This window comes from Jaculus jaculus, chromosome X (genome assembly GCF_020740685.1).
Source record: "Jaculus jaculus isolate mJacJac1 chromosome X, mJacJac1.mat.Y.cur, whole genome shotgun sequence".
Classification (NCBI taxonomy): domain Eukaryota; kingdom Metazoa; phylum Chordata; class Mammalia; order Rodentia; family Dipodidae; genus Jaculus; species Jaculus jaculus.
This window is the reverse complement of record NC_059125.1, coordinates 110,659,727-110,731,815: the sequence shown is the minus strand read 5'-3', so window position 1 is coordinate 110,731,815 and position 72,089 is coordinate 110,659,727. Positions and strand designations below refer to the sequence as shown.

Sequence of the window (72,089 nt, the reverse complement as noted above, 5' to 3'; positions counted from 1 at the left end):
AGAGTTCCCCGATTGCTTTCCAAAGTGGTTGTACCATCTTACATTCCCACCAACAGTAGATGAGTTTTCCTACTTCTCCACATCCTCACCAGCATTTTTTTCATATGATTTTTTATATGCAAATGACAAAGATACAGAGAAATATGTAACATGGTCCCATTTTCAATAGCAACAAAAAAAATAAAATAAAATACCTTGGAATAATATTAACCAAGGAAGTGAAAGATCTATACAACAAAAACATAAAAAGACTCAAAAAAGAAATTGATGAGGATGTGAGAAAATGGAAAGACCTCCCATGCTCCTGGATAGGCAGAATTAACATTGTGAAGATGGCAATCCTGCCAACGGCAATATACAGATTAAATGCAATTCCAATTAAAATTCCAATAGTGTTCTTCACAGAGATAGAAAAAAGATCTCAAATTTCATATGGAAAGGCAGAAGGCCTCAGATATCCAAGCATATCCTCAGCAAAAGAAATACCTCTGGGGCATTACCATATATGATCTCAAGCTATATTACAAAGCCATAATAATAAAAACAGCATGGTCCTGGCATAAAAACAGGAGTATAGACCAGTGGAATAGAATTGAGGACCCGGACTTTGGGTCAAGCAACTATAGCTACTTGATATTTGACAAAGGCCCTAACAATATAGGCTGGAAAAAAGACAGCATCTTCAACAAATGGTGCTGGACAAACTGGATAACCATATGCAGGAAACTTGATCCACACATCTCACCATGCACAACACTCAAGTACAAATGGATCAAAGACATCAATATAAGACCAGAAACTTGGGTAGTACTGGAAGAAAATATAGGAGGAACTTTCCATTATATAGGAATGGAAAAAGACTTCCTTAACAAAACCTCAGTAGCTCACGATCTTAAACAGTCACTCAACCAATGGGATCACATGAAGCTGAAGAGTTTCTTTATACACAAGCATACAATAAGCAAAGCTAATAGATTACCCACAGAATGGGAGAAAATGTTTGCTGAATATCCAATTGACAGAGGCCTAATCTCTAGAATCTACAAAGAACCCAAAAACCTAAACAATAAAAAGTCAAGCAACCCACTCACAAAATGGGGTAAAGAGCAGGACAGCCAATTCACAGAGAAAGAAATACAAATGGCAAACACACACTTAAGAAAATGTTCATCATCCCTAATCATCAGGGAAATGCAAACTAAAACTATGAGATTCCACCTTACCCCAGTAATAATAGCAAACATTAAAAAATGTTTTTATTTATTTATTTTAAAGAGAAACAGAGAGAAAGAAGCAGAGAAAAATAGTGAGTACGGGTGTGCCAGGGCCTCCTTGCTAATACAAATTATTTCTGTATACATTTTTGACTTTGTTCATGTGGCTTTATGTGGGTATTGGGGAATCAAACCCACATCACCAGACTTTGCAAGCAATCTCATTTAACCACAGAGCCATCTCTCCAGCCCCAACAATGGAGGTTCTTAATGCTGAAAATATTTACTAGGGCTGGAGGGATGGCTTAGTAATTAAGGCATTTGCCTGCAAAACCAAAGGACCCAGATTCTATTCCTCACATTAGCCAGACGCACAAGGTGTTGCACATGTCTGGAGTTCATTTGCAGTGGCTGGAAGCCCTGGTGCACCCATTCTCTCTCTCTCTCCCCCCTCACTTTCTCTGTCAAATAAATTAATTAATAATAAAATATTTGAAATTAATAAATAATATATTTTGAAACATTTGATGGATTCTGATATTTATTTGAATTATCAGTTAATCACATATTACTGAAAAATATAAAAACAGCATAAATACTATTGGTCTTGGTATTTGCATGTTTTTCCATAGGCTGCTATAGCTGGGAGGTCTTTGTGTATTTTGTTCAATACTGTAATACTAGCATCTACCTTTGAATTTCCATATGGTAAAGTAGGAATTTAGAAAGTATTTAGTGAATCAATGTGAAATAATGAATTGTTTTACCAGACTTGTTTTGGATGTGCTTGGGAGTTTACTTTTTGCAATTTATCTCACACTTAGTTCTAATAATATCTTTTATGGCAACAAACCTACTTACACACACACAAACCTGCCTCAAAGAAAGCATTTTAGCCAGGTGTGGTGGTGCATGCATTTAATGCCAGCACTCGGGAGACCGAGGTATGAGGATCATGCAAGTTCTAGGCCACCCTGAGACTACATAGTGAATTTCAGTTCAGCTTGAGCTAGAGTAAAATCCTACCTCAAAAACAAACAAACAAAGAACACATTTTAGATTTTCTAACACTCAACTGTAGTTGTTACCAGAGAATTTATTCCATTTAAATTTTCCACTGAAAGTGTACTATTAAAGTTTGATGGTATTTTTCATCATTTTCAATCACAGAGAAATAGATTAAATTATGTCTTCTGTAAATTTTCAAGTGAATGTTGCAATTTCAGTTATATTCATAATTAATTGTTAAAACTTGATTTTGAAGTAGAAGATATAGTTTATTCTCTTAGTAAAAATGATAAAAGTGGGCTGGAACGCTGGCTAAGCAGTTAAGGTATTTGCCTGTGAAACCTAAGGACCCAGGTTCAATTCTCCAGGTCCCATGTAAGCCAGATGCACATGATGGTGCATGCATCTGAAGTTCATTTGCAGTGGCTAGAGTCCCTGGTGTGCCCATTCTCACTCACTTTCTATCTCTCCCTCTCTCTGTCTGTAATAAATAAATAAATATTTTTTTAATAAAAGACTTTAAAATAAAGAGCTGTGTGTGACCCAGGTGTGGTGGTGCACACTTTAAAAAAATGATAAAAGCAATTTTATCCTAAAAGCTTTGATACTTTCCAGAACACATTTCCTATTACAAGATAACTAATGATAAACTTTAAATGTCATTCAGAATGAAACAGTGTGACTTAAGATAAAATACTGGTCATAATAAGCATCCTACACAAGTTATATAATCCTTTTATTTTGCTCTTATGGTAAACTGTATAGCAAAATCAAGAGCAAGATGGAGGTAGAGCAATAAAAATAATTCCTTAGGTTTCACTTCATCATAACGCACATGTTTTTTTTTTCCCATTTTCTCTTAAATGAAAGTAAAAACATATTGTCTAATATTTTTAACTCACATATGAGTAATTTTAAATAACATGTCCTCAGCAAAAGGCTATGGTAATTTGTATGCAGTGATTTAGGAATATAGTGTCTCAAAGATCAATGATCTTTGGCATATTTCACAAATATAACATTATGTATTTTTCCCTGAATGATACAGTGTGATTCCAAATATTAAGGAAGCTGTTATGAAACTAAATAGAACAAACACAAAAATAAGCAAGTAAAATAAACCTAAAATTCCCAGTGGTAATGAAAGACATGACTAGAGAATATGTAATCAAATAGAAAAAACTAGATATGCAGACCCCATTGCTGAATGTTCCACATGTTTGGGCTGCAAGTCACTGAGAAATCAAGCTGGAGTTGAGCTTGAAACTCCCTGCTTGTTGACTAGCTGTCAGGATGCTGGAAAGAGCTATACAGCCTATTAGGGAAGAAAAGTCATCAACAGTCTTATCCAGCAATGGACCCTGCAGGTTTAACAGATGGCTAACCAGTCCAAATGTACCACCTGGTGTAATGTGGCATGTCTGTTTTCTGTGAAACCAACTGCCCTCTGATTGGACTTGAGGCCACTCCACAGGAGGGAATTCATGCCTGGTACTGAGAACCTAATCCAAAACCTATGCCTGGGGAGGTCATGAGCCCTCGTGGGAGAGCAAATACTATTGTCTGGCTAAATGGATATATTATGCCTATAAAACTGCCCTGTAAATATTATACATACACTTGGTTTTTCAAGGTATGGAGGGTTTCACACTAGCCCGGGCTGACCTACAATCTACTCTCAGGCTGGCCTCAGACTCACAGAAATCCTTATATCTCAGTCTCCCAAGTGCTGGAATTAAAGGTGTGTGCCACCACGTCTGGCTTATGTCCATATATTAATGCTTCTCTTGCTTTTGGTTAGAGAAGCTTTTCTTTTGAGAAGGTCGTGACCACTGCGTGACTCTAAATTCACCAAAGTGCTAAGAAGTACCAGTGGAGTATTCAGCACTAAATGAGACATCTCTACCACATCCTTCAAGGTTTGGGGACTGTTATGAACGATGTGGCAGAAAGAATTTAAGAGCCAAAGGAAGAAGAGGAGTGCTTACAATACTGCCTTCCAGACACACAGTAGCCTTGGTATTCATAACCTCAAAGTGTCTGATGCTATTTACACAAGACACAGGATGAGAAAAAAAAAGAAAACATCAAAATAGAAGAGAGACTAGATGTATAAGAGAAAGGATTCAGTGGAGGGGGAATTTGGGAAGGGAAAATAAGGAGGAGAGTGGAACGGGATTATGATCTGGGTATATTGTTTATATTTATGTAAATTGTCAATAAAAATTGTTAGAAGGGGGCTGGAGAGATGGTTCAGCACTTCAAGGTGCTTGCTTGAAAGATTGGTGGCCTGAATTTGATTCCTCAGTATCCACATGGTGCCAGATGCACAAAGTGGTACATGTATCTGGAGTTCATTTGCATGGGCAAAAGGCCCTGGCATACCCATTCTCTCCCTCCCTCCCTCCCTCCCTCCCTCCCTCCCTCCCTCTCTCTCTCTCTCTCTCTCTCTCTCTCTCCTTATAAATTAATAAATGAAATATTTTACAAAACAATGAAAAGCTTTTTAAAAATATTTTTTATTTATTTACTTATTTGAGAAAGAGAAAAAGGCAGAGAGAGAGAGAATGGGCATTCCAGGCCTTCAGCCACTGCAAACAAATGCATGGCTTATGTGGGTCCTACAGAATTGAACCTGGGTCCTTAGGCTTTGCAGGTAAGCACATTAACCACTAAGCCATCTCTCCAGACACAGATTTTATTTTGGTTTTTCGAAGTAGTGTCTCACTCTAGCCCAGGCTGAACTGAAATTCACTGTGTAGTCTCAGGGTGGCCTCGAACTCTTGGTGATTCTTCTACCTCTGCTTCCCAAGTGCTAGGATTAAAGGTATGTGGCACCGTGCCTGGCTAGTCACAGTTTTGTTTTTTTTTTTAAAGAAAGAGAAACTTCAACATGTTTATTTTAACTTAGGTTGGATTTGTTGTAAATACATCCTATTTTAGTTTCATGGGATACACTTGTTATGTTCTGTTTCTGTCAGTTAGCAGAAAGTTATATCAGCTAATAGGAAAAGTATCAAGATATAAATGGGTATTTCAGTACACCCTATCGTATGGCATTGAGTCATTATTATTTAGTCTGGACTCATTCTAGGAAGATAAAAACAGGAAAGTAAGAACCATTTTTAGTCAAGGGTGAAAAGATAAATAGGTGGTATTCTGGAGAAAATAAGATTGCAGTTTTCCTCCTTTTCCCTCATCTTCAAATGCCCCCCGCCAAAGCCTCATTAATGACTGAGTTTACTGTAACAAGATTACTTGGAATCCTGAGACAAACTTCAAATATTCTCCTATAGAAGGCATTGTGGAGTTTGAAAGATTTTTGTCCTTCTGGGTAACATGATCATTAACTGTTTCTGAGCACACTTGTCACTCACTTTTTACCTTCATTTGCCAATGTCTGCCCAAATACAGCATTCTAACTGGGAAAATAAGGTGGTACCATATGCAACCTTGGGGAAATATTTTAATTTAATTTAATTTAATTTTATTTTATTAGATTTTAGAGGTAGGGTCACACTTCAGCTCAGGCTGACCTGGAATTCACTCTGTAGTCTCAGGGTCACCTTGAACTCATGGCAATCCTCCTACCTCTGCATCCCGAGTGCTGGGATTATAAGCATGTGCCACCATGCCTGGCAGGGAAATATTTTTAAAGAAAAGGAGATGTGAACTTCTTCAACCTTCACCAGTGTGGTAACTCAAAGGAAGCTGGATTCTGACATTAGCAAAGTTATAATCCTGGATCCCTGTTGAATATGCAAATCCCTTCATACTGGATTTCCTATCTCCAAGCATTTTTGTTTATTGGATTTGTTTTTGTAATATTTTTATTTATTGATTTGCAAGCCGACAGAGAGTTAGAAAGAAGACAGACACACAGAATGGGCTGACCAAGGCCTCCAGCCACTGCAAATGAACTACATATGTATGTGCCACTTTGTGCAACTGGTTTTAAGTGAGCACTCAGGTCATTTGTCTTTATAGGCATGCACCTTAACTGTTGAGCCATATCTCCATCCCTGATTTTGTTTTTTAAAAAATATTTCATTTATTTACTTGCTTGCAAGTAGAGAGTGATAAAGAGAGACAAACAGAATGGGCTGACCAGTGCCTCCAGCCACTGCAAACAAATTGCAGATGCATGTGCCACTTTGTGCAGTGGGATTTATGTGTTTACTAGGTAGTAGAGCCCAGGTCATCAGGCTTTGCAGACAAGCTACTTAACCACTGAGCCACATCTTCAGCCCAAAACAATCTTTGTTGTTCAGTTTTTGAGGTAGGATCTCTCTCTAATCTGATCTGACCTGGAATTAACTATGTAGTCCCAGGGTGGTCTCCAATTCACAGTGATCCTCCTACCTATGCCTCTGAAGTGGTAGGACTAAAGACAAGCTTCACCATAACTGTCTTATTCATAGTGATCCTCCTTCCTCAGCCTTCCTAGTGCAGGGATTAAAGGCACGCACCACCACACCCAGCTCTGATTGGTTTTTATTTGTAAGCCTCTGCTACAAGTAAGTCTAAACCTAAATGAAGTGGAAGGAACATGAGGAAAATGTGGAATACACTTAAATTTCCAAATATTAGGATCATTGGAATACCAGAAGGAGAAGAAATACAGACCAAAGGCATAGAGAATTATTTAACAAAATAATCAAAGAAAACTTCCCCAGTCTCTTAAAAGAAAGGCCCATCAAGATAAAAGAATCCAACAGAACTCCAAACAGACTAGACAAAAGAAGAAACTCGCTAAGACATACTGTCATTAAGACTATAAACATTGACACCAAAGAAAAATACTAAAAGCAGCTAGGGAAAAAAACACACCACTTTCAAAGGTAACCCCATCAGAATTACTCCAGACTTCTCAATGGAAACCCTGAAATCCAGAAGGGCCTGGAAGGAAACACTGCAAAGTCTAAGAACCTATGGCTTCCAAACCAAACTACTCTACCCAGCAAAAGTATCCCTCATAATAGATGGTGAAAGAAAAATTTTCCATGACAAAACTCAGCTTTACAATTACATGAACACAAAACAAAACCTACAGAGAGTATTTCAGAAAACTCTCCACAGAGAAGAAACAAATAACCAAACTCAAATGCCTACAAGAAGCAGATCACCCATGGGATATATTTTATAATCATGGAAAATGTTAATAAAAATTTAAAAAAAAAGAAGCAGATCACAATAACCAAACTCAGAGTAGGCACAAAATCTTCAAAGTCCATGAAACCACCAACCCACATATACCATCACAATATGGCAGGGATCAAATCAAATCTCACAATCATTACACTAAATATCAATGGCCTTAATTGACCCATCAAGAGACACAAGCTAACAGGATGGATCAAAAAATTAGACCCCTCAATCTGATGTCTTCAAGAAACCCACCTCACCACTAAAGACAGACACTTCCTCAAGGTGAAATGGTAGAAAACAATATTCCAAGCATATGGGAATAAGAAACAAGCAGGTGTAGCTATATTAATATTGGATAAAATAGACTTCAAACCATAAACAATAAAAAAGACAAATCCTTCTTATTAAGGAAATGATCCATCAAGAGGATATTACAATCATAAATCTGTATGCACCAAACACAGGGGCACCACAGTTCATAAATCAAAACCTACTTGACAATAAGACAGAAATAAGCACCAATGCCATCACAGTTGGGAACTTCAATACACCATTATGAGTAATAGACAGATAATCCAAACAGAAACTCAACAGGGAAGTAAGAGAGCTCAACAAAACCATAGATCACTTAGAACTAACAGACATCTACAGAACTTTCCATCTCAAATCCATAGACTACACATTCTTCTCAGAAGCCCATGGTACATTCTCTAAAATTGGCCATATAATGGGTCAATGCTTGCCTCCACATATTCAGGAAGATTGACATAATCCCTTGCATGATATCAGATCACAATGCTATATTGCTAGGAATCAACAACAAAAGACCCACCAAGAATGCTAATGGCACCTGGAAACTGAACACACTTTTAAGCTATAAATGGATAGTGGACGAAATAAAAATGAAATTGCAAAATTTCTAGAATCGAATGACAATGAGAACACATCATACCAAATTATGGGACACGATGAAGGCGGTCCTCAGGGGAAAATTCATAGTACTCAATGCCTTCATAAAAGAGACACAGAGATCCCAAATCAATAACCTAACCATCCACCTAAAGGCACTGAAAAAGCAAGAAAAATCCAACCCAAAGAGCTCCAGAAGGAAAGAAATAGTTAAAATCAGAGCAGAAATTAATGAATTGGAAACTAAGAAAACAATTAAGACAATTGACAAAACAAAAAGCTGGTTCTTTGAAAAACTAAACAAGACTGACAATCCCCTGGCCAACTTGATCAAGCAAAAAAAAAGATGCTTCAAATTAATAAAATTCAAAATGAAAAAGGAGAGATTACAACAAACATAAGTGAAACTGGTAGAATCAACAGGGCTTATTTCAAAAAATCTGCTCCACAAAACTGGATAATATGGAGGAGATGGATAAATTCCTGGACGCATACCATCTACCAAAGCTAAACTCATACCACATTAATCTCCTCAATGAACCTATCACACTCATTGAGATTGAAAAAGTAATTTAAAAAAACCTCCCCAAAAAGAAGAGTCCAGGACCAGTTGGCTTCTCAGCTGAATTCTATCAAATCTTCATGGAAGAACTCAAACCAATCTTCCTCAAACTGTGTGACACAATTGGAGAACAGAGAAAGCTACCCAACTCCTTCTATGAAGCTAGCATCACCCTAATTCCAAAACCAGGCAGAGATGCCACATGAAAAGAAAACTACCGGCCTATTTCCCTGATGAATTTAGATGCAAAGATCCTGAACAAAATCCTCACAAACAGAATTCAACAACAAATCAAAAGCATTATCCACCTTGACCAAGTGGGATTCATCCCAGGAACACAAGGGTGGTTCAACATATGGAAATCTGTCAGTGTAATACACCACATAAACAAGGTTAAACACAAAAACCGCATGATCATTTCAATAGATGCAGAAAAGGCCTTTGACAAGATATAACATCACTTCATGATCAAAACATTGGAGAGAATTGGCATGGTTGGTTCATATCTTAACATAATAAAGGCAATATACAAATCTCCTAAGGCCCAAAAAATACTTAATGGAGAGAAACTGGAGGAATTCCAATTAACATCAGGAACAAGACAGGGTTGTCAACTCTCACCTCTGCTCTTCAATATAGTACTGGAATTCCTAGCTCAAGCAATTAGACAGGAGAAGAAAATAAAAGGGATACACTTTGTAACAGAAGAAGTTAAGTTAGCTCTATTCACTGATGACATGATTGTATATGTAAGAGACCCGAGAGATTCCATCCCAAACCTTTTGAAGGTGATTAACTCCTATAGCAAAGTAGCAGGATACAAAATCAATGTACAAAAATCAGTAGCCTTTCTATATGCAAATGACAAAGATACAGAGAAAGAAATAAGGGGCACAGTCCCATTATCAATAGAAACAAACAAACAAAAAAAAAAAAAAACCCTTGGAATAATGTTAACCAAGCAAGTGAAAGATCTGTACAATGAAAACATAAAAAGACTCAAAAAAGAAATTGAGGAGGACTTGAGAAAATGGAAAGACGTCCCATACTCCTGCATAGGCTGAATTAACATTGTGAAGATGGCAATCCTACCAAAGGCAATATACAGATTAAATGCAATACCAATTAAAATTCTAATGATGTTCTTCACAGAGATAGAAAAAAAGATCTCAAATTTCATATGGAAAGGCAGAAGGCCTTGCATATCCAAACATATCCTCAGCAAAAGAAATACCTCTGGAGGCATCACCATACCCGATCTAAAACTATATTACAAAGCCATAGTAATAAAAAACAGCATGGTACTGGCATTAAAAACAGGAGTATAGACCAATGAAATAGACTTGAGGACCCAGCCTTTGGGTTAAGCAACTATAGCTACTTGATATTTGACAAAGGCCCTAATAATATAGGCTGGAAAAAAGATAGCATCTTCAACAAATGGTGCTGGACAAACTGGATAACCATATGCAGGAAATTGAAACTTTATCTGCTCATTTAGCCATGCATTACACTCAAGTCCACATGGATCAAAGACCTTAATATAAGAGCAAAGACTCAACTACTACTGGAAGAAAATATAGGAAGTCCTTTCCATGATATAGGAATGGAAACAGACTTCCTGAACAAAACCACAGTAGCTCACGATCTTAAACAGTCACTCAACCAATGGGATCACATGAAGCTGAAGAGTTTCTTTACAGACAAGCATACAATAAGCAAAGCCAATAGATTACCCACACAATGGGAAAAAAATATTTGCTGGTTATCCAACTGACAGAGGCCTAATCTCTAGAATCTACAAAGAACTCAAAAATCTAAACAGTAAGAAGTCAAACACCTCACTCACAAATTGGGGCAAGGAGCTCAATAAGCAGTTCACACAGGAAGGAATACAAATGGCAAACACACACTTAAGAAAGTGTTCATCATCCCTAATCATCAAGGAAATTAAACTTAAAACAGCAATGAGATTCCACCTTACACCAGTAAGAATAGCAAACATCAAAAAATCAAATGAAAATAAATGTTGGCGAGGATGTGGAGAAGTAGGAACACTCATCCACTGTTAGTTGGAATGGAAGATGGTACAACCACTTTGGAAAGCAATCTGGAAACTCCTGAAAAAGCTGGCTATATATAGAGATACCGGCAGACCCAGTTATTCCCTTACTGGGCATCTATCCTAAAATCTTCAAACCACAGGCCAGAGATATTTGCTCAACCATGTTTGTAGTGGCTCAATTCATAATAGCTAAGAGCTGGAATCAACCCAGATGTCCATCACTAGAAGAATGGATAACTAAGATGTGGTATATCCACACAATGGAATTCTATACAGCAGTAAGAAAAAAATGACACAGTGAAATTTGAGGAAAAATGATTGAACCTGGAACAGATCATTCTCAGTGAACTTACCCAATCACAGAAAAACAATTGCCACATAGTCTCACTCATCTACAGCACCTAACCTGAATCTACCCAAGATGCCTTACATACCCAGCAAGCTTATCCTGCACTAGACAATAGGATGGGTGGGGAGGGAGGATAGGGGGTGGGAAACACAAATCTAGACCCAAAAGACAATGGTACCATAAAATGCTACATCCTCAAAGGCAGACCTAATGGCTGAACCTTCACCAGGCCCTTACAGGGAACACCTGAATCACAAGACACCAGAGAGGGTATGATGAAGACTGACCTTAATCTTCTACAGCCTCTCTCTCTCTCTCTCTCTCTCTCTCTCTCTCTCTCTCTCTCTCTCTCTCTCTCTCTCTCTCTCTCTCTCTCCTCTCTATCTCTTTTATATTAGTTATCTTCTTCCTTTTCATAGTTGGCACTGACCTGTAACTCCCAGTACCAGCATGGGGCTATCAATGAGCTTTAGATCAGAGAGACCTACAAGGTTTCCTAAAAGACAGACAGATTTCTGTCAGAGTACTTGATGACCCACCAAAGTTAGTGGTAAGACCCTACTGCTGAAGACACATTATGTGGTTAACACATAAAATGGGATGGCATGGCTGGAAGCTGGAAGAGAGTCAGTCCCCAGACAGTGCATCTAGTGCCAGAAGGTGCTACATGGGCAACTGGAGGAAAATGTCCAATGTCTTTCCAAGCAACTCATGGTCTCACCTACTTAGCAGTAAATAACCTGTCCTGATGCTCACATAAGTACAATAGTGGCACACAGCCATGGAGGGAAACCAAGTGGTCTTGATTCGGCTAACTGATCCCCTCAGTGGTACAGGACCCACAGCTGGATCTGGGAAATAAGTCAGAACCATATTCAAACATAAGCCTGCTCCCACTATCAAGCAACCACCAATCGTGGGCTACAAGAGGGCCTACACCTGTTACATTCTCTATTAAAAAGTAAGCATTACCTCATTTGTCTAGTGCTAACTTCCTCTCCAATGGAGAATGTGCTTCTCTTTTTCAGATAGATTTAGATCTTAAGGAGAGAGCCACCTCATCATACATCAAAAGGGCCCCAGTGGAAACTAAGAACAACTGGTGAAACCTGCAAAGGTGCTGCTTTCTTGGTGAACTGGGTAGAAGCACAAGAGTGAAGGAGATCAACACAGAGAAAAATCAATTCCTACGAAATCAGATATCCAGAGACCCAGAGGCCCCCAACACCTCATCACTGAAGCAGACCATAAATGAACCCAACATGGCTCAGGGAAATTTTGCCAAAGAGGGGGCAGAAAGAATGTCAGAGCCACATGTTGGGTCATGATATGCAGATATTTATCCTACCCATAACTGTGGGCTAACTCCAGAATACATGACCCATATACTTCAACAAGGAGGGGCCAAGGGGAGGGGGTAGGTAATGGATGAGCCTAATAAAGGTACCAAATTGACTGTATTCACTGAGTATAAAATTAATTAATAAAAATAATTAAACTAGAATAGACCATATATTAGGACACAACGAAAATTTTAACAAATACAAGAAAATTGAAATAATTCCTTGTACTCTATCTGACCACAATGGAATTAAATTACAAGACAGCATCAAGAAAAATTGTGCTGGACAGATGGTTTAGTGGTTAAGGCATTTGCCTGGGAAGCCAAAGAATTTGATTCTCCAGGACCCACGTAAGCCAGGTGCACAAGGGGCATTATCACCATCTCCTTATATTCTCCTCTCCAGTAGTTATCTTACTCTCCCTTACTCTCTCTCATAAATAAACGAATAACTAAATAAACTATTTAGTTTAAAAAAAGCAAAAATAAATCCTAGCATGTTTAAAAACTTCCTCAAATGCAAAATAAAATTCAAATGATGGGATGGTCTAACCTTCCTACAACTGTCTCCATAAACGATTATAAAATTGCAATTTGGAGAAACATTAGGGTATCTATCATACCTTTCTAACAGTATACAGTCCCCCTATTCATTTGTTAGAGAATGACATTTTGGATGCACAAGCTGTGTATATTTCCTTTTCTCAAAAGGGAGATATGAACGTAGGAGATACTGACTACCAACAACCACTAAGCTATTGTCTGACACTTATGAAGGAGAGAGGATAACAGCTTCTCATAATGTATTGTACAAAAATGTTCTCATATTTCCAGCAGAAGAAAAGAGAAAGGTGTCATTTTGAAATATGTTGGCAGTTTCCATTTCTCTTAACAAGGCTTGGCCTGAAGAGAAACTATTAATACAGAATAAAAATTAATTGCTATGAGTCATTTTATCAGCATGCCAACAAAGAAAAGCATATTAGAGTTGAAGCTGTAACTCAATGTTAAAGTGTTTGCCTACAATCCACAATGTTCTGGGCTTAATCCCCATTGTGACAAAAAAAAATCATATGATCATAAACAATTGTAGTGATTTGAATGTGAATATATGTCCTCCATAAACTCGGGTGCTAAAATTAAACTTTTAGTCAGGCATAGTGGCATACACCTTTAATCCCAGCACTGGGGAGGCAGAGGTAGAAGCATTGCTGGGAGTTCAAGGCCAGGAGAAGTCAATATAGTGAATTCCAGATCAGTCTTGGCTAGAGAGAGACCCTACATCAAAAAAAATATATATAACAAAATAAAATAAAATAAACTTGTAACTTGGATCTCCAGCAGGGCAAAGATGTCACTGAAGGCAGATCCTGGGGTCCAGCCCAAAGGTGTGTTTGGGAGCAGATCTGATTCTAGCCCAAAGGTGTAAAGACCAGTCTGTGCTCTGACTGGTTTTGTGTGTGCTGGTGTTGGTTCTTGCTAGTGGTACTGGCTGCTTGGTCCTGTCTCTCTGCTTGGATTTATGAATGGGATCCAGCTTCTTCTGCCATTTGATAGAACTTCTCCTGGGTCTGCAATCTTGAAAATAAGTTCCTTCCACCCATAAAACAGTGTTTGGTTGGATGTTCATCCCAGTAACATGGAGCTGATTGTTACCACAATAAAGTAGAAAAAAAACATTTAATAAATCCAATACCAGGGCTGCAGCGATGTCTTAGTGGTTAAGGCCTTGCCTGCAAAGCCTAAGGACTCAGGTTCCTTTCCCCAGAACCCACATACGCCATATAAACATGGTGGCACATGCATCTGGAGTTCATTTGCAGTGGCTAAAGGTCCCAGAACACTCATTTTTCTCCCTCCCCCACCCAGTCTCATAAATAAATAAAAATATTTTTTAAAAATCCAATAATAATTCATGTTTGAAAAAAAGAAAATTAAATAAGCTAAGAATAGTAAGAATTGAAGGAGTGATACCTAAAACCACTACAGATAGCTTTATTCTTTCCCAATAAATTCAGGACCATTACTTCTCATGACTGTATTAGAAGTTCTATATAGTGTCCTATATAAGAAAAGAATGTATACACATTGGTAAAGGAGGAATAAAACTATCCTTTTAGAATCTACAACAAAAATCCACTTTCTATAAATAAGAAATTATATAATAAAGCTAAACAATATAAGATTAGCACGTAAAATATACATATATGTAGTATATCTACACCTCTATCCTTATACCACTAATTATTACATAGGGTTTGAAATTATAAATACAATATTATTTAAATCAGAAGCAAAAATGAAATATTTGTGTGCAAAACTTTTAAAATATAAAAAGGCTATATAAATTATGAAACTAGGGATAGGGAGATGGCTCATTGTCAAAGGCACTTGCTTTCAAAGCCTGTCTGCCAGGGTTCAATTCCCCAGTACCTATATACAGCCATATGGCCAAAGTGGCACATCTGCTTGGAGTTCATTTGCAGTGGTGGGAGGTCCCAATATGCCCACTCATTCTCTTTCTGTCTCTCTCAAATAAACAAAAAAAAAAGTATTTAAAATTTAAAATAAAATAAAAAGTAAAAACCCTTATTAAATGAAAAATCAAAAAGAACTACATAAATATGGAACTCTTGTATGTTCTTTGACAGGAAAACTCAATGATAGCAAACAAAATCCAACACTATGTTATAAGGAGTTCGATTACCTTTTTCTTGGGTGATGAAAACAAACATCTATTCAACTCAGATAGGGCACCAACCAAAGAAATAATTCCACCAAATCTAGCTTGGTGAATCAGTAATTTATGGGGATTGCTTGCATGAGTAAGGATGAGGTGTTAGTTATGGAAATATTGAAGATTCAAAGGCAGATGCATCATGGAAAGATCACTCCAGCATAGGTGACTACCCATTCTTGGAAGCTGTATCCCTAGAGCACACCACACAACTTGCAGGCAGATGGGTTGGTAAAAGTATTCTTCCAAGCCACTCTCACTCCTTTTATAACTTTAGGGTGGGGCTTTTTGAATCTTGTAAGTTTCAGGAACTTCCTTATCCTTGTAGTTTCCTGAGCCTTGTTTACTTCCTAAGCCTTAACAGCTCCCCAAGTCTTATCAAGAACTTACACCCTGAGCCTTAAGGAGCTTCTGAAATTCCTGAGCTCAGTTTTCAATTTGGAACTTCCTAATATTCTACCTCCTGGGTGAAATTTGGAGGAAGTTACTATAAAACACTTCACCCCTCAGCTTGTACTATCTTTCTGCAATGTTTCGTGAGCCTTGAAGGGGATGACATAGATATTAGGCCATTATGTCTGAGCAATAATCACTTAGTCTTAGGAATTTAACCAGCTGATTCTCTGCATCATAGTTCCCATTACAAGAAGTTTTCTTCTATGTCCTGTGAGGCTGACAGCATTAGTGATAGGAATAGTACTCTACAGGCATAAACACAAGTGTTTACAAGGCAATTTGACAGGCCATAACATCCATTTAAATAAGAAATAGCCATGGCCTCCTCACTGGAACATATGGCCTCCTAGCCACAGGTTTTTACTCTGACTTACAGTACCAGATATGGGTTCACTCCTATGAAGAAACTATAAATCCTATCTGAAAGCACTTAGTTGTACCCATAAAAGTTGTGCCACTATTGAACATCTTGTACCTGTCATATTGGTACTGTAGTACACATGACTAAGTAGGACTATTGGTGACAATTCTTCCCAAACAGCCTTCTTGTCACCTTCTGGCACTATGGAAGCCAGCCATGAGTGAGGGAGATTCCAGTTAAGCCCCAGCTTGATTTGTTCATGTTCTGTGCTAAAGCATGTGTTATCTTCAGCAATAGTAACTTACCATCTAGTCATGGCATGCAACCAACCATAGTGACAATAGCCTTTATGGTTTGTGGGGCTTTAGGGGCCTCCCTGGACAACAACTTGTAGGGAGGCAGCTCAACTCTAGCTCTAGGATTTTCATTTACCAACCTTATGGTTTCTGGAAGTGACATTTTCCATCCATGTAAGGTGGCTTCTGGATTTAAACTCTTTAGTTGCTGTTTTAATATCCCACACTTTCTCTCAATTATTCTTGCTCCAGTAGTGTTATAAGGCAGATGGAAGTACCATTGCACCTGGTTATCCACAACTCAGTTCTGCACATCTGTATTTGTGAAGTGGGTGTCACTGTCACTGTTGATTCTCCATGGACACCTATACATAACAGAGGTGCATTACACCCTTGATGGTAGTTTCACCTATTGCTCACTTGCCAGAAAATATTTGTAAGAGGCCTTTGGAAGTGCCCACATAGGTGAGGGCACTTGCCAATTCCTTTTTCCCACTTGCCCGTCATAAAGTCAGGCTTCTGAATACAGCCCAACTGTCAGGACAGATAGTCACAGGCCAAGTTTCATAAGTTACTACTATCCATACTACTCTTAACCCTACTCACTGGTTACTCTTCCCTTCCCTCTTTCTCCCAACACATGGTGTCAATGTTCATCTGTGTTGTTATATTTACCCACTCCTGTCTGGTGTCTATTTGTGCCATTTATGTACCAGGCATCTACAAGAATATGTGGTATCCCTTCCAACACTTTATCTGGCATGGATGTTTGTTTAATTACTGGAGGAGGCTCAATGAAGACACTAGTCACAGGACAGCCTGCATAGCATTGGTAATTGGGCTTGCAGAAACTGAACCATGTTACTGTAAATATGTGTGTTACCTTTGTAGCACTTGACTCTGTGTCACCCTGAAAAGAAGCTTGGCTAAAAGCCCTCAATCCAAACTTTAATTGGATAAGCTGTTTTCTTGTTACTGAAGTAAAACCTGTGATAAGATCCACCTGTTGAATGCTTTGTCTATAGCTAGTAGTTGATTTTCTTGCACTGTATATAGTTTGTTTCCATGACTGCCACCAGACCATACTAAAACTGTTTGCTGAGGTTGTTTGTGCCATATCACCCAGCTACAGCCTTCTCAACTTCTGGTGACCTCTAACAAAGTAATACTGGAGTAATAGGTCACACAGTTGTTTAGCCTGTCCTACAAGAATCTTAGCCTGCTCAAAAGCCTCTAAGCTTTTTTATCCCAATCTCACAGTGAAACACTTTTATCAAATTATACAGAAAATGGCCAAATTGAGCAAGGTGGGGTTTAAAAACTCTACAATACCCAAAGAGCTCCAAGAACACCTGCAGCAATTTTTAAGTAAAAATATTTTTATTGACAACTTCTATACTTATAGACAATAAACCATGACATTTCCCTCCCCTCCCCCACTTTCCCTTTCACAGATCCACTCTCCATCATTTCCCCTCCCTTTCTCCATTAGACCCTCTTATTTTGATGTCACCATCTTTTTCTCCTATTATGAGGGTCTTGGGAAGATATTGCTAGGCTCTGTGAGGTCATGGATATCGAGGCCAATTTCTATCTGGTCAGCTGCATTATAAGGAGTGGTGCCCTTCCTTTGGCTCTTGCATTCTTTCTGCCACCTCTTCCACAATAGGCCCTGAGCCTTGGAGGGTGTGATAGAGATGTTTCAGTGCTGGACACTCCTGTCACTTCTGAGCACTGTATTGCCTTTTGGGTCATCCCAGTGGTCACCACCATCTGAAAAGAGGAACTTCTCTAACCAAAAGTGAGAGTAGCATTATTATGTGAATATGAACATTAAGTGTAGTGCTTTCAGAGCAGTTTGGATAGAATAATATATGCATTTATCAAGACAAGAGAAGGCTTTTTACTACTAAGGCACATGCCCTCCCCTGCCATAGGCTTTTGATTAGGTTTTTAGTACCAGGCTTGTATTCCCTCCCATAGAATGGGCCTTCAGTCCAATTAGAGAGCATTTAGTTTCCCCCAGAGCAGACATCCCATTATTGCATTCGTTTGGTCATTTGGCCTGTCTGGCCAAACTTGAGGCTTCCAGTGTCCACTGTTTTCACCGCTGATGACTTGTGTATACCATAGGGCTACAAGCAGTGTAGCTTTTTCAAGCTTTCAGTTGGCTGGTCTACAGGGAGAAGGTTTTCAGCTCAGCACCAGCTTGATTTTTCAGTGATCTTGCTGCCCATACATGTGAAGTCTTCAGAAACAGGATCTTACCATCTGTTACTTCTGGGAAACCATGGGCCTTGTCAGTAGCCTGTAATGTTTTGGAGGCATCAGGGACCTACCTAGTAGGTATACCATCCCTGGCACTGAAAATTTTCTAGTAGCAATATATGGCTTCTGAATATGCCATTACCCAAAGAGGTAGGCTTTCATATGCCTTATTCAGAATATCTTAAATTTTGATTGACCCTCCCCCAGACCTTTCATTTATTATACAATGTCATCCCCTGACCTCGCCTTTCCCCTCCCTGTAATCTCTTCTTCTGCTTACACATATATATTATCATCCCCTAATGTCCTTCCTTTTCATCCCTCCCTTATAATGTTTTTCTAGCTTATTGGCCTCCTGAAGGGATTTTACATTTTCAGACATAGGCTAGTATAGGTTTTTCTCAATATTTTTGTCAGGTATCATATGCATCTTACTGGACCATAACACTTGTAAGAATTTCCCACCTGTGCCTGGCCTTTGAATCTTGTGGGGATTGGTCTCCCATCCTCTCTCCTGCAAGTGCAACTGTATGTGGAAAACCTTCATTGTATATCATTCTCAATAGGAAAGAGAACTTCAGAGAGCTTCTGAGTTGTAGAAATGTCAGAATGTCCTATTTTTCCATTTATTTACCATGGTACAGAAAGTCCCAAATAGAGTAGTTGGATAAGAAATAAAATGCCTATATCCAGGCGTGGTGGTGCACACCTTTAATCCCAGCACTCAGGAGGCAGAGGTAGGAGGATTGCAGTGAGTGAGGCCACCCTGAGACCACAGAGTGAATTGCAGTTCAGCCTGGGCTAGAGCAAGACTCTACCTCAAAAAAAGAAAATAATAATAATAATAATAATAATAATAATAATAAAAGGCCTAACCATAGTGCTGAGAAGAAGTGGCAGAAGAGTATTCAGAACTGAAACATCTCTATCCCATATTCCAAGGCTCAGGGTCCTTTGCAGAAGAGGTGGCAGAAAGAAAGAGCAAAAGGAAGGGTACTGCTCCTTACAATTCAACTGCCCAGACCAAAATTGGCCTTGATATCCATGACCTTAGGTGCCATCTATTCTTTAAAAATTATTTATTTATTAAGCAGAGAGAAGACAGACCAACAGAGAATAGGCATGCTAAGGAAACCAGCTGCTGCAACTCCAGACACACTTACCACTTGGTGCAACTGTCTTTACATGGGTACTGGGGAATTGGCTTGGTTGGTAAGTGTCTTAACCACTGGGAAACCTCTCCAACCTCCAACATTTTTTGTGGGGGTAGTAAATTTTATTATTTATTTCTTTGATAGAGAAAGAGAGAATGGGTGTGCCAGGGCCCCCAGCCACTTCAAATGAACTCCAGATGCATGTGCCCCCTTGTGCATCTGGCTTACGTGGGTCCTGGAGAATCAAACCTGGGTCCTTTGTCATTGCAGGCAAATGTTTTAATTGCAAAGCCATCCTCCAGCCCACTCCTCCTGTTTTTTGAAACATGTTCTCAGTTACCTGGAAATTACCAGGGGCCTATACTGACTAGTAAGTGAGATCCAAGGATCTGCCTGTCTGCCTCTCTAGTACTGGGTGTTGCAGTCAGTGTCTCATTGCTGCCAGAAATCACCTGATCAAGTTCAGCTTTGGGGGAACAATGTTCAACTTACAAACTTGAGGATAAGCTTCATGATGGCAGAGAAAAACAATGGCATGTGCAGAGGATGGACATCAACCCCTGGCCAACATATGGTTGACCATAGCAACAGGAGAGTGTGCCAAACAGTGGCATGGGGAAACTGGCTATAACACCCATAAACCTGTCCCCAACAATTCACGACCTCCAGGAAGCTTTAATTTCCAATTGCCCTCAGCTTGGGAGACCAGTATTCAGAATTCCTAAGTTTATGGGAGACACCCAAATCAAGCCACCACATTTCACCTCAGCCCCCATAAACTGATATCCATACATGATATAAAATATAATGCATTCAGGGCTTCCGGTCAAGATGGCGACCGCCTAGCTGCACTACAAACAACGAGGGAAAAAAAGGCAAGTATTCAAGGGAAATTAGGAACTTTCTGAAGAGGGAGGGCACAGATTGGGATAAAAGAGGGAAGCACACACCCCCGCGACCCACGCCCCGCCACCCCGCCCGCCGCGAATAACTGCATCGGGCGCGGCCCCGCGCCCAGCGGCCCGGCGCCCCGTGCACACCAAGCCCCACGCTCCCCGGCGGCCCAGCGCACCCCACAACCCCCGTGCCCCACACCTGCCGCACCCCCCGCACCCCCCCAGCACGCCCCTCCCCCCCAGCGCGCCCCACGCTCCCTATCCACACACGGCAGACGCGGCCCAAGCCAACCAAGGCTTCCCGCGCCCCGGGCACCCAGGCCTGCCCCGCGCCCCTGCGTGCCCAAGACCCCTGCGCCCCACCCCCGCGTGCCTCGAGACCACCCCACGCCCGCCCCACCCTCCCGCGCGCCCCACCCCCCACGCCTTCCGTGCTCTCTATCCACACTCAGCAGGCACGCCCCAAGCGCCCCGCGCCCCGGGCGCCCAGGCGTGCCCCACACCCCCGCACCCCCCGCGCGCCCTGAGACCCCCACGCCCCACCCCCACGTGCCTCGAGCCCCCCCCGTGCGCCCCGCCCTCGCCTCCCCCCCCAGCGCGCCCAACGCTCCCTACCCACACGCGACAGGGGCGCTCAAAGCCCCGCAGCGTCCAGCGCCTGGGCGCCCAGGTGTCCCCCGATCCCCCCCCCCGCGTGCCCCGAGACTCCCCGCGCCCCACCCCCGCTTCCTCGAGCCCCCCCCGTGCACCCCACCCCCGCCGCGCGCCCAGACTGCCCCGCAGCGTCCCACAGCATCCAGCACTCCATCTTACCTCAGCATGCTCCACGGCCCCTGCGCTACCCGCAACCCCCTGGACCCCCTCAGCCCCCTCCCCCGCGCGATCCGCCCCCTCCCCCCCTGCGAGTCCAGAGCACCCCACGGTATCCCACAGCGCCCCACGCTCCTAGCTGCCCCCCCTCCCCTCACGCCCTGCTGTTTTCACATCACTTGCCGCCGGTCAGTTTCTGCTGTGTCCTGATTCCGTACCCACATCATCTGCCTCTGCACTACAATTGCACGTGCAGTGGGCCCAGTCCCACAGCAAGAGCCACATAAGTCCACACTGAGTCACTAGCGCCAGCGCAGGTGCCATCCCCTACCTGTACATCGCCACCCATCCCCCACTCCCCTGAGGCAGAAGAGCACAGACTGTTTACAGACCCCAGTGTACCCAGCCAGAATCTAGGCACCTTCAAGGCTTGCTACCTCAGTCCCTTTTCAAGCTCAAAGGCAGGCAGCTTAGGTGCATTACTGGGTGAGAATTCAGGCAACTTTGGTGCCCCTGTCAGGCTATAGGTAGGCGGCTTTGGCAAGAGTGAGCAAAAACCCAGGCTGCTTACAACTGCCCCAGGCTGCCTTGGATTTGCATTAAGCTAGATCCCAGGCTGCTCCACCCACCTACCTGCCCATACACTGACATGGGTAGACCACAGCGCAAAAGAAATAACACGAAAAATAAAATGGAAGAAAATCCAGACAGATCACCCAGTCCAACAAGGATCACAACAAACCAAAACATAGAAGAGTGTTTAGGATCAGAACATCAAGTGGAAGCAATGAACAATGCAACCCTCACCAAACTACTGCTAGATCTGACAGGAAAGCTACAAAGGATAGATAATCGTATGGATGCTACCATCACTAAGCTAGAGCAATATGATAAGACACTGGAAGGAATTCAAAGAGAGCTAAGAGAGTTGAGGGAGAATGAAAAAAAAGAGGACCTTAAAAATCAGCTGGCCACACTAAATGAAAACATAAAGAAATGCAAGGATGATTTCCAAGAATCAGCAAGAAAATCAGAAAATGAGACAAAAAGGGAGCTGGACAAAGCGATGGAAGTGATACATAGGAAAGTAGTAGAAAATGCAAACTTAATTGAACAAGTCCAAAACTCACTAGAGGCTCTCAAGAATAGAGTCAGCGAAGTGGAAGATAGAAATTCTGATCTGGAAGACAGGATGGAAGAAACAGTTCGAGAGTCCAAAAATTTCAGTAAGTTCAAAAGTTCCTGTGAACAGAACATGAGAGAATTGTGGGATACACTTAAACGTCCTAATATCAGAATCATTGGAATACCAGAAGGAGAAGAATTTCAGACCAAAGGCATGGAGAACTTATTTAACACAATAATTGAAGAAAACTTCCCCCGTCTCTTAAAAGAAAGGCCCATCAAGATTCAAGAAGCAAACAGAACTCCTAACCGACTAGACCAAAGGAGAAACTCCCCAAGGCATATTATCATTAAGACTCTAAACATTGACACCAAGGAAAAAATCCTAAAAGCAGCTAGGGAAAAACAGCACACCACTTTCAAAGGAAACCCCATCAGAATTACTTCAGACTTCTCAATGGAAACCCTGAAAGCTAGAAGGGCCTGGAATGATACTCTCCAAACGCTAAGAAACTATGGCTTTCAACCTAAACTACTCTACCCAGCAAAAGTCTCCCTTATAATAGATGGTGAAAGGAAAACTTTCCATGATAAAACTCAGCTTTACAATTATATGAACACAAAACCAAACCTACAGAAAGTACTCCAGGAAATTCTCCACAGAGAGGAAACAAATAACCAAACACAAATGCCTATAAGAAGAAGATCACAGCAATCAAACCCAGAGTAGATACAAAAAAAAAAAAAAAAAATTCCATGGAAATGCCAACACACCTCTACCACCACAAAATGACAGGGATCAAATCAAATCTCACAGTCATCACCCTAAACATTAATGGCCTTAATTCACCCATCAAGAGACACAGGCTAACAGGGTGGATCAAAAAATTAGACCCCTCAATCTGCTGCCTTCAAGAAACCCACCTTACCACTAAAGACAGAAACCTCCTCAGGGTGAAAGGGTGGAAAACAATATTCCAAGCATATGGGAATAAGAAACAAGCAGGTGTAGCTATATTAATATCAGATAAGGTTGACTTCAAACCAAAAACAATCAAAAAAGACAAAGAAGGCTACTTCCTACTTGTAAAGGGAACAATCCATCAAGAGGATATTACAATCATAAATCTGTATGCACCAAACACAGGGGCACCGCAGTTCATAAAACAAAACCTACTTGACAATAAAACAGAAATAACCACCAACACCATCATAGCTGGGGACTTTAACACACCATTATCAGTAATAGACAGATCATCCAAACAGAAGCTCAACAGGGAAGTAAGAGAGCTCAACAAAACCATAGAGCACTTAGACCTAACAGACATCTACAGAACATTCCACCCCAAATCCACAGACTACACATTCTTCTCAGCAGCCCATGGAACATTCTCTAAAATAGACCATATACTGGGTCACAAAGATAGCCTCCACATATTTAGGAAAATCGACATAATTCCCTGCATGATATCAGATCATAATGCTATATTCCTAGAAATCAACAACAAAAAAACCAACAAGAGCCCCAACGGCAACTGGAAACTGAATAGCACACTCTTAAACAATAAATGGATAGTGGATGAAATAAAAAATGAAATTGCAAAATTCCTGGAATTGAATGACAATGAGAACACATCATACCAAAACTTGTGGGACACAATGAAGGCAGTCCTCAGGGGAAAATTCATAGCACTCAATGCCTTCATAAAAAAGACAGAAAAATCCCAAATCAATAGCTTAACCATCCACCTAAAGGCATTGGAAAAACAAGAAAAATCCAACCCAAAGAGCTCCAGAAGGAAGGAAATAATTAAAATCAGAGCAGAAATTAATGAATTGGAAACCAAGGAAACAATTAAGGCAATTGACAAAACAAAGAGCTGGTTCTTTGAAAAAATAAACAAGATTGACAAACCTCTGGCCAATTTGATCAAGCAAAAAAAGGAGAGACTCCAAATTAACAAAATTCAAAATGAAAAAGGAGAGATTACAACAGACATCAGTGAAATCGGCAGAATCATCAGGACTTATTTCAAAAACCTCTACTCCACAAAACTGGAAAATGTGGAGGAGATGGATAAATTCCTGGATGCATATCATCTACCAAAGCTAAACTCAGAGCAGATCAACCACCTCAATGAACCCATCACGCTCATGGAGATTGAAAAAGTAATAAAAAACCTCCCAAAAAAGAAGAGTCCAGGACCAGATGGATTCCCAGCCGAATTTTATCAAACCTTCATGGAAGAACTCAAACCAATCTTCCTAAAACTGTGCCACACAATTGAAGAACAGAGAAAACTACCCAACTCCTTCTATGAAGCTAGTATCACCCTAATCCCAAAACCAGGCAGAGATGCCACAAGAAAAGAAAACTATCGGCCTATTTCCCTAATGAACATAGACGCAAAGATCCTCAACAAAATTCTCGCAAACCGAATCCAACAATACATCAAAAGCATTATCCACCTTGACCAAGTGGGATTTATCCCAGGAACACAAGGGTGGTTCAACATACGAAAATCTGTCAATGTAATACACCACATAAACAAGCTTAAACATAAAAATCACATGATCATTTCGATAGATGCAGAGAAGGCCTTTGACAAGATACAACATCACTTCATGATCAAAACATTGGAGAGAATCGGCATGGCCGGTTCACATCTTAATATAATAAAGGCAATATACAAAGCTCCAAAGGCCCAAATAATTCTTAATGGAGAGAGACTGGAGGAATTCCCATTGAGATCAGGAACAAGACAGGGATGTCCTCTCTCACCTCTGCTTTTCAATATAGTTCTGGAAGTCCTAGCTCAAGCAATAAGACAGGAGAAGGAAATAAAAGGGATACAATTTGGAAAGGAAGAAGTTAAGTTAGCTCTATTCGCTGATGACATGATTGTATATGTAAGAGACCCGAGAGACTCCATCCCAAAACTCCTGAAGGTGATTAACTCCTATAGCAAAGTAGCAGGATACAAAATCAACGCACAAAAATCGGAAGCATTTCTGTATGCAAATGACAAAGACACAGAAAAAGAAATAAAGGACATAGTCCCATTTTCAATAGCAAAAAATAAAATAAAATACCTTGGAATAACGTTAACCAAGGAAGTAAAAGATCTTTACAACGAAAATATAAAAACTCTCAAAAAAGAAATTGAGGAGGACTTGAAACGATGGAAAGACCTCCCATGCTCCTGGATAGGCAGAATCAACATTGTGAAGATGACAATCCTAACAAAGGCAATATATAGATTTAACGCAATTCCAATTAAAATCCCTACAATGTTCTTCACAGACATAGAAAAAATGATCTCAAATTTCATATGGAAAGGCAGAAGGCCTCGCATATCCAAACATATCCTCAGCAAAAGAAATACCTCTGGTGGCATCACCATACCCGATATAAAGTTATACTACAAAGCCATAGTAATAAAAACAGCATGGTACTGGCATAAAAACAGGAGTATAGACCAATGGAATAGACTTGAGGACCCGGATTTTGGGCCAAGCAACTATAGCTACTTGATATTCGACAAAGGCCCAAACAATATAGACTGGAAAAAAGATAGCATCTTCAACAAATGGTGCTGGACAAACTGGATAACCACATGCAGGAAACTAAAACTTGATCCACACATTTCACCATGCACAACACTCAAATCCAAATGGATCAAAGACCTCAACATAAGACCAGAAACTCGAAAACTACTGGAAGAAAATTTAGGAAGTACTTTCCATGATATAGGAATGGGAAAAGACTTCCTGAATAAAACCCCAGTGGCTCAAGTTCTTAAACAGTCACTCAACCATTGGGATCATATGAAGCTGAAGAGTTTCTTTACAGATAAGCATATAATAAACAAAGCCAATAGAATACCCACAGAGTGGGAGAAAATATTTGCAGGTTATCCAACTGATAGAGGCCTTATCTCTAGAATTTACAAAGAACTCAAAAGTCTAAACAATAAGAAGACAAATACCCCACTCACAAAATGGGGCACAGAGTTAAACAGGCAATTCACAGAGGAAGAGATACAAATGGCAAACACACACCTAAGAAAATGTTCATCATCCCTAATCATCAGAGAAATGCAAATTAAAACAACTATGAGATTCCACCTTACCCCAATAAGGATAGCCAACATCAAAAGGTCAAATGAAAATAAATGCTGGCGAGGATGTGGAGAAGCAGGGACACTCATTCACTGTTGGTGGGAATGCAGGATGGTACAACCACTTTGGAAAGCAATATGGAGACTCCTGAAAAAGCTGACTATAGAAATACCAACAGACCCAGTTATACCATTACTGGGCATGTACCCTAAAACCTTCAAACCAAAAGCCAGAGAGATTTGCTCAACCATGTTTGTAGCAGCTCAATTCGTAATAGCTAAAAGCTGGAATCAACCCAGATGTCCATCATTAGAAGAATGGATAACAAAGATGTGGTATATCTACACAATGGAATTCTATACAGCAGTAAGAAAAAATGACATAAAGAAATTTGAGGAAAAATGGTTGAACCTGGAACAGATCATTCTCAGCGAACTTACCCAATCACAGAAAAAAAATCGACACATAGTCTCACTCATCTGCAACACCTAACCTGAATTTGCCCAAGATGCCTTACATACCCAGCAAGTACCTCATGGACTAGACAATAAGATGGATGGGAGGGCGGGGAGTGAATCAAAGGGTGGAAAACAGTAATCCGGACCCAAACAGCAATGGTACCATAAAATTCTACTTCCTAAAAGACAGACCAAATGACTGAACCTTCACTAGTCCCTTACAGGAAACACCTGAACCACAAGACACTGGAGAGGGTAGGATCAAGACTGACCTAAATCTCCTACATCTTCCCTCCCTCCCTCTCCCCCTCTCCCCTCTATCTCTCTTCTCTCTAACTCTTGTATATTAGTTATCTTTTTCCTCAATTTCTTAGTGGACACTGACCTGTAACCCCCACTTCCAGCTTGGGCCTACAATCCACAATGAGCTTTTGATCAAAGAAACCTACAAGGTTTCCCAAAACAATGACAGACTTCTTTCAGAGTAATTGATGACCCACCAAAGGCCAGTGGTAAGACCCTATTGCTGAAGACTCCATACGCAGCTGACACGTAAAATGGAATGACATGGCTGGAAGCCAGGAGAGAGTCAGTCCCCAGACAGTCAGCGTGTCTAGTGCCAGAAGGCACTACATAGGCCACTGGGGGAAGTGACCAAGATCTGTCCAAGCAACACATTGTTTAACCTAAGTAGCAACAATTAACCGGATGTGATACCCATACAAGTGCAATAGTGGTACACAGCCATGGTGAGGAATCAATTGCTCTTGATTTGGCTAACTGATCCACTCAGTGGTACTAGACCCTTAGCTGGAGCTGGGAAACAAGTCAGAACCATACCCAAACACAAGCCTACTCTACAATATCAAGCTACCATCAATCACGGGGTATAAGAGGGCCTACACCTATCAAACTGTCTATCAAAAAAGTAAGTGTTATCTCAATTTTCTGGGTGCTAACTTACTCTCCGTTGGAGAATCTGCTTCTCTTTTCCAGATAGATGCAGATCCTAAGAAGAGAGCTGCCCCAACATACCTCAGAAGGGGCCCAACTGAAACTAAGGACAACTGGCGAAATAAGCAAGGGTGATGTTTTCCTGTGAACTGGATACCAGCACAAAGGGGAAGGAGATCAACGCAGAGAAAAATCAACTCCTACCAAATCAGAGAGCCAGAGCCTCAGAGGCCCCCAACACCTCAGCACTGAAGCAGACCAAAAATGAACCCAACATGGCTCAGGGAAATCTTGCGGAAGAGGGGGCGGAAAGAATGTCAGAGTTACATGTTGGGTCATGATTTTCAGAGACATTTATCATACTAATAACTGGGGGCTAACTCCACAATGCACGACCCATTTTCAATAATAAGGAGGGTCTAATGGGAGGGGGTAGATCACAGATGAGCCTAAATAATGGTACCAAACTGCCTGTATTTACTGAAAAGAAAACTAATAAATTAAATTTAAAAAAAAATATATAATGCATTCAGTACAACTTTAAGAGTCCCCACAGCTTTTATCAATTCTAATGATGTTCAAATATCCCCACAATCTAAGGTCTTTTAACTTATACATAATACCAAAAAATTCCCATAAAACCCATAATGGCACAGAATAAACAAACTGCAAAAGATGGTATTGGACATACTAAAGAAATATTCCACCTATACAAGATTTATACAAGGCAAACATTAAACGCTGTAGTTCCAAGTTCAACAGCTCTAGTCAGTGACAATCTCCATGTCTGATAATTCTAACCAGCAACAAGACTCTGGGATTCCAATCATGCCTCTGCCCCACCCCAGCTAGGCTATTCAGTCTTGTAAAACTTCATATGGGGCCGGGAGCTTATGTTATCAGCCATCTCATGGTCCAGGCATCATCACTGGGTCTCCACTGCAACCTACGGTCTATCCTCTCAACTCCATTGGGACTCCATGCAGGCATCCAGCAAACCTGCTTCACACTGCCCATGGCCATTTCCAAATTCATTGCAAATTCAATGACCCTTTCTTTCCTGCATTTCTTATACTCCACAATACCAGGTAGGGTGTCAATTTGTTAACCATGAGGGGAATAAAGAAGACTTTGAAGAACAGGACACTCCTTGAACACTCAGGCCCCTTCAAAAGAATTCCTGTTGTCCCAGTGAGGTCAACTGGACCAGTCTCAATGGTTGTAATCTCTCAAACAATTCCAGGTGATCAGAAAGCAGTTTAAACCCAAAGTTTTCATTTTATTGTTCTGTGCCATAACTCTCTGCTCACACAAGTCCATTTCTACACAATGCAACCCTTAAAACTTCTCAGGATATGGCCATAACAGCAAGTCTCTCACACAAACTACTTCTAGCCCAGTCCAGGCAAAGCTCTTTCTCACTGTCATAAGTCAAACCTCACAGTCCATAGTTCTTACTGCATTCAGGTCTTTCAACTCTGACCAAAATAGTGCATCAAGCTGTACTGCAAGGTGTCTCTTAGTCCAAGGCTTCAAATTCATCCACATTTCTCTTGAAAATCAGCTCCAAAAGGCCAAAGCCACACATTCAGGTATCTACCATCAAATGACAGCACTCTTCAGTATCAACATTACTGTTGCAGTCAGGTTCGCATTGCTGGCAGAAATCACCCAAACAAGAGCAGATTTTGGGAAACAAAAGGGTTTATTTTGGCTTATAAACTTGAGGGGAAGCTCAATGATGGCAGGGGAAAATTATGGCATGAGCAGAGGGTAGATATCACTCCCTGGCCAATATAAAGTGGACAATACGATCAGGAGAGTATGCCAAACACTGGCATGGAGAAACTGGCTATAACACCCATAAGCCTGTCCCCAACAATATACGGCCTCCAAGAGGCTTTAATTTCCAACTGGCCTCAACTGTGGAGACTAGCATTCAGAATACCTAAGATTATGGGGTACAGTTGAATCAAACCAACATACTGGGATAAAAAGTATATGCCACCAATATGACTTTTGGCTTTAAAAATATTTATTAGTTATAGACATACTCAGAATGTAAATAGTACATGTTGGTACCATCCTTACCCTCATCCCTGCCCCCCCAAGGGAGCCTCCTATCCCCATAGTGATTGTGGGTTGTACATTTTGGGGGCAGCCATCAGTTATGGGAAAGAGACAATGTCTCTGCATAATGTCCCAACTTGTGGCTCTATCAATTTTTCCACCCCATCTTCTGTGAATTTCCCTGAGCCCTGTTGGGTTCATTTTAGGTCTACTTCTGTGATGGGCTCTTGGGAGCCTCTGGATATCTGGTTTGGTAGGAGTTGATTGTCCTCAGTGTCTATCTGCTTAACCCTTGGTTCACCAAGGAAGCAGCACTCTTGCTCATTTCCCCAATTACTCTATGGTTCTGTGGGTGGATCTCAGTTCTTCGTGCTTTCGTGGTAAAGCATCTTGCAGACTGATTTCACTTCCAAGCCTAGTAATTTTCATTTCTATACATTAAAATGAAGACTGAGGGCTGGAGAGATGGCGTAGTGGTTAAGAGCTTGCCTGTGAAGCCTAAGGACCCCGGTTCGAGGCTCGGTCCCCCAGGTCCCACGTTAGCCAGATGCACAAGGGGGCGCACACGTCTGGAGTTCGTTTGCAGAGGCTGGAAGCCCTGGCGCACCCATTCTCTCTCTCTCCCTCTACCTGTCTTTCTCTCTGTGTCTGTCGCTCTCAAATAAATAAATAAATAAATAAATAAATAAATAAATAAATAAATAAAATTTAAAAAAAAATGAAGACTGAGAATAGAAATTCTGACAACAAGCATTTTTACAATATTTTGGATAAAAAGAAAATACTTAGAATTAAATTTGGTTAAGGAAATAACTTTCATACTGAATATTATAGTATGTTACTGATAACAGATTCAAATAAATGGAAAACATTTTGGAATAGCAAGACTTAATACTAAGATGTTAATACCAGGTTAGGGAGATCTCAGAGGTTAAAAGCCCTTGCTTGCAAAGCTTGCCAGCCCTCATTCAACTCCTCGATATCCATGTAAAGCCAGATGCAGAAAGTGGTGCCTGCATCTAAAGTGTGTTTGCAGCAATAAGAAGCCCTAGTACACCAATACTTAACTTCTGCCTCTCTGTTTCTCTCTCACTCAAACAAATGAATGAAATAGTTCAAATGGCTGGAAAGATTGCTCAGTGGTTAAGGTGATTGCTTCCAAAGCCTAACAGCCTAAATTCAATTTCCCAATACCCACACAATTCCAGATACAAACTCTGGCTCACACATCTGGAGTTTGCAGTGCCAAAAGGGCCTGACATACCCATATTCATTGTCTGTCTTTCTCTCTTGTCTGTCTCCCTCCTTGCAAATAAATAAGTGAAAATGATTACAAAATATCTTTAAAGATGGCAAGGTGTGGGAGAAATGGCTCAACAATTAAGATACTTGCTTACAGGGGCTGGAGGGGTGTCATAGCGGTTAAGGCATTTGCCTGCAAAGCCCAAGGACCCAGGTTCAATTCCCCAGGACCCACTTTAGCCAGATGCATAGAGGGCACACACCTCTGGAGTTCATTTGCAGTGGCTGCATGCCCTGGTGTGCCCATTCTCTCTTTCTCTGTCAAATAAATAAATAAATAAATACAAATAATATATTTTTTTAAAGATGCTTGCTTATAAAGTCTAAAGGTCAGGTTGGATTCCTTAGTACCCATATAAAATCCAGATGCACAGAGAGGCACATGCATCTGGAGTTGGTTGCAGTGGCAGGAGGCCCTGGTGTGTTCTCTCATACCCTCCTCCTTGCAAATAAATAAATAAATTTATGTTTATTTGGCCATGGTGGTAGACACCTTTAATCTCAGCACCCAAGACAGAGGAAGGAGGATTGCTGTAAGTTTGAGGCCATTCTGAGACTACATAATAAATTCCAGGTCAGCCTGAGCTAGAGTGAAACCCTACCTCAAAAAAACAAAACAAAACAAAAGTTTATAAAGATGTCTATACTAACAAGCATGTGGACACATGCCTATAATCCCAGAACTTGGGAGACTGAGACAGGAGGATCAGGAGTTCAAGGCCAACATCATTTACATAGGGAGTTTCAGGCAACCATGAGACACTCAAAACAAACAAAATAAATCTCAATACTACCCAAAATGGTCTACAGAGTAAATGTAATCTCTAGCACAGTTTCATATATTCAAGTCCTGCTTCTGCTAATATTAGAGTGGAGGTGAAGGGGTTTCAATGAGGATGAACAAACAAGAAAGTCTATCTCAGAGCTCAAACTATATGTTCAAGTCCTGCTATTGATACTACTTTCATATGAGTGAGGATTGTATGAGGAAATGTCTCTGAAATTACTTTTTGAAATGAAACAAGTGACACACATGTACATACTTACTCCAGTGGGACTCATTCTGGAGTGAGTCCTGACATCACAGTGGGAATGCTGGAGAGGTTCTTGTTCTGGCAATGACCTCTGTCTATTGAGCGTTATTTTGTTTTGGAACTTGACCTGAATAATGAAATGGTTGAAGTAAAGACACGTCTTTAAAGAAAAAATGAGGCAGGCGCACTGTTTTGCATCACACATTTGCTCACTGCATTTAGAGAGCATACTTTCAGCTTCTTGGCACCCTGAAGTCCCTCATTGTCTGCAACCGTTTCTTTAAACACTCTAAAAGACGACCTGAGGACAGGCAGTCACCAACTGTCACCTGGCTTCCTGCAGGCCCGGATGTTGACGACGACGTCATCAGATTGTGGTGGAGGGCGGGATTATGAGGTCTCACGTTCATGGCCTATTATGAGGTGTGAGGCCCCGTGTGGCATACAAAGCCTGGCGCAGCCGTTGGAGCCAGTACCACCACGCTGTGTCCCAGCACTCCCGGCTTCTCCAGCTCCAGCTCCGCAGTCCTCTAGATTCCCGCTGCTACCTCTCCTTCCAACAGCCACATAACAAGAGAATTGCCATGAATATCCTCTTCCTCCTCGTGTGGGGTCTTGTGTGTGCCTTCCTCATCTTCTGGCTAAAACCTGCCCAGGTATCGGTAGATGTGCGCAAGAGAACCGGCCTGAGGTGAAGGGAGCCAGCTCTGTTCTGTGGTGTGTGTGTGTGTGTGTGTGTGTGTGTGTGTGTGTGTGTGTGTGTGTGTGACCACAGGGAGATAGGTGGTAGTAGACAGGAAGTGAGGACATATGACCTCCTCCTGCACTTTCACACAGTGACTTCTGCTCTTACCCCACTGCCATCATCAATGCTCCACTGCAAGGGTCACTAGGTGATATCAGAAGATTTTCATCCACCTGGAGAGGACAGGCCAGCCGAGAGTGACCCTTCTCCCCCACCATTCATGCTCCCATTTTAAGAAAATCAGCCCCTCCCTCAACTTCCCTTCTCTCACTTCTCGAGCCCATCCCCCTCCTGCAAGCAGCTTTCTCTTGTCTTCTGACAGCATTGTGAGAACTTTTGGGGCAGCTACAATTATTTCAAGTCTAAATGGGAGTCTCCTGGCGTTTAATTTAAAGTCACAAGTGAAGTGTTTTCTATATAAGGGGCAAAGTAGTAGGTGTGGGGTACTGAAGGACATCTCCACAAATATGAGATATGGCTGTTTGGCATTGTGAATCTAATTCCATGTTTTTCCCTACACTCTTCTTGGGAAAAACACACTTGCAAATCAGTATTGCTATACAACACGTTTCTAATTTCTAGCTCCTCTGAAATCAGCTCATTTTCCTATCCAGACTGTCATCTTCCAGTAGTATTTGTGGGTTCTCAGACACCAACAAACATGTATGTATTTTTCTCTTTTTTCCCAGGTAGAGGCACCCCAGTCGACTTCTGTCACACCAGTGCCAACTCCTATCTCGACAGCTAGGAGCAATCTTGAGGGCATCCCTGTCAACAACTTCAATCTGGATGTCTTCAAGAAGGCCTCACAGTCAGTAACCATGCAAAAGCAAATTCTGATCAATCTGAAAATCATGGAGTATGAACTGGCAAAGTTGGAGCATTTCCTCAAGGCCAAGGATTTTCATGATACCTTAAAGGTCCATCCAAAAACCCAGACTCAGTGACAGTGACCACAATCATTAAAGACACTGAGTGGACAAAGCTGATTGCTTCTGTGAATTCTTCTTTAAAAGGGCAAGGAGTCCACTGTAGAAACAGACCCCAGACACCTACGAACTTTGCTATGCTTTATTTAAAAGAATCAATTACATGTAGTTGCTGTTGTATATTTACAGGTGATTATAAGTGCAATACAGAAAAAAAAAAGTTTTTTGTATTTTTTTTTTACAATAAACTACCATAAAAAGTTAACAGTTGAGGTATGGCAATCCTAACTTCAAGTTAGAAAGATTCTTTTCTAATAGTTTCCAGTATAATAACACAATTTTCTCCAAGTTTTCATTTAAATGAAGAGGATTGGATGGAATTGTTTTCTACTTTGCATATTATTATTTCTATAGTTGTTGAATCTGTACAGTATATTAAGAGTTATCCATATGTATTTCTTAAGTTAATGTGTTAATTAAGATCTGTTTTGCACACCTGAAGATAATAACAGAAGTCCTTTACCACTATTTGGGTTCCACTTTTAAAAAGGATTGCTTCTGTTTCATAGCCCACTCTCCCAATTACATGCTTTTACATTTAAAAGGTGCCATAATTTTTCATGATGGGCAAGAACCACCCATAAAACTGATATGCATTTTTATGTTTGCTGGAAAACTCCACTCTTCAAAAGGCACCAATGTATCCTGGAATGTAATGTATATCAAAATCAAGAAAAAGTATTTCTAAGCTTTAGTGATCCATGTTTCAAATACTATTCTATAAAATCCAGCACAACTAGGAATTAAACTTTTTAATGTACTAAAGTACATAGAGGCAAATAATATTGGAAATTTGTAAAATGGAAATATAAGTATTTCCTATGTAATCCTCTCATAAGGAAACCTTCAGTATAGAAAAATATTATGATAATATGTACGAAATGTCATTGTAAAACAGAAAGCTATGTGTGTATTATACAGATAGCTAATCCTGAAAGAACATTGATTCACATTTTTTATATTCCATTCTTAAGTGAGAAAATATTCATCACCCTATTGTGAATAGGATATGTGCATTTTCCCACTCAACAAATAAATAAAAAAATTCCTATTCTAAAAAAAATCACATTATATATTAACCAGTTATTTTAAAAAGCGACATCAAATTCTGTTTTTCCACTATCAGTAACAGTAGGTATTTCATGATCAGTCTCTTTTTCAGGCTCAGCCATGTCTTTATATCTCTCCCCACGATGTTTCTGCAGGTATGGACCCCAATTAGAAGCTGGTCTACAGCAGTTTTTAATGCGCTGAAATGGAAAAAAAGTCAATATTTTTAAGTGTGAAAGTGCACTTTATATTTGCTTTATTACAAATGATTGTACTTCAATTCTAAGTTTATTTGATAACAATGATTATAATCAAATAAGCCATGGATAACTTACTGTTGATAGAATTCACTACAGAACCAAAATAACCAACTCTATAAATTATTTTTAAAAGGCACATGAGTCCAATAGAGTAATATATTTCTATAGGCAACTTCATTTAATTCTCAAATAATTCCATTAACAGGGAAAAGGTGGTGTGAAGAATTAATCCAGTGTGTTCAAGGACCAAGGAAAGGGAGTTCTCAGAGTTAAACCATTGATTTGGATCTGTTTTTGAATGGGCTTGCACAGTTACTTAAATCTAAGACACTTGAACCTACCTTGCCATTCTTCTAGTGAGAAGAATAATCAACTCAGGTGTCCTAACTCTCTATAAAAAGAGGATAATTCAGGCGCAAGGTAGGGTACAAGGTAATTTACCAGGCCTATTCTGTCTAAATCCTCTATTAAATTTGTATTATAGCTAGATGAAGCTTATGACAGAGATTACAGGCAGAAAAAGCAAATGAGTCATTTGCTTGTAATATCTACAAAAGGTAAGTAAATCCAAGCATAGAGATCATAATTGTTGCATGTTAAAAGACTAAAACAGGACCTGAGGATATAGCAACAAGCAAGGCCAGACTCCTCCCACAAGGAAATTCCAGTAGAATATAGGGGAAAACACAAATCTATATCTAGAATTGATTGCAATCAACTACAGATGATTATGGATATAGAAGGAGCCATAGAAAATAATTAATTAGATATCATGCAATCTCATCTCTGCCACATAAGTAAATTAATCTGATTTTTCTCCCAAGTGCTTATTGCATTGAAAGTTGAATGTGCTTACTTGGCAGATGTTTCCTTCAGCCTGAACTATCTTTATGATAGCCACAATTGGAATCCAAATAATGCAGAAAATAATCATGCACCAGCCCAGAGCAACTCCCCAAACAGGGTATGGGATGTCAGCATACTCAGGTCTCTGAAATTTCACCAGGGACCACACTAAAATTGCCTGTAAAGGTAACAATTGCAAAGACAAAAGATCAGACTTTAAGGTACAAATGATTCACAGATTGTTTCCATTCTTAACAAGTTATTTATCAAGCAAGGTATGGTGGCTCCAGCTACAAATCCCAGAGGTAGTAGGACTAACAAGGCTAGCCTGAGCTATGTACTGAGATATCAAAATCAGCATGGGATACAGAACGACACCTTGTCTCAAAAAAGAAGCAGTTTAACAAAAATTTGAAAATAAGCTATAATTAAGGGAGTAAGATACGAGCCAGATTGTAATATTATTAAATGAACCAATGTTATTTTATTTTTTTCCTTTATTTACTTATTTATAAGAAGAAAGAGCAAGAGAGATGAGAGGAGAGAATGAATTGATACACCAGAGCCTCCTGTCACTGAAAACAAACTCCAAATGTATGCACGACTTTGCGCATCTAGCTTTATGTGGATACTAGGAAATCAAACTCCCAGCCATCAGGTTTTACAAGCCAATACCTTTAACAGTTCAGCCATCTCTCCAAACCCCAGTGTTCTACTTTTACTTTGAGTATACTCTGTGAAAACTTTTATCTCCACATACTTATAAAATATATGAATATTTATTCAGAATGTATTTCACAAAATACTTGACCATATAAAATACAGGAGTAAAATAAATTTGAATTTTGTTATTTATTGAGCTTGTAACTTTTTTAACTTTAAAATTTTTTAATTACTTGAGAGGGAGAAAGAGAAAAGATGGCTTGCCAGGGCATCTTAGCACTGCAAAGCAACTCCAGATGCATGTGTCACTTTGTATATTGCTTTATGTGAGTAGTGGGGAGTTGAATCCAAGCCAGCAGGCTTTGCAAACAAGTGCTTTCAACCACTGATCTATCTCCCCAGCCCTATTTTTTTTAATTTAAAGAATTGGGGGTGGGGTCTGGAAGGGTTGCTCAGCAGTTAATTCACTTGCTTACAAAGCCTAATGACCTAGATTCAATTCCCCAATACCCACATAAAGCCAAATGCACAAAGTGGCCAATGTGCCTGCAGTTTGGCAGCGGCTAGAGGCCCTGGCACATCCACTCTATCTCTCTTCTCTCTATTTCACTGTGCTTGCAAATAAATAAATAATAGTTTTTTTAAAAAAAAAAAGAATTATTTGGGTTTTTTAGCAGATAGGTAAAAATTGACATTTTCATGATGTGCCATGCCAGTTTCATATACAAATAAACTTCATATGCTATTTAATTTGAGATAAACACCTACACAAACATTTACATTTCCTTATTTCATAATTGTCTAAAATATTTTCCTCTTAATTTTTTAAAAATGTATAGTGCATTATTGTACATTGTTGTCCTACTGTGCAATAGCACACCAGCACATCTCTCACTGTAATTCAGGATCTGCTACCCTTCACTGAGTCTACTCTCAACTTCTATGAGGTCATTTGTTTTTAGGTCACACAGTATTCCTTTGTCTATGCCTGCCTTATTTCACATAGAATAATGTTCTCCACACCATCTACAATATAATAGACATTTCATTCTTTTAAAAAATTTTTATTTAAAGCCGGGTGTGGTGGTGCAGGCCTTTAATCCCAGCACTCAGGAGGCAGAGGTAGGAGGATCGCTGAGAGTTCGAGGCCACCCTGAGACTACATAATGAATTCCAGGTCAGCCTGAGCAACAGTGAGACCCTACCTGGAAAAACCAAAACAATTATTTATTTCCAAGCAGAGAGAGACTGAGTGCACCAGGACCTCCAGCCACTTAAAACTCCAGATGCATGTACCTCTTTGTGCATCTGCCTTTACATGGTTATTAGGGAATCCATTCTGAGTATTTAGGCTTTACAGGCAAGTGTCTTTAACTGCTGAGCCATCTCACTAGCCCCAAGATTTCATTATTTTATGGCTGAATACTATATATATATATATATATATATATATATATATATATATATATATATACACACACACACACACACACACACATACATATGCAAGGCAGATGGCTTAGCGGTTAAGCACTTGCCTGTGAAGCCTAAGGACCCGGCTTCAAGGCTCAATTCCCCAGGACCCACGTAGGCCAGATGCACAAGGGGGCGCACGCATCTGGAGATCTGGAGTTTGTTTGCAGTGGCTGGAGGCCCTGGCACACCCATTCTCTCCCTCTCCCTTTCTCTCTCTCTCTCTCTCTCTCTCTCTCTCTCTGCCTCTTTCTCTCTCTGTCTGTGTGTGGCTCTCAAACAAATAATTTTTTTTTTAATACTGGTGATTATACGCACATCCAATATATTGTAAATATATATATATTTTTTTCATAATGGAATACTATTATCAGTAGTATAAACACATACATATATGTGTATATATACATGTATCACATTTTTTGAAGCAGCGTCTCTGTGCATATCAGGCTGGACTAGACTCAAACTTACAGTGATCCTCCTGCCTCAGCCTCCCCAAGTGCTGCATTACATGCATGAACCACCATGGCTGGTATAAGTATCTCACCTTTTCATCTATTCATCAGCTGATGGACACAGGTTGTTTGCATTTCATTGCTGATATAGTTATGCAGTGAACAGGGAAGTGCAGATGTCTCTTTTTTTAACACATTTATTGAGTAGATAATTATTTATTATTATTTTATATTTATTTATTTCCAAGGAGAGAGAGAGAGAATGATGGGTGCACCAGGGCTTCCAGTTGTTGCAAAGAAACTTCAGATACATGTGCCACTTTGTCATCTGACTTTACATGGGTACTAGTGAATTGAACCTGGTTCATTACACTTTACAGGCCAGTGCCTTAAGTGATGAGGCATCTTTTCAGCCCACCAGATGTCTCTGTAACATATTGAGTTCACAGTTTTTGGACATCTACCTGATAGTAGGGATTACTGGCAAGGATGTGTAAAATGGGAAAAACATTGCACAACACTAGTGGGAATGTAAAGTCATGCAGCAATTACACTATTTACTTATTGTGTGTAATATGAATTGTTCTCAAAGTTTCTTCTTAACATTTGAGTATTACTGATATCAAATGCATGGTTCATTATTACTTACAGTCAACAGGATAGGTGTAATAACAAACCAGCAAGCTCTCCACCAGAGCCAAAATATCCACCTCTTTGCTCCAATCATCATTTCTATGTCTTCAATGAATCTGTTTCCTCCTAAACCAAACGACATCAAAAAGTACAATGAGGGCTGGAGAGATGGCTTAGCAGTTAAGGTGCATGCCTGTGAAGCCTAAGGACCCAGGTTCGATTCTCCAGGTCCCACATAAGCCAGATGCACGTGGTGGCGCATGTATCTGGAGTTTGTTTGCAGTGGCTAGAGGCCCTGGTGTGCCCATTCTCACTCTCTACCTCAAATAAACAAAAGAAAATAAAAGAAATTCATTACTACAATTATTTTTTAAAAAAAGTACAATGAGACTTTGCTCTATTTCCTCACATAATCAGCCAAATAATCCTTCTATATTTAAACATTTTGCTAAACCATGATAATAAAGTATGCACTTGTAATGGCCTTCATAATATATTTTTGATTTACATATAATTATTAGCAGTAATATTATAAAATTATAATTATAATAAAATTAATGAAAAGGCATCAGTTAGAACTGTTAGAATAAGACTCACAGAGCTGGGCATGGTGACATATGCTTTTTTGTTTGTTTGTTTTTGGTTTTTGTTTTCGAGGTAAGGTCTCACTCTAGCTCAGGCTGACCTGGAATTCACTATGCAGTCTCAGGGTGGCCTTGGACTCATGGTGATCCTCCTACCTCTGCCTCCTGAGTGCTGGGATTAAAGGCATGCGCCACCATGCCAGGCTGTGACATACACTTTTAATCCCAGTATTCAGGAGGCAAAGGTAGGTGGATTGCCATGGGTTTGAGGCCTACATAATTAATTCCAGGTCAGCCTGTGCTAAAGTGAGGCCCTATCTTGAAAAACACCACCAACAACAAAATCATGTACATGACTGGGCATGGTGGTACATGCCTTTAATCCGAGCACTTGGGAAGTAGAGATAGGAGGATTTTTGTGAGTGTGAGGCCAGCCTGGGCCTTCAGAGTGAATTCCAGGTCAGCGTGGGCAACAGTGAGACCCTGCTGTTAAAAAGCAAATAAAAACAAAACTCATAGACAATTCATAGTCATCATTTACCATAAATCCAGATAATTCCTGATATTTCCAGTATAGCTGCAATCAAAATGCCCCATCCAGCACAGAAGTGGTCAATTAGATTAACCCAGTAAATTCCAGCCTGCAAAATAATGCACCAGTTACTTCTAAGTATATTTGAATTGTGTTTCTGTTACATGAAGTGCTCAAATATAAACTATTAATTTGAACTTAATATTAATATATGAAAAACAATGTTTCAAATATAAATTCAAATGTGGGTTTAACTATCTCAACAACTTTTGTCATTGGGAAAAATAAGTATTTAGAATAGTTGATTATACAAATAGTTCACCATATCTCTGTGCTCTGTATAAGCCACCAAGAAATGTACAATATATGCTTAAAGTTTATAATTTTATTTTTCTCTGTAAAATTGTCATCAGGAGCCAAGTGTGTTGGTGCACAACTTTAATCCCAGTACTTGGGAGGCAGAGGTAGGAGGATCGGATGTCTGTGAGTTCGAGGCCACCCTGAAACCATATAGTGAATTTCATCCAGGTCAGACTGGGCTAGAGTGAGATTCTACCTCAAAAAACTTGTCATCATTAGGTCTCCTCCTCTGCAAAGATATATGTACTATAAAGTTACAGTGGGGGAGAGGGAAGGGGGTAAAACTTGGAAAACCTTGATCCAACTTAGAACTAAACACCTCCTGAAATCTTAATACATTTATTTAGATTTTAAAGTATGTCCTAACTAGTATTTGTTAACAAAACATAAAAATGTTAGTATACCTGAGTCACACAGATGAGACCAAGAAGAAACATAACCAAGCAGCAACCCAAAGTTATAGGAATCCTCAACGTCTTCATTGCTTTGGGAAATAAATCTTGAATTGTTGTTGTAATTGTTTCTTCAGAAGAAAACAGTAAAATGTTACATTTCAACTGGATGAGTTGTTGGTTCTCACCGAAATCATCTGAAGCTCTATTGTTAAGTCTATCTCATAAGTTTTAATAACATCAACTATAAAGGTGGAGGGGAAATGGTGGCAAAAGGGATGAATAAAAACAAAGTATAATGATATTTGTATGAAATTGTCTCAATGGAACATATCACTTCGTATTCTTACCTTTAAAACTAATCGACACAGAAAGAAAAATAAAGCAGTACTGAAAATGTATAGACAGGGTACAGTTCTTTTGCATTTGCAAATGTGTATCACCTCTGATACTGTACAATTATTAAACTTTATTAACATAAGGGTAAATGTCCAAGTATTGAAAAAGTCTGAAAATAAATTTTTGCAGTTTACTGTGATTTTGAGCATACAAAAATAGCTTTTATGGACTGTGAAGACAATTCAGTGGTTATATGCCCTTGCTTACAAAATTGTTTTTGTGTAATATGCAATTACTGACTTTAACTTAAGAACAACTATGAAGAAACCTCTCTGAAGGGTTAACTGACTTTGAAAGGGTTGTAGGGAAGGAAGAACTCCAGAAGGATATAACTCAGGTGAATATTTGAATAAATGACATGGAGGTAGGGAAGACTCTAGGTTTAAGAAGTAGCTGATTATGGTGGCCCACACCTTTAATACCAGTACTCAGGAGGCAGAGGTAGGAGGATCATCGTGAGTTTGAGGGCACCCTGAGACTACATAGTGAATTCCAGGTCAGCCTGGACTAGAGTGAAACCCTACCTCAAAAAACCAAAAAAAAAAAAAAAAAAAACAAACACCTACCAGAGGAATATGGATTTGTCCTATAAACAGATTAAGGAATATGTTTTATAAAAGACAATGATGTAAAAATTGTTTCAAAGTTTCTAGTTGTGTACCTTAGGGAAAATGCTTATGAACATAATGCCACACATAAGGATAATTATTGCAGCAATCTGTGTAATTTCTTAAAAGTTATTAAAATCCCCATTGATAGAGTGATAGATTGAATCTATATGTTTATGTATCAACATTGATTCTTATTTTTGTTTTGTTTTGTTTTTTCAAGGTAGGGTCTCACTCTGGTCCAGGCTGATCTGGAATTAACTATGTAGTCTCAGGGTGGACTTGAACTCAGGGCGGTCCTACTAACTCTGCCTTCCGAATGATGGGATTAAGGCATGCGCCACCATGCCTGGCTAACATGGATTCTTAAAACATGTAAAAATTATAAAAATAATATATATGCTATAAAACTTCATATATATATGAAACACTTAAAATTATTCTATTTATGGACTATGTAATAAGAGATGAACATGGACTGAATAGCATATGGTCTCTACGAAAAAGTGAAAACTACATTTTGTGAGACAAATGTAAGATATGTCAAATTCACCTGTAACAATTCATTTTCTAAAAATTATCTGAAGTGAATACAATAAATCATTAATACTTGTTCCTGTTGGGAGTCAGATGCATGAGTATGTAAAGTATGTATGTAAAGTCTATTAAAATACTTTATAAAGATTATTCTGTGAATAATAGCTAGAGGGGAATAGGATTAAAAAATGGGATGGTTTTAAGTAGAATAAACAAGAATAAAATGAGAGTTATTTAGCCATGGGAGTATTACTTACCAATAGAAGCAAATTGAGAATCAAGACCCAAAGTTAAAAGCATAAAGAAAAATAATATGGACCAAAATGGACCTCCTGGGAGTTGGGCTAGAGCTTCTGGATAGGCAATGAATGCTAAATCAAAACCTAAAAGAAAATGTAGCATTTTAAATTAGTTGCCGAGAAAAATCCTATATTTGAACATTTTTTAAAGGAGTATCCTACAAAAATATCATCTTTATTGGGCAATACAATTCATGACATATTGTTTTTATCAACTATCTCATATTCACTTTTCAAAATGTTTGACTTAGTATGCTAATGTGCACAAGTGATACGAATGGAGCTAGTAAGACAAAAAATTTATATGGAAAAACATCACATGGGGATTTTAAATATTCCAATACTCTTATTTAATCTGTTTTCTACTCTAAGATTGATGTCTGGTGTGGTGGAGCATGCCTCCAATTTCAGCACTTCAGAAGTGGTCAGAGGAGGATCTAGAGTTCAAGGTCATCCTCCGCTACCTAGTGAGTGTGAGCCCACGCTGTGCTACATGAGACTCTGTCTCAATAACAACAAAGATTGTTGAAGAAGGAAAACTGCCTTAAATATCAGAAACTTAAATCAAATAACTTTATCCTAGCCCAGAAATACTTTTTTAAAAGGACTATCTACAATGATACATGTACCCAATAATAAACTTTTTAGTCTTCAATCACATTTCCAAATGTTTACCCAGAATTACTATGAGTAATGCCATTTTAATGAATACCAGCAAAATCATGGATGATAAGATTTTAAATTGAATCGTTTTCTTTTGCAGGTAGGGTCTTACTATAGCCTGGGCTGAACTGGAACTCACGTTATAGTCCCAGGCTGTCCTGGAATTCACAATGATCTCCTACTTCTGCCTCCTGAGTGCTGGGATTAAAGGCATGAGCCACCACACCCAGTTGAATCATGTTTTCTTTTTGATGATACTTTCAGAGATGCCTTGTAATTTGTCCCAATTTTACTATATGGTTCTCAGCTTTAATACTTTTAGCATCCTGAATTTCCCACAGAACAGACTTAAGATCGCTAAATTAGCTTTGAAACTAGACTAGACTCTATCACTTCTAATCATTTGACTTTGAACAAGACATAGATAACATTTCTCAATCCCCTATGAGGAGCTGGACACTAGATGATCTTCCAGGTCCCTTCTAGTCCTGAAAATGTGTTATTCATCAGCATTTCTGTCAAGTGAAACTATATGATAAAATGTTAACAAGAAGTTACTACTTAAAGAATCATAGCATTCTTTTTCTAAGGACCTTTTGTTTGCTGTTCATCTATTTCAAGGCAGGGTCTCACTCTGACACAGGCTGGAACTTATTATGTAGCACCATGCTGGCCTTTAACTCACCATAATCCTCCTTCCTCAAGTGCTAAGACTAAAGATGTGCACCACAATGCCTGGCTTTTTCCTAAGAATCTTTACACAGATATTAACTAATATTTGCAATATTTCTAAATTTAGAATGTTCAATCATCAGATTCATTGAAAGCCAGACACAATTATATGCATACAGTCTCTTAAATCTCCATTATTTATGTAGGTGTGCATACAAGTTTACACTCAATACTGCAATTGTACATAGAGAATTTATACATAATAATCTATCTCTTATCTCTCATGATATATGGAACATAATAGCATAGTTCTTGCACTTGTAACTGGGCAATAAGTGGTGCATAGTAAGGACAAAATAAAATCCAGAAAAATATGGTCTTCTTGAACAATTCCTTGAAGTACTCTTGCTTATTTAAATCATTTAAGAAGTATTATATTAAGCCTGGCATGATGGTACATGGTTTTAATGCCAGTACTTGGGAAGCAGAGGTAATAGGATCACTGTGACTTTGAGGCCAGTCTGGGAATACAAAATGAGTTCCAGGTCAGCCAGGGCTAAAGTGAGACCCTATCTTGAGAAAACCGAGAGAGAGAGAGAGAGAGAGAGAGAGAGGGAGGGAGAGGGAGAAAAAGAGAAAGAGAAAGAGAAAGGAATATTATATTGAAACAAATTACAGAAGATGAAACCAGACAATGCAGTTTTAATCATGAGTACAAATTTCTACAAACTATATCAGAGTTTAGCAATTGTGCTACATTCAGTTGATCAAAGTTAATAATATATAGCATTATATACCTGATTTTACAACTTGAGAGACTTCTTTTCCAGATATATGAGCCATGTGTCCCAATATGGAAAAAATAGCAAATCCAGCAAACACACTAGTTATGCAGTTTGTCATACAAACTACAATGGCATCAGAGTAGCAGTTGTTATTGAACTTGTTGTAAGAGGATAAAGCCACTAGGCCACCCCAAGCCACTGAAAGGGAATAAAATATCTGAGTGGCAGCATCTTTCCAAACCTGTAAGAGAAAAATTGAGATTTTAAAAGTATGCTCTCAATTTTAATTAAAATGAAATATTAAAAAATACACATTATAAAACAGTGAAATACACATCTAAGTACTTTCATCCTAGCCTAAGGGAAAAATAAATACTATGAGGCCAGGTGTGGTGGCACATGCCTTTAATCCCAGCACTTGGGAGGTGTAGGTAGGAGGATCACGGAGAGTTCAAGGCCACCCTGAGACTACATAGTGAATTACAGGTAGGTCGGCCTGAGCTAGAGCGAGATCCAATCTTGAAGAACCAAAAAAGGAAATTCATAAAACTGTTTTAAGATAACTTAACAGAAATATAAAGTGTGGGTATCTGAGGTTTGTATGAGTTACTTAAAGCACAGCAAAGGTGTATCTCAACTGTATTCAAATTTATGAGGCTTAATGAAAATAGCAGATTTACTGCTTACAGAATATGTAGCTATACTAAGGTACTTGAAATAATTGTACATTAGGGCTGGAGAGATGGCTTAGCGGTTGAGCGCTTGCCTGTGAAGCCTAAGGACCCCAGTTCGAGGCTTGGTTCCCCAGGTCCCACGTTAGCCAGATGCACAAGGGGGCGCACGCGTCTGGAGTTCGTTTGCAGAGGCTGGAAGCCCTGGCGCGCCCATTCTCTCTCTCTCTCTATCTGTCTTTCTGTGTCTGTCACTCTCAAATAAATTAAAAAAAAAAGTTTAAAAAAAATTTAAAAAAATAAAATAAAATAAAATAAAGAAATAATTGTACATTAGCTCATATTCATATGAGATTTTACTATATCCAAAGTGCATTGATTAATTTTATCATGTTAATGACCTAACAGATAGTGGTCTTTGAGTTAGAAGTGATTAACAAACAAGGATAAAATGAGTGAGGCCTAAGAGAAACTAAGAAAAGCATTAAAGTGCCCTATGGAGACAACAAAGTATGTTAATCTCCAAGACTAAAATAGTAAAGTGTTATGGTTCTAAAATAATTAGAGTGTGCATAGTTAATCATTGAGTGAAAATTGGTTGGTATAATAAACGGAACCAAAGATAAGGAATTAACGTTTTAATTTTTAAAGTAAGTGAGGGCTGGGGAGATGGCTCAGCAGATAAAGGCACTTGCTTACAAAGCCCGCTGGCCTGGGTTTGAGTCCCCAGAAACCAGACAAAGCCAGAAGCAGAAAGTGGTGTACCTAGAGTTTCTTTGCTGCGGCAAGAGGCCTCTCTCCCTTCCTCCCTTTTTCCCTCTCTCCTCTTTCACACAAAGAAATAAATAAAAATGTTGCAAAAGATAAATAAGTGACAGATTTCCATGAACAAAACTTGATGAATTTGACACTGACATTTCTTACCAGAAAAATTCTACAGCAAATAATTCAATACCTGATTGTAAGTCTTGAGAAAACAAAACACCAGGGCTAGAAAGGTAGTTCAATTAATTGGTAGTGCTTGCCTAGCATGCAGAAAGCCCTTGGTTCCATCCCCAGCGCCACATAAATCAGGCCATGATGACACCTGCCTGCCTGGAATCCTAGTACTTGGGAGGAGGAGGACTTCAAGGTCATCCTCAGCAACATAGTAAGATTGAGAACAGCCTGCTGGACTACATGAGACTCTATCTCAAGAAAAAAATGTCTGGAAGTTAGTGTGAGGCCCATGAATAGCAAAAAGCACTGTGAATATGTGACTGTGGAGTACTCAGTGCTAAATGAGACAATTCTGTCATGACCTCCAAGGCACAGGGAACATTATGTAAGAGACGGCAGAAAGGATGTAAAAGGCAGAGGATGGGTGCTTTGGAATGCTGTATTCTGGGCATGGAGTGGCTATTGCATTCAATACTTTGAAGTACCTGTTGTTACCTGCACAAGACATGTCATCATAGATGATGGAAGAAGGCAAAAAAAAAAAAAAGCCAATGAATACAAGAGGGAATAGTTGGAAAAAAGAAGAGTTCCATCCAGGCATGGTGGCGCACACCTTTAATCCCAGCACTTGGGAGGCAGAGATAGGAAGATTGCTGTGAGTTCGAGGCCACACTGAGACCACATAGTTAATTCCAGGTTAGCCTGGACCAGAGTGAGACCCTACCTCGAAAAACCAAAAAAATAAATAAATAAAACAAAACAGAAAAAAGAAGAGTTTCAGTAGAGGGGGCCAAAGGTAATGGCAGGGGATTGTGATCAAAGTACATTATGTACATATATGAAAATTGGCAATTGAAAGTTTTTACCCAGGCATGGCATCACATACCTTTAATCCCAGTGCTAGGGAGGCAGGTAGGAGGATCACTATGAGTTCAAGGCCACCCTGAGACTACAAAGTGAATTATAGGCCAGCCTGGCCTGGAGTGAGATCCTACCTCAAAACACACAAAAAAAGTTGTTTTAAAAAGAAGACAATAGCATTTAGCATTATTAGTATGGCAGGTAGGATTACCATAGCCTGCCTTGAATTTAATGTGTTTAGTTTACCCGAAGCTTAATATGTGCCAAGAATATATTGAAAATACTTCAAAACTACAAGCATGTTTGGGCTGTATTTATAGAAGCATGATACTAAGCTAAGCTTATTGTTAATGCCCTGTGCGCTTAAAAATGTACAGGATTTTATATCCCCATGACACATAGTCATTACCTGGAGATAGATTCAACTTAAAAGTAGGTTATTCAATTCATATTCATGAGATGTTTAAGTTTCTGATAAAAGTAATAGTTTTACTTATGGAATGTTGAATTCATGTCAAGGTTGTGCTGGGCATGGTGGCGCATGCCTTTAATCCCAGCACTCAGGAGGCAGAGGTGGGAGGATTGTTATGAGTTCAAGGACAACCTGAGAAGACATAGTGTATTCCAGGTCAGCTTGGGCTAGAGCGAGACCCTACCTCGAAAATCCAAAATAAATAAAGAAATAATATTAAAATCAACATTTATGATGGTTATAGCAAAGGAAAATTCAACTTGGAAAATAAACAGTAAAAGGACTGCAATAATTGTCATCAAGATATAATACAAGTAGCAAGACACTCTCAATTAGGATGTCTTTACCATAGTTTCTGAACTTATTTGTCAAGTGACCCACCAGAATGGAGTCACTTAATTCCAATCCACTGTTCACTCTGAACCATAAGAAACATTTGTGTGTAGATACATATCTAAATATATGTGTACATAACTTTACAGCCAAGCACAAAATAAGCTCCCAATTATAAAATGCATCCTGTTTCCAATAACTACTTTGTGCTTGACAAATAATAACACGTTTTCTTTTTATGACCCAGTTATGAAACTACCTCAAAAAAACAAACAAAAAAAACCATGTCAAGGTTGTGTTCTATCTCTGTAATCCATAGGCAAAATGTGATCTTCCTTCTGGCATATTAACATTTGATGACAACTAAAATGTATATCAGGGCTGGAGAGATGGCTTAGTGGTTAAGTGCTTGCTTGTGAAGCCTAAGGACCCCAGTTCGAGGCTCGATTCCCCAGGACTGACTTTAGCCAGATGCACAAGGGGGCACACACGTCTGGAAGCCCTGGCATGCCCATTCTCTCTCTCTCTCCCCCCACCCCTGTCTTTCTCTTTCTGTTGCTCTCAAATAAATAAACAAAAAAAATTTAAAAAAAAATTTAAAAAATAAAATGTATATCAAACTATGAAGCTTTTACTTCTATATCTTTTTGAGGTAGAGTCTCACTCTTGTTCACCACACCCAGCTTCACTTCTAATTTTAATGGCCGCTATGAGACTACCCAATAAATCACATAGTCCTAGTCACCAAGTTACAGGCATTGATGCATGAATTATTCTCTTTAAAAATAACACACCTTGAGCCAGGCATGTTGGTACATGCCTTTAATCCCAGCACTTGGAAGGCAGAGGTAGGTGGATTGCCATGAGTTCGAGGTCATCCTGTGACTACATAGTGAATTCCAGGTCAGCCTGGGCCAGAGTGAAACCCTACCTTGAAAAACCAAAGTAATAATAATACACCCTGTAAACAAACAAAAATAAAAGAGCTGAGCATGGAGGGCACAACTTTCATCCCAGGACTCAGAAGGCAGAGTTAGGTAGATCACTGTGAGTTCGAGGCCAGCCTGGGACTACATAATAAGGCCCAGGTTAGCCTGAGCTACAGTGGTACCCTACATTAATAATAATTATAATAATAAATTCACCCTAAATTCTTCTGGAAAAATATACTAAAAATTCAATACAATGACTTAAAATTCCATTACTGTTAATGGAGTATGAGTATAATGTTATGTAGCTAAATCAGATAACCTAGTGGACACATTATTTTGCAAGCTGCTATAACGCTTATGTAGAACCAAAAGTTTGATATTTGGTTTTAAGGTTTAACATCTCAATTTAATTTTAAATCCAAATTAAACCTTACCTCCGCTTCCCTCAGTTTTGTAAAATTTGACTGTGCTCCAATATAGTACGAAATGCCTTTTGATGCACCCTCCAGCGTTGCACCTCGTATTAACAGAATCAGTAGGACCACATAGGGGAATAGAGCCGTAAAATATACAACCTACCAATAAAACAACCAAAAGTTAATGCTATTTTAAATCATGCTGTAACATTTTATACAAGGAAAATTATTAGTTTTAATTAATGATATAAATCACTGAAAATTTTATATAAAGTATTAAGTCAAATGATATCAATACCAAAGTTAACATAAGTTCCTATATGTGTTCTTTTTACTGAAAGGATCCATTTTCAAAATCACAGTGATGCATGGAACAATATTTCTAGGATTCATATTATAAATACACAATATATTTAGGTGGAATGCTTTCCTTAAAAATTCCCCATGAATGTCTGAGAAGACAAAAAGCCTCCTTTCAGTTATCTACTTCATAGGGGTGAAAAAATTATTTTTAGACCTATAATGTTTAGTATATAGTCAATCCTCAAGGGGAAGGAAAAATATCTTCAGCTACAAATCCCATGAAAGCTCCTTGAAAGTGAATACTGAACACTCATTACTTAAAGCTTCCTTAAGAGGTTGACAGCATACATACGTGCAGCATGTTGCTTCTGTCCTAGATAACACATACTTCCAGATGAACTGGTTGGTTAGGAGGCTGTATTTACATTAATGTGGATGAATTCTTTGGTCTATAGTTGTCATATATTTTTAACATGTGAAGGAGATGGGTTAAACAAGTTATCCAAGCCAGGTGTGGTGGCACAAGCCTTCAGTCCCAACACTCAGTAGTAGGCTGAGGTTGAAGGACTGTCTTTTGTTTAAGGCTATCCCTCTGCAATGTGAAGCTCAAGATAAAAACAGTATACTTAGCCTGGTGTGGTGGTGCATGCCTTTAATACTAGCACTTGAAAAACAGAAGTAGGAGGACCACTATGAGTGGGAGAGCACCCTGAGAGTACATAGTCAATTCCAGGTCAGCCTAGGCTAGAGAGAGACCCTACCTTGAAAAACCAAAAACAAAACAAAACAAAAAATAGTAGCCTTGCCTGCAAAGCCTAAGGACCCAAGTTCAATCCCCTAGATCCCATGTAACCAGATGCACAAGGTGGCGCATGAGTCTGGAGTTTGTCTGCAGTGGCAGGAGGCGCTGATGTGCCAATTCTCTTTCTCTCTCTCAGTCCTGTGTGTGTGTGTGTGTGTGTGTGTGTAAATAAAAAATAAACTATTTTTATAAAGACAATCATTGTGAGTTTGAAGCCAGCCTGAGGCTACAGGGTGAGTTCCAGATCAGTTTGGGCTAGAGTGAGACCCTACCTAGAAAAACAATAACAAACAGGAAAACACAAAATGTTCTCTTCTCTGGGTACTGTGAAACTTTTCCCAGAGAAAATTTCCTGTTGTTGAGTTTCCAGTATGCTCTTTGAATCTTAAAAAAAATAAAATAAAATCATTAAGAAGTAAAATATAGCAGAATATTTTGCAGAAGAGGCCCTTTCATTGACAAAGAAGTTTAGTGTGCTTGAAATGTGTTAATTCGAGAGAATGCTGCATACCATTTTTTTAAAAAAATATTTATTTGAAAGAGATAATGAGCACATCAGGGCCTCTTGCCACTGCAAATGAACATCAGACACATGCACCACCTTGTGCATCTGGCTGTACATGCATACTGGGGAATGAACCGAAGCCATCCTTAGGCTTTGCAGAAAAGCATACTACTTTTATCTCAAACTTCAGAATGCTGTACAAGCTAGTGGAGTCTGTGTTTTGAGGAACTGTGCAACTCTTGCATTAGCTCTTTTTAAATTATTTATTTATTTGCAAGAAGAAACAGAGAGAAGGGAGACAGAGAGAGAGAGAGAGAGAGAGAGAGAGAGAGAGAGAGAGAGAGAGAGGAAATGAATGGGTTTACTAGGGCCTCAGCAAACAAAGTCCAGATGCATGCACCTGTCTTTGTGTGGGTACTGGAGAATTGAACCTCGGGCCCCTAAGCTTTACATGCAATCGCCTTAAACGCTAAGCCATATCTCCAGCCCTGCATCATCATCATCACTATTATAATTATTATTACTGACATACTGAGTATGGCTACATAATGTTTTGGTACCATCCTTTCTCTCATACCTGCCCCCATTCTACTAAGGGCCCTCCTCATTAGGATTGCTGCTATTTCCTGTGGGTTTGTAAGTTATGTGTTGTTGATTCTATGTATTCATTTTAAATGAGAATGCTTACCTAGAAAGTTTTACAAATATCTGAATTTTTCCATGATACAAAAATGTATTTTATAATATTTGGTTAAATTACAATGAAGTTAGAAAGCAACCACATGTCACAGAGGTGCTTTCCCAATTACCTTGCCAGAAGACTTGATTCCTTTAAATAGAGCTGCTCCAACAATGAGCCAGGCCAGAAGAAGACAGAGTGCTAAATACCAAACAACTGCTCCAGTCTCATCCATTCCACTTGACCTCCTAAGGGCCACTTTACTGAAACACATAAGCCCTTTTGTGAACACAGAATCATTTGTCTCCAAAAAAACTAGGAATTTTCTAATGGAGAAAACATTTAACTGTATTAAATAGTTCCTTATTCAATGCTCATAGATACAATCAAGCTGAAATACTCCATTACTCACATCTTTTTCAGATTCTCTGTATAAGATATCATGATTTCCAATAGCAACACGCATGTATCAAGAATCCCAGTTCTTTTTATAATATTTGAAGATATTTTAAGATTTAAAACTTATTTTCATTTTTTGAGGTAAGGTTCACTCTAGTCCAGGCTGACCTGGAATTCACTAGGTAGTCTCAGAGTGGCCTCAAACTCATGACAATCCTCCTACCTCCGTCTCCACAGTCCTAGGATTAAAGGCATGCACCACCACACCCAACAGGATTCAAAAGTTTAAAAATAATGTTGTGAAAAACAGCACGGATCTTTCTCAAAAAATGCAAAGCAGATCTAACATATAATCCAAAAATCTCACCATGCCAAAAGAACTTAAATTATAATGTGAAAGAGAAATGCATTCCCATGAATTTTTCAGCATTATTCACAATAGTTAGTAAACAGAAACATTTAAGGGTCCATCAAATGATGAATGCATAAAGAAAATGTAATATACATGTACATACAATAGAATGATGTTTTCCATATAAAATGATGCAGTTCTGTCATTTTTAGCAACATGGAAAGATCTAGAAGTCATTAAGTAAACGAACTAAGCCAGGAATTAAAAGACAAATACTAGCTGGTCATGGTGGTGCACACCATTAATTCCAGCACTTGGGAGGCAGAGGTGGGAGGATCGTTGTGAATTTGAAGCCAGACTGGAACTAGTCAGTGAGTATCAGGTCAGCTTGGGCTAGGGTGAGACCTACCTCAAAAAAAAAAAAAAAAAAGAGAGAGAGACAAATGATCTCACTAATATATGCAATCTAAAAAAGTTGTTCTTAAACTGAACATGGCCTGGCCATTCACAAGTATAATTCCAACCCTTAAGAATAAGAGGCAAGTCAGGCATGATGGCATATGCCTTTAATCCCAGCACTCTAGAGGCAGAGGTAGGATTACTGCGAGTTTGAGGCCACCCTGAGACTCCATAGTGAATTCCAGGTCAGCCTGGGCTAGAGCAAGAACCTACCTTGGAAAGCCAAAATAAATAAATAAATTAATTAATTAATTAAATGAAAGAAAGAAAAAGAATAAGAATAGGAGGCAATAAGAATGTAGGATTGCTATGAGTTCAAAACCAGCTGAGCTACAGTCAGATCCTATCTTTAAATAAACAAATAAATAAATTGATCTTATAAAAATTGAAAATGAAATACTATCTCTCAGAGGCCTGAAAGTGTAAGGAGAAGTGGAATAGGGAACATTTGATAGGAGTACTCAGTTACAGTTGGGTAGGAAGAAGCTCTGGCATGCTATCACACAATAGTGACTGTAAGTAACAATAATATAGTACTGTACATTTCATGAGAGCTAAATACCAGGATTCTGATTTACCCCAAAGAAATAACAAATTGTTTTAGAGGATAAGTATAAACACTGAGCAATATATACATCTCTCAAAATATCACAAGTATCCATTTAATATGTGAACATTTTATGTTTAGATGTATCACATAAGACTTTAATGTATGGATGAGGAAAGCCTCATTCAACAACTGAATCAAAGTCGTTAAGTAAAGGTAATGGAGAGATATAAAAAGAGTAAAGAGAGAAGGTTTAAGATTAATAGAAGTAAATGTAACCCCAATTCTTATCATATAATGACAATGGTAAATAAAATTATGAATGAAGGACAGCTGAAAGAGATTTTTGCCTCCAATATTACCCATCATTCAATGGTTTACTGTTAGAACTTGCTTATTATATTCAGTAGCACATTATATCAAGGCAACCTCTGAACTTTAACTAGCAAGTACCTCTAAATCCTTACAGTGTCATGTAATCGAATAAAAACATTATAAGCTATAATATTAACTATGAACTAACTTTGCTGCTAATTCCAACTCCCCTAGGCTAGGTAAACATTTGAATCAAAAAAAGTACTACATCCTTATTTCTATTTATGTTAAGATAGAAACCTACCAATATTTTATTGCTGCTTAGAAACCCTTTTTAATGTCATGTTTAAAATATAAAAATTATAAAGTGTACTTACTCCCAATACTGTTCACTAGGAAGCTGTCCTGGCCGAAAAACTTCTGTACCATTAATGCAAGTAAAATTGTTGGCAGTGACCCAACTTATATTCGCTTGTATATTTCCTGCTTCTGTATTCACAGTACAACCAGATACTAAATAATAAAAAAAAATACAGACATGGACTTAGTTTTTGAAAAGTACTTTTCTAGGGGATTTTTTAAAATATAAAAATTACTATGCAAGCTTGATGTAGTGGTGAAAGCCTTTAATCCCAGCACTTTGGGAGGCAGAGGTAGGAGGATTGATATGAGTTCAAGGCCAACCTAAGACTACATACTGAATTCCACATCAGCCTGAGCTAGCATGAGACCCTACCTTTAAACCCTCTCCCCAAATTTGCTATCCAAATTATTTGGCAAAAGTTGTAAAAATTTGGGCTGGAGAGATGGCTTAGCAGTTAAGCGCTTGCCTGTGAAGCCTAAGAACCCCGGTTCGAGGATCGGTTCCCCAGGTCCCACGTTAGCCAGATGCACAAGGGGGCACATGCGTCTGGAGTTCGTTTGCAGAGACTGGAAGCCCTGGCGCGCCCATTCTCTCTCTCTCCCTCTATCTGTCTTTCTCTCTGTGTCTGTCGCTCTCAAATAAATAAATAAAAAATTTAAAAAAAAAAGTTGTAAAAATTTTAAGAATAGAATAAACCATGTATATTCAGGATCTCAAATGTTTACTACTAAACTGGTAGGTCGTGGGTATGATCACCCTTTTAAACTATGGTTATGCTTTTAATGACAGCTACAGTGTAACAGTTCAGTTGTGATTTAATGATTGAAGTAGTTTTTTTTTTTTTCAAGATAGGGTCTCACTCTAGCCCAAGCTGACCTGGGATTCACTATGCAGTTTCGGGGTGGCCTCGAATTCATGGCCATCCTCCTACCTCTGCCTCCCGAGGGCTGGGATTAAAGGCGTGCACCACCACACCCGGCTTTGAAGGAATTTATAATAGGTTTATTAATTGTCTATATAGATAAACCAATGTCTTTAATTCCATCATAAGTATTATATCTTAGCCCAGTGTTGTGGCACATGCCTTTAATCCCAGCCCTCAGGAGACAGAGGTAGGATGATTGCAGTGAGTCTAAGGCTAACCTGGGACTACAGAGTGAGCTCCAGGTCAGTCTGGGCTAGAGTGAAACCCTATCTTGAAGCACCCAATAGAAAACGTATTAGATCTTTATAACATTGTCAAGAGCCAACGGTATTAATGTTAATCTTCTCTCCAGCTTAGAATTTATGCTTGCAAGAAGGACTTCTAGTCACAGCTTAGCCTTCCTGAACACCCTCAAATATTAACAGTTTTCCAATTACTTATGCTATATTCTGCTTTAACCAATCACCTGTGGACCACATGAAGTTGTACCTAAATTGATTAGAAAATGATTTAATCATTTACAAAGTTATTTAGAAGGTATGAAAGAATGATGTGGAGTTGGTAGTATTTTAAAAATTAGATTAATGAAATTTACCTATAGGTGATCTGCTACAGTTATTATCTGACCAAGTAGAACAATTTGCCCATGGTAATTCACTTTGAAAAGAAGCAAACAAGTAGTAAAGACTATAGGAGATTATGACGTTATAATAGATTGCCACAAAAATGGATATCAGGACCATCGTGATTCCCACACCTGGAAAAGAGAAGAATTAAATAAGTGAAATTCACTTTGCTAATTCATTTAAAAAAAGCTTAATATCGATTTCCACAAAATTGATTTTAATAAAAATACTCTTTGTCATCATTTGGGGGAAAGGAGCCTGGAGCAAAGAAGTGGTAACCTCTAAGAAGCTTTCTTCCCAAATTTAAAGCTATTTTGATTGGCTTTCTAAGCTCTTTTTTTTTTTTTATTTGAGAGCGACAGACATAGAGAGAAAGACAGATAGAGGGAGAGAGAGAATGGGCGTGCCAGGGCTTCCAGCCTCTGCAAACGAACTCCAGACGCATGCGCCCCCTTGTGCATCTGGCTAAGGTGGGACCTGGAGAACAGAGCCTCAAACTGGAGTCCTTAGGCTTCACAGGCAAGCCATCTTAACCGCTAAGCCATCTCTCCAGCACCTGAGCTCATTTTTTTAGTTGGGTAAAAAAGCCATTGTATGGCTGGAGAGATGGTTTAGTAGTTAAGGCACTTGCCTGTAAAGCCAAAGGACCAGGATTTGATTTCTCCATACCCATGTAAAGCCAGATGCACAAGGTAATGCAAGTGTTTGGAGGTCACTTGCAATGGTTAGTGGCCCTGGCATGCCCATCCTCTCCTCATGTCTGAAATAAATTATATATATATATATATATATATATATATATATATATATATATATATATATATATTTCTTTGGGTTTTCAAGGTAGGCTCTTGCTCTAGTCCAAGCTGACCTGGAATTCTCTATGTAGTCTTATGGTAGCCTCAAACTCATGGCAATACTCGTATCTCTGCCTTCCAAGTGCAGGGATTAAAGGTGTGTGCCACCATGCCCTGCTTAAATTTAAAAAAAAAATAATTAAAACAAGAAAAGGTATTGTAACCAAGAAGAACTGGATTCAGGCTTTACCTTCTCCTGTCTTTTCATGGGCAAGAGTTCTTCATACTCACTCTTCTTTTCTAACAAAGTCTTTCAAAACTTTTAAAAAGTGTATAAATCCTGTATTGATTGCTTATTAAGTCTGAAATCTTCGTCACAATGGAAAGAGTGAGCATTAAAATACTCATTCCTATTGATCCACTGACCAAGAGTGTTTTTTTTTTTTTTTTAAGTTGGGGTTTCACTTTAGCACAGAGTGACCTGGATTTCACTATGTAGTCTCAGGGTGGCCTTGAACTCACAGTGATCCTCCTACCTCTGCCTCCCAAGTGCTGGGATTAAAGGCATGAACCACCACACTCGGCCATTTGTAAAAAACTTTTTGAGGTCGAGTCTAGCTCTAGCCCAGGCTGACCTGGAATTCATTATGTAGTCTCAGGCTGGCCTCCTACCTCTGCTTCCTGAGTTCTGGGATTAAAGGCGTGCACCACCATTCCTGACTGCTATAAAATATTGTGACAAACAGTAAAGAAGGCTTCTGAATCCAGATGTTCAAATGATGTACTACAGTATTTCTCAGAATGTATACAAATGATTTAACAATCCAGTAATAATCTGAATTTCAATCTTCCAAAACACTTTAATCAAATAGTTTCAGAATGTACTTTAGCATACTCAATACAACTACTATACTTCTTTTGCCATATGTGTGGAGAACGCATGGTGTATGACATGGTACATGTATTATGTATATATATAGTGTATGCATGTCTGTGCAGATGCATGTTTGTCTTCTATGGCCCTTCCACATTGTTTCCTTGACACAGTGCTTCTCTGAATCCAGAGTTACCATTATCAGTTATCCCTAGCAATTCTCCTGTCTCTGCTCCTCCCACCACCCATGGAACTGGGGTTACAGTTATACATCATCATGCCTGGCTTTTAAGTGGATGGCACAGATTGAACTCAGGCCCTAATACTTGTGTGGTAAGTACTCTTACCACTGAGCCATCTCTCCAACTCATATAACTCATATTCTTAAGGCTTTAAAAATATTTTATATTTAGTTATTTAAGAAAGAGAGGTAGGGAGAGAGAGAGTAATAGGCAGAAATAGAGAGAATAGGCGAGTCAGAGCCTCCAGCCACTGCAAACGAACTCCAGACCCATGTGCCACCTTGTGCATCTAGCTTAAGTGGGTCCTTTGGCTTTGCAGGCAAGTTACTTAAGTGCTAAGCCATCTCTCTGGCCCTCTTAAGGCTTTTGTTGTAGCTTTTTCCAGTACTCTGGCACAGTATTCTATTTCCCTCATTAATTTGTTTTTGATACTGTATTAAAGCTTTTACAAATATTTTTCAACAACTAGCACATATGAAAATGATATAGAGTCTTCAGCAATGAAGGCAGATTGATGTGTAACAACAATCAAGGCATTTTCATCTTTACTAGTACCCCACTTTATTAGAAATATACAAGGTAAAATAGTGACCCATCCTTCAGCTTTGTTGAGAAAGACTTTGTAAAATACATGCAAAGCAAGAAAACAAAATTGCATAAGAAATATTTTTAAAAGTAGAGCCTTAAAATTGATGCACTAAAAGACTGTATGCCAAGATCATTCAAAGGGTGAAATTTGAAAAATAATTACACTCTGATAAGTGTATCAGGTGTCCTTTACCCCTCTCATATCTGCATGCAGGAATAGAAATAAAAGCTCACGTTGGGTTTTTTAATTCTATGGTGGAGAAAGACACAGAAAAACAGAAACCCATTATTCTTTGTCTTAACATACCAGATTTTTTTTATAGCTCTAAGTTTTTTCTTAATTATGCTTATTTGTATGTGTATGGAAGATCACATATGTTACAGCATACACATGGAGGTCAAGACAATCTCAAGAGGCCTGTCTTTTCCTTCTGTCTGCTGTGTGACAGGATCCCTCTTGCTGTTTGGCAACTGTATGGGCCCAACTAGCTACCCCATGAACTTCCAGATTTTTCTGGCTCTGCCTCCCATTACCATAGGCCTTTGGAATCACAGAAGCATGTGCCATTTTGCATCTCACTTTACATGGATGCTGGGGAGGATTGAACTCAGGTTAGCATGTGCCTTCAGACTCTGAGTCATCTCCTCATTCTCCTTTTGGAAAAATATTTTAATTAAAAGAGAAAATTGTATTTTTATGTGCCACATGATGCTTAAAGCATATAAACATTGTAAAATGGAGTAATCTGATAACTAACAAGTACATTATTTCATGAAACTATTATATTGTTGGCAAAGATACTTAATGGCCACTGTCTAGATTTTTGAAAGTAAAATATATTGTCATTGGGCTGTAGAGATGGCTTAGTGGTTGAAGCACTTGTCTGCAAAGCCTAAGGCCCCAGGTTCAAGCCCATAGAACCCATGTAAGACAGATGCACATGGTGGCATATGAATCTGGAGTTCGTTTGCAGTGGCTAAAGGCCCTGATGTACCCATTCTCCATATTGTCTCTCTCTCTCTGCCTCTGATAAATAAATATAAATATGTATACACATATATATATTGTAATTAACCACAGTCACTATGTTATGATTCTTAATTTATAAAAGTTGATTGTAGAACTCTTGAAGGATTTTATCTTAACTGTAACCATAAATCCTTTGACTAACATCCTTCCCCCCTTTCTAACTACTTGCAGTCTCCGGTATCCATCATTTAGTTCTCTATTTCTATGAGATAAAATAAGATTGGAAATATGCTTTCCTTCCAAAAACTGAAAGACAGCTTATAATATACACATGTAGACCAATAGTTATGATGATAAAGTCTTCAGTACCCACCTTGAAACAATGGTAGAATCCTCCAAACTGAAACTGGACCTAAGCTAGCAAATTGTCCCAATGAACATTCTAGGAAGAACAAAGGTAAACCAGCCAATGCCAGCATAATGGCATAAGGTATCAAGAAAGCACCTAGAAAAGCAAAAATAAATAAATAACTAAATAGAACAAAATGCCATCAGATTTCAGTCTTAATGACATTTTGACAAGCAGCACAACATTTTAAAGTCACTCTCCCAATATTACAGTGTTCTGGTTTGAGGTCCAAATGGTAGCACTTTCTGTGAGATAGTACTTGATTTCTTTAACTTTAGATTTTTCATTTATCAACTGAGAAGATTAGTGGTAACTAAGAAAGTCATCCCAATTCTTACAACAGAACAGCTAGGTGTGTGGGGTTAGGAAGATAGTTTAAACAGCAAAGTGTTTATTTTGCAAGTATGATGACCTCAGTTCAATCCCCAGTAAGTGCCTGTAACCCCAGGGCTGGGGAAACAGAGACATGAAGATTCCTGGGGTTCACTTGGAAAGCCAGTGTAACCGCATTGGTGATCTCCAGGCCAATGAGAAACCCTATCCAAATAAAGGTGGATGACAATCTTATATATCACATATCATCTTAGGCAAAAGGCCTAGAAGCAATTGGATGGCATTTATAAGAGAAACAGCCAACTTTGTTCTCTGGCCTTCACATGTTCATGCACATGTATGTGTACACACACACACACACACACACCAGTCTATAAAAAGTGAGAGGAGTTAAATAATCACAGGTTGTAGAGCCAAACTGGCCTAAATTAAAATACTGGCCTAATCACTGACCAGTTATATGGCCTAGAGCAATTAACTAATATATAAGCCTAGTGTTCTCCTAGAAGAGGACAACAATCCCAACCCACCAGTTTTTGTTAGGGTTCAAATAGTAGGCCTATGCCGGGCGTGGTGGCGCACGCCTTTAATCCCAGCACTCGGGAGGCAGAGGTAGGAGGATCACCATGAGTTCAAGGCCACCCTGAGACTACATAGTAAATTCCAGGTCAGCCTGGGCCAGAGTGAAACCCTACCTCAAAATAAAATAAAGTAAAATAAAATACTAGGTCTATGCAAAAACCTTTGAAAATATTGCAAGCACATAACATATATTCAATATTAGCTTCCTTCGCTTTCATTTTCCTTTAATAAATTTATTATTTTTTAAAGGGAAGAGAAAGGAAGGGAGGAGGGTACTTAATGGGTTGATATTGTATATATGTAAGTTCAATGATTGAGATGGGGAGGTAATATGATGGAGAATGGAATTTCAAAGGGGAAAGTGTTGGGGGGGAAGGAGGGAATTACCATGGGATATTTTTTATAATCATGGAAAATGCTAATAAAAATAAAAAATAAAAAAATAGCAATAAAAAATAAATTGATTGTTTTTAAGATTTAGGGCATTAATTCTTAATATGTGACTAGAAAATGTTGAAATTAAGTTCGCAATTCTCTAATCACAAGGCTCTTTATTCAATGTTAAGGAGATATTTGCTTTGAGAGAAGAATCCGAACTTGTAAGGCATAGCTAACTTTCAATTTCAGAGGGACTAGTTCTCTCACAGAATTTTTTAAATTTTTATTTATTTTCATGCAAAGAGAGAGAAAGGGAGCAAAAGAGAATTATTGTGACAGGGCCTCTTGTCACTGCAAATGAATTCCAGATGCATGTACCACTTTGTTTATCTGGCTTTATATGGATACTGGGGAATCAAACCCTGGCTGGTAAGTTTTGTAAACAAGTGCCTTTAACCACTGAGCAATCTCCCTAGTCCTTCCCTGGGCTTAAAAAAATCCATCCTGGGGCTGGAGAGATGGCTTAGTGGTTAAACGCTTGCCTGTGAAGCCTAAGGACCCCGGTTCGAGGCTCGGTTCCCCAGGTCCCACTTTAGCCAGATGCACAAGGGGGCGCACACGTCTGGAGTTCGTTTGCAGAGGCTGGAAGCCCTGGCGTGCCCATTCTCTCTCTCTCCCTCTATCTGTCTTTCTCTCTGTGTCTGTCGCTCTCAAAAAAAAAAAAATCCATCCTGTTTTGAGATATAAAATTGCTCATAAAAATGTTCATTAGGTTATAAACTGAGAAAAGGACATGTTAAACATACTAATCAAACAACCTAGAAGTCTTGGGAAAGTTGAGGACCAGGATTTGGGCTTACGTATATTTGATTTATTCTTATTACAGTTAACCTCTGTTATTTTTCTTATTATAATACTATAACATCATACCTAGGAATTACATGTTTTCTAACCCTTAAGATAGATTATACTTAAAATGAGGCAAACACATGTTCATACTCATACTTGACTCTCTTTAATACTAGCCCTGAAAGTCACTAAACCATAGGAAAAATATGTTGGTGTAGATGTTGCAATGTGTATACCATCACTTCTATGATTAATAGTTCAAGTAAAACCAATGATAAATATGACGAAATATAAAAAACTATCCCTACAACAATAATAAAGTACTACCAACTAGACAGTTACTTTGAAAAACTTGATTATTTTCTTCAGTATTATTTATTGGTCCATTATTTCATTGCTAATAATAACCATATCTAATAAATGATTTAATATAGTGGCCACAGAGTTAATATTACTGACTTATAGTTTTATGATATATGACATTTATTTTTCTTTTTCATAATCTATTGATAAGAATGTATAGATAAAAATATTGATGGCTGGAAAGATGGCTTAGCGGTTAAGCGCTTGTCTGTGAAGCCTAAGGACCTCAGTTCGAGGCTCGATTCCCCAGGACCCACGTTAGCCAGATGCACAAGGGGGCGCACGCGTCTGGAGTTTGTTTGCAGTGGCTGGAAGCCCTGACGTGCCCATTCTCTCTCTCTTTCTCTCTCTCCCCCCTCTTTCTCTCTCTCCCCCCTTTCTCTCTCTGTCTGTTGCTCTCAAATAAATGAATAAAATTTTTTTAAAAATTGAGTAATTTTCCAGAACTGACCTTTTTCTTTTTTTTTGAGGCAGGGTCTCATTGTAGCCCAGGCTGACCTGGTTCTCACTCTGTACTCCCAGGTTGGCCTCGAACTCATGGTGATACTCTTACTTCTGCCTCCTGAGTGCTGGGTTAAAGGCCTGTGCCTCCATGCCTGGCTCTGACCATATTTTTAAATCTGACCTATTAACAATTGACAATTTGGAATTTCATGTTCCTCTCTATCCTTGGATGAAAAAGAGAATCAATTGAGAGAATCTATATCATCTATTACCCAAATGATGTTACCTTAAATTTTTTTTAAATTAAATTTTAGAGGAAATGGGAAAGACAGTAGCATATGAAAAATAAATTATTTAACTTGTGTTATATTATATAAATTTCTATTAAGTCTAGTTTAATTCATTTCTTAGAAAACTATAGCATTTTCTGGGTATACGTATGATATCAAGTCATAGGGTACAGCTGATTGTAAATATAGGTGAGAGTAGAGGCTTGAAAGAAGCCTGAGTTATTTTCTTTACCCCCCCATGCACCTTACCACATACATTCCAAAATAATGGTGACTACTGACTCATTTCCCAGCTACTACATATACTCAAAACACTACTGAATGAGCTTAGTCCTACATGAGGAAATCTATGCTACCCATCTTTAAAGTCTTTAATAAACAGAGCTCCTTTCTTAAGTATCTGGAGGTCAGTACGAATGTTTTGATGCATATAATTAACAAGAAATGTTATTGAAATATCACCACACAAAATCCTATTGTGCCAAGAAAAAAAATAATTACAATGGCAAAGTTTCAATGTTATGAAACATAAAAGCATGCCAGCTCTATACTTCTAATTGAACCTGTAATTACAAGTAAATAAAATGTGGTGTAAGTGAAAAGTTGTTTCCACATTACTACAGCATTGTGCAATTCATTTTCATTTCATTTGTATGTCACCTCAGCTATGTTTTCTTGTGTTCTAATTGAGCCTACCTTAATGACCTACAAGATATAGATGGTATTATTTTAGTCACAATAAAACACATAACCTTTAACTAAGCCCTATTGTATTTTACAAGGATTATCTACATAGTCAATCCAATTTGGAATGTATGGAACTGGATATTGTACCTTAAAATATTAAACCTTTGAACTAATTTATAATCATTTCTTTCATCACTGGAATTATCAAAAAATGTCCCTCTCTAATCAAGCAGACAATTTACTTGAGCTTTTTCATAAAGCTAGGTTTCCTTGTACATTTTAGTTCTAAATCAAAGTACTATTGGAATGAACATAATTTTTTAGTGAACACATTTTTAAAATCCTAGTTGAAGATCACACTGGTTCTAAAATCATCTCAGAAGCAATACATGTAAAACTTTTAGATTTATACCTGAAGCCTTTTTGAAGCTAGATTCCAAACTTGAACTAGTAGCTCACAGTCCAATGATAAATGCACTCTTTTTTCACCCTTCTTGCTCATACAAATTCTCTTATTCTTCTTTTTAGCTCTTAAACTATGCACAGAAGCTACACATGCCCCACTTGTAACTGGAGGAAAAAGAAAAGAGAATACCTCCGCCATTGTTGTAGGTTAGATATGGGAATCTCCACACATTTCCCAAACCCACTGCATATCCAACCATAGATAGAAGATAATCCGACTTTTTGGACCAGTTACCACGTTCCTGATTCTCATCATTTTCATTAACGTGGAAATTCTCAGATGAAGCAGTCATTTTCTGGGGAAGGGAAAAGAAAGGACATAAACATCTCTGTATTTTCACAAATTCCACAGAAGCATAATTTTACAAATCCACAGAGTTCCAGAAAGGGGAGTGGTGATAAGCAACAAATTCTGAATACTATATTCATGGGGAGTTGTCAAAATTAAGATTCTTCTGATAGCTGTTTTTACTTAACAACATTTGCTTCTTCAAATAAAAATGAATCTCAGGGGTGGAGAGACAGATTAGCTGTTAAGGCACTTGCTTGTAAAGCCTAAAGGTTGGGATTCAATTCCGAAGTACTCACTTAAAGCCAGATGCACAGAGTGGCACATGCATCTGGAATTCGTTTGCAATGGCAGGAGGCCCCTGGTGTGCACATTCCCTTCCCCCTCTTTATCTCTCTCTCCTTACAGATAAATAAAAAGCATTTCAGAAAATACAATTCCACAAGTACATATTTTAACTCCTCTTTCAGTTTAGATCATCCCAAGTGTAGTGAAATGGTTAAATGTCAGAGCGGGATGAAAGGCAAACAAGATGGGACAAATCAGAATTCAAACAGAAAGGTCTTCCAAGAGAATTGGGAGAGGTCAAGTCTTGAGATTCTAGATTTTTGAGAAGGACCAAATGTAGTGTCTACTAAAATGAAAATTAATTCAGACACTTCTTTTCTGTGCTGATAGCCTTGCATGATGGGATTTAAGAGACCTTTAGCCTGTGTCCCTGTCTTGAAGCATAAAATCAGTGTTTTCCTAAAAGTCACAGACTCATATGTAGGGGCAGATTTTCCTGTCCCACCAGGTGGAGCAACGCTCTGCACTTGAAGATTTGAGGAGAGGGTTCTCACAACCTGTTAGCTGCTGAGGTGTGGAATGTTCCTCAGGTCAGATAAGGACAGTGCATGTTTTGCATTCCTCCTCAGCATATAGATACGGTGGAGAGAAGGAAAAAAAAATTGGGGTCTTATGTCTGCTTCCAAGGCACAGGCTGGGGTGCTCCTAATCTCCTACCTACCAGAATAAAAATTGATTTTACCGCTACTCTTGGAGGACATATCAGAACTGCTTGAAAACAGTTGGAAGAGAAATGTTCACAGTAAGGAGCAGCCACAGAAAACAAAACCTGGAGACTAGCCCTCCCTTTTGGTTTCCCTTCCCGGTCCCTCCACAAGTCCAGCAGCTCCCAGACCCCTACCTCCTTCCCTCTGCTCCTGAAGAAGCTCGGGCACTTCAATTTGTCCATGGTTCACTCACTCCCTTGGATTGCTCCGCCTTGCCTCTTCTCACAGTCTGGCTGAGCTTGACTGGTGGCAGGTGCACACTCCCCGTTGCTACCTGCCAAAGTGAGCCACCTTGCCCAGGGGTGGGACCATTTATGGAGGGAAGCTCTCTCCTCCCCCTCCTGAATACCCAGTCCTTTCAATTACCGGAAGGGACCAAAGTGAGGCTCTGGTTTTTCCCCAGGTAATCCGGCATGTAGCAATTCCCTGCCCCAGCCCCAGGAAAGGGCTGGGCTGTGAGCTAGTGAGCTGAGCAGCCAGAGCCAAGAAGACTGACAACTTTTGACTCAGAGCTGTTCAGGTGTCTCCGCGATCCTGCCTTCTTTCCTGCATTCCTGGCTTCCTCCTGTCCTTATTTCTCAGCCTAGTCTCTGTCCTGGGGCCAAGTGCTGATCTCCCCTAATGCTAGAGGTGGGAGGGACACAATCCCTGAGGCTCATTTTGTTTGCTAAACTCTTTCTAAACAGACCAGACAGCTGTAGGCCCTCGGATTTCCCAAAGTTTTGCCCCTCACTAGAAAGCTCTTCATCCCCAAGGGTAATCACTGTTCCCAAAGGGAAAGCCCCTAAACTGGGCATCTTGAAAGGGAGCCAACTAAGATACGATTACCCAGCTGGCTGTGCCTGAAAAGAATGACTTTGAGTCTATGTCTCAAGCTCCTTTCTCAGCCTTCGGAACAGTTTTACCTTTTACAAGGATTGCTTTGTGCAGTATTTCAAAGCAGCCAAACACAAACAAATTATTGAGTGGTTTTATGGGAAATTCTAACCCTAACAAAAGACTTCACTCTGCAAGACATGGTGAGGCCTAGAAAGTAAACTGTAAGGAAACATCCTAGCTGGACCGGGAAAGAAAAAATTATTATAATAGTGGTTACCAATGTAGCACGTTATCACCAAAAATTCAAAAGCTTTAAACTCAATGTGTCCATGTCAGTGATAGTGACAGTTCTACCAAACATCACAAATCCATGTAAACAGAAGAACCAGCCGAGAGCCAAATTCTTCAGACTATGTATAGCTCCTTTGTTCTATCCTGGATAACAAGAAGTTTTCATTTGGAATAGAAATATACCCTCTGGAATCTAGGCAGGTAGAAGAAAGTCCACAAGGGAAATAGACTCTAAGGAGAAAGTCTCAATAAATTTTATCTTCCCTGGTTCTGAACATAACAGAAACCACTGTGAAATTATATGGAGAGCACACATGTCTATTTATTGGTATTACACCTTGCTAGTATAGCCTACAAGACTCAGATTAAGGAAGAAATTATTAGCCTGCATTAGATGTAGTGTGAAGGGCTTAAAAAAGATGCACTGAGGGCCTGGAGAGATTGCTAAGTGGTTAAGACACTTGCCAGTAAAGCCTAACAACTAGAGTTTGATTCCCCAGTACCACGTAAAAGCCAAGGGCACAAAGTGGTGCATGCATCTCGAGTTCATTTGCAGTGGATGGAAGCCCTGGCATACGCATTATCATCTCCCTCTCTCTCACCCTTAAATAAATAAATAAATATCTATATATTTTTAAAAAGATTAGAACACTTGCCAGGCATGGTGGCTTGCGCCTTTAATCCCAGCACTTGGGAGGCAGAGGTAGGAGGATCGCTAAGAGTTTGAGGCCCTCCTGAGACTTCATAGTGAATTCCAGGTCAGCCTGGGCTAGAGTGAGACCCTACCTTGAAACACCAAAAAGGAAAAAAATAGAAGAAACAAACAAAGACAGAAAAAGAAAAAAATAAGAGTAGAACAACTGAGTCATAAAATTTATAACAAATAGTATTTTTGGTGTGTGTGTGTGTGTGTGTGTGTGTGTGTGTGTGTGTTAATTGGCATTTTTTTATTTACTGAGTCAAGGTATTCTCATTTGAAACCAATGTTAGTTGATTCTGCTATTCTAGCTACCCAGCTTGCCCAGGGGCCCCTTCCTCTGCTTCCAGAAGGCCAGGATTACAGGTGGGCCACCAACACCAACCTAGCATTTATATGTATGTTGGAAGTCCAAATGCCAGTTCTCATGCTTTCATGGCAAGCTTTTTACCCGTGAGCCATCTCACCTGCCTAAATGAAAAGTAGTTTAGTGATTGTCTATTTGGCTGTTGGAAGAGGCATTATTTCCATTACCATGCATGACATTTCGTTTCCTGACATTCTTTGTCTCAAACTCTTGAGCTTATGTGTCCTATCCCATACATGCCATTTCTCACCTCTGTGCCTTTGCTATTTCTTCTCCTGGAATTTCCCACCTACCTTCTTATTTGGCCACTGCTACTCATCCTTTAAGCCTCTGCTTAGGTGTTATCTGCTCCTGGACTTTCCACAATTTCCTTCTGTATCACCACAGACTGTATTTAGCTGGCTCCCCTCTGTATTCCCATGTTACCCTACTTCCTGTACACATGGTATGAAAATATTTGCTTATAGACCTCTAGACTTCTTTGATGATATGGAGACTGTCTTAATCCTTCCTGTGTTCCACATACCTACCCAAGACCCAATTCAGAACAGGCACAAGAGAAGAATAAGAGGTGACAAAAGGGAGGGAAAGAAGAAAAGAAAATATGGTGCATGAAAAAAGAAAAGAGGGGTGTTGAAGGTTAGGCACAAGGAGGGAAGAAAAGATGTGGGAAATAGAACAAAATGTATTTTGAAATGCAGCATAATGAAACCTAATTTTGTACGCCAATAAAAATTTATTAATTTAAAAGAAAACATTTGTCTAAGAGTGCACAGTGGTGGAACATGCCTGTATTACTAGCACTTGAGAGGTAGAAGCCAGGGGAATCAGGAGTTCAAGGTTATCCTCAACTACATACAGAGAGACCAGCCTCATCTGCATGAGAACTTGTCTCAAAACAATGGAACAAACAGGCCATTTTAATGACTGGTAACAAAACACAGGAAAGGACACCTGGTCTAGCATGTATCCCCAAAAGATCAAGTAAATACTGGAGCAGATTTTCTCTTTTCAGGAGTCTGGCTTATTCATTGAATAATTCATGTTTGTGAGTTGTTGTTTTGGAAATTGAAAGGAATATGAAAGTTGAGTGGGAAAAAGAGAAAAAGGGAACCATATAAATTCATTCACAGGAATGTGAATAAGTAGGTCCCGAATTCATAAAAACAGTGTGCTGACCTTTGGAGTAATAAAAAAAACAAACAAACAAACAAAAAAAGGTATGGCTGCTCATGCATTTGGCAATGAAAGCCTGAGCTGTGGTCTGATGGGCAATAATAAAGTGATGGTTAACTTGGAGTGACATGACAAGTTATGCTTTAGTTGTACAAAATAATCTCAAAATTAAGAATAACAGCCCCTATGCACAGAGTTGTACAAGGCCCGACTTTCACTATGGACCATCTCGTCCATGAAGCACATATACCACAGACCTGGATAGTATTAGCTTTTGAAAAAGCTATTGTCAAGAATAGATTTATTTCGAAATAAGTTACCAGAAAGTAGAGATAGAAAAAGAAAAAAACAAGAGTAGAACAACTGAGTCATGAAATTTATAACAAACAGTATTTTTGTATGCTATAAGTTTGTTCAGGAAACAAAATAAAATTAAAAAGTAATTAATAGCTATAGCCCACATATTTTCTCAATTTATGTTATTAAGCATTGATATGTCTCCAATAATATTTTAGTGACTAAAAATAGAGAGGACTTGTTACCTAAAGCTTCATTCCAGATATGTGCATGCAGGAAATGCGTACAAATGAGAGCAATTTAAACATCCATGAAACCCAATGCCTTATTGAACAACTACATAGCTTTACAGCCTCCTTCTAAAACACTTTAAAACTTTACCAACTGAAATAGGAATAAATCTTACTAGTCTGAAGTAAATATTGATTACATTTTTTTTTCCCTTTGGTTTTTCGAGGTCTAGCTCAGGATGACCTGGAATTCACTATGTAGCCTCAGGGTGGCCTCAAACTCACAGTGATCCTCCTACCTCTGCCTCCTGAGTGCTGGAATTAAAGGCGTGCACCACCACATCTGACTGATTGTAAAATTCTTAACACATAAAAAGTGTATGTATGAATTATGTATCTAAGATTGTAGTATAAAGCTGGAGAGGTGGCTTATTGGTTAAGGCACTTGCTTGTAAAGCGAAAAGACCCGGGTTCAATTCCCCAGTACCCACATAAAGCCAGATGCACAAATTGGTGCATGTGTATGGAGTTCTTTTGCAGTGGCTAGAGGTCCTGGTGTACCCATTCTCTCTATATACCCCCCATGAATAAATAAATAAATAAATATTTTAATATAATAATTAAAAATATTTTAGTGTAAGAAAAAAAGATTTTAGTGTAAAGCCTTAACTATTTTATTAAAGTATCAGACTCTACTCATAGTCAAAATACTAGTGAGTTATTTCTTTTTCTTTCTTTCTTATATTTTTCTTTATTTGCAAGGAGAGAGGGAGGGAGGGAGAGAGAATGGGCACACCAAGGCCTTTTACCCCTGCAAATGAGCTCCAGACACATGTGGTACTTTGTGCATCTGGTTTTATGTGGGTACTGGGAAATGGAACCCAGACCATAAAGCTTTGCAAGAAAGCACCTTAATCACTGAACAATCTCTCCAGCTCCCAGCTCTTTCTTGCTTCATCTTTTTTTCATTTTTTTAATTTATTTATGCCGGGCATGGTGGCGCATGCCTTTAATCCCAGCACTTAGGAGGCAGAGGTAGGAGGTTCGCCATGGGTTTGAGGCCAGCCTGAGACTCCATAGTGAATTCCAGGTCAGCCTGGGCTAGAGTGAGACCCTACCTTGAAAAACAAAAAAAAAAAATTATTATTTATTATTTATTTATTTATTTTGGTTTTGGTTTTTCAAGGTAGGGTCTCGCTCTACTCCAGGCTGACCTGGAATTCACTATGTAGCCTCAGGGTGACCTCAAACTCATAGCGATCTTCCTACTTTTGTCTCCTGAGTTCTGGGATTAAATGCATGTACCACCACACCTAGCAGTTATTTCATTTTTGTTTTGTTTTGGGTTCTTTTGAGGTAGGGTCTCACTCTAGCTCAGGCTGACCTGGAATTCACTATGCATTCTTAGGGTGGCCTTGAACTCATGGTGATCCTCTTACCTCTGCCTCCTGAGTACTGGGATTAGAGGCATGTGCCCCCATGCCCAGTAGCAGTTATTTCTTGATTAGTTTAAGTTTTTATGAAACAAAATTTATTTAAGAAGGACAATCACAAGGTTGGAGATGTAACTCAATAGCAGAATGGTTGCCTAGCATGTGCAAGGGTTTGAATTTAATTTTCAGAATGAGAAAGGGCCACAGAAAGAATAACACATGGACAGAGAATCAACACACAGCTTTTCTACAAAATATAAAAGGATGCCAGGGAATAATAGCCTCTGCTGTCAAATTTTATATTGTTGCTTTCTAAACAGATAAGGTGAGAAGGTGAGTCTGGAAAATGTCATGGGTTTCTCCATTGTCTACCTTATATTGAATTGCAGCACACATAGCATAAGTGCAGGAATTATAAATATAATAGCTTAATAAATTGTCACAAACTTCATACTCCTGTGCAATTAGCAACAAAGTCAAGAAACATTGGAACATGAGAAGTCCCTGTGTTACCTTGACATCTTGACTTGTAATACTGTAACTTATTTTTTGTCAATTATCGAACTTCAATGAATGGGAACTTAGGATACACACATTTCTGTAGTTAACTGCGTTTGAATAATCATTATCTTTTGTAGTTCTTAACATATTACTACATGTACCAGAAGTTCACCTATTA

General features: G+C 39.1%; 1 protein-coding gene across 1 annotated transcript; it reads right to left on the bottom strand.

The window, feature by feature from the left end:
• Positions 1 to 35,462: 35,462 nt before the first annotated feature.
• Slc6a14 (solute carrier family 6 member 14) lies at positions 35,463 to 66,282 on the bottom strand. The gene is made up of 14 exons (XM_004671481.2): positions 66,235 to 66,282; positions 64,887 to 65,052; positions 60,330 to 60,461; positions 56,455 to 56,616; positions 54,948 to 55,083; positions 52,629 to 52,761; positions 50,228 to 50,368; positions 45,598 to 45,826; positions 43,424 to 43,549; positions 41,635 to 41,753; positions 40,880 to 40,979; positions 39,771 to 39,880; positions 36,541 to 36,708; positions 35,463 to 35,624 (listed from the first exon to the last, which is right to left on the bottom strand). Exons 1-14 carry the CDS (start codon positions 66,280 to 66,282, stop codon positions 35,463 to 35,465), a joined length of 1,932 nt encoding a protein of 643 aa, XP_004671538.1.
• Between the last annotated feature and the right edge of the window lie 5,807 nt (positions 66,283 to 72,089).

Coding starts and splice junctions, on each gene's coding strand:
- Slc6a14 (XM_004671481.2), bottom strand. CDS start 66,282: ATGGACAAATTGAAGTGCCCGAGCTTCTTCAGGAGCAGAGGGAAGGAG. Junction 52,762..54,947: donor CCTAGTGAACAGTATTGGGA/GTAAGTACACTT, acceptor TATGTGTTTCAG/TAAAGTGGCCCTTAGGAGGT. Junction 36,709..39,770: donor TTACACCTATCCTGTTGACT/GTAAGTAATAAT, acceptor TTACCTTTACAG/GCAATTTTAGTGTGGTCCCT.